Here is a 72089-nt window from a genome sequence, read left to right on the forward strand (position 1 = left end):
ATTATGCTGAGTGAAATAAGTCAAGCAGAGAGTCAATTATCATATGTTTTCACTTACTTGTGGAGCATAAGGAATAACATGGAGGACATTAGGAGATAGAAAGGAAAAGTGAATTGGGAGAAATCGGAGTGGGAGATGAAGCATAAGTGACTGTGGATTCTGAGAAACAAACTGAGGGTTTGGAGGGGAGAGGTGGCGGGTTGGGTGAGCCTGGTGGTGGGCATTAAGGAGGGTATGTATTGCATGGAGCACTGGGTGTAGTGCATAAACAATGAATCTTGGAACACTGAAAAAATAAGATTAAATTAATTTTTAAAAAAAGATTTAAGGTACATCAATGAAGGAAACAAAGATCCATGCCTGCACAGAGTTCTCATTAAAGTGGGTTGAAATAAAACAATAAATAAAAGATATTATAATAGCACAAGGTAAGGGGACATGGGAAGGGGTAAGGTAAACCTCACCAAGAAGATCATATCTGACCAAAGGCTTGAAGGAGGCAAAGGAGTAAGCCATGAGACACTCTGAGGGAAGAGTAATCCTGGAAAAGGAAATAACCAGTCCAAAGGCCCTGTGGTGGGTGAAGCATGCCTTGTGGTCAGGCAAGGTGGCATCAGGAACACAGCTGGAGCTGGAACCTGGGTCCCCGGCAGACAAGCTCTGAGGACGTGGGCACTAATTTTACTCAGATGCCTCCCAAGGCTGGTTGTAAACATCTTCCTGTGTCTGGAGACATTTTTACTGGTTAGATAGAGGCTTTCTGTTCAAGGACAGAGAAGGCTACTGAGGTGTGCAAATGTCTTCTAAAAGAAATCATTCCAAGACCTGGGGCTGCCCAAGTCGCTTCAGAGCGACAGCGGGACCTCTTTCCCCTCTAGGGTAACTGAAGCAAAACTCAACAGGCCCTACAACAATGTGGCAATAAAATCCTGCCAGATCCCATGGGGATCCCTCTGTCCTCCCAAACCAAACGTTGGGCCCTGGGGACAAGCAGGGCTTAGGACATGGGAAGAGGGATCACAAAAGACCAACTCTGACCCAAATGGAAAGGACCCAACCAGGGAATTCTGGCGACTCCCACCATCAAAGAGCTGGAAGGAGTACCTTGCTGGGTCCATCTCACCAGGATTAAACTTGTCCATCCCCCTCCAAAACTTCTATAGAACCCACTGGCCAACCACACCTACACCTGGGAACCAATGAAAGCTTCGATAAATACCTGTTCAAAAGACAGACATTGGGTGCCTTGGTGGGGAGGGACTCAGTCAGTTGAGTGTCCAACTCTTTGTTTTGGATCAGGTCATGATCTCAGGGTTGTGAGATCAAGCCTTGCACAGGGCTCTGCATTCTGTGCAAAGTCTGCTTGGGATTCCCTCTCCCTCTCCCTCTGCCCCTCATGCTCATTCTCTCTTTCTCTCATATAGATAAATAAATAAATTTTAAAAAAAAAAAAAAAAAAAGACCGTCATCACCACAAACAGGCAAGGAACATGGTGGACCACTGTCCCCAACACCTTCTTATCTTACATCTGTGTCTCCCATAATTTTGCTGCTTGGAGCAGCCCCACCCCCTGTAAAGCACCTGGTTTGTCCCTGCTGGATAAGGGGTCCAGTTCAGTCTAACATTTCATGGGATGGATCTGGGTCTGTTCTCTTATCCTATTATACCTCTTTTGTCCCTGCTAGGTGAAGGAAAAATAAAACTAACTATACCCCTTCTTGTCCTGGTGCTTATGTCTTCCCTGATCGTAATAGGGTATAAAGTAAAATGTGGGGAAAGGGGAAGAAAATTTTTTGCTCAAAATTACTAAAACACTGTAAAAACACTGTCTCAGACCACACTAGAAACTTATCAGACCACTGGGTATGTCATGAACAAGACCCTGGAGAGGCCCATAAAGATATTCGGTGGGGCAAGCCTGCAGAGTGGTCCCAGGTCCAAGCCCACCCCATTTACAGAGCCAAACCTCACACAAACCCCATCCTCTGCATCCACCCAACGCCCACTGACCTGATTATAACAACATGTTTCTATCGATCAGCCATCACCGGTATACCAAGGTAGATCCCAGGCCGCCCCCACATGACCCTTATATGATCCTTTTGCGCCCTCCACCGATAACCTGACTGCCAAAGGAGCCCGCATACTTAGTACCATTTCATGCAGCTGCCCCCCAGAAAGTGTGATTAACCCCACCCCCAGTCCTGTCCCCCTTAATATGCAGCAATACCCTCCACAGCTCAAACATGGCATATGGTCTAGAACATATGGCCTTGGTGCCCCGGTTACCCAGACTGTCACACAGGGCCACAGGTGTATGGCACTGCTGATAAAGGAGACCCGGATAATAAAAAGTGCTCCCTGTGGACACCTCACCACCACTCGCCCCCTCAGTGCCCACCCCCACTCCCCAGGACTTCTTGGTCTAGCTAAAGGAACAGTCTTCTTATGAATGGCAGATGGGAAGGGACAGTAGTTCAATGTCTTGATACCAGTAATACTAGTGGCGGCTGGGCTGTGAGACATGTAGCACCTTCCCCTACCAATAACCCTTCTAATACTTAGCTATGACCACAAAGGTCCAGGGGAGCCATAGGACTGCTGATCGCCAGAGGATTCCCCTGGTTTGGATCCTTGATAGGATCAGGCAGGAGAATAATGTACAATGATGCTGCCACACAAAATGTCACAGCCCCTGTATCCACAGTTGGGACTGAAACCGGACAGGAGTTTGAGCTTATCTAAGATCATGAGACTCTGGCTTCCATGGTTTTAGATCACCAGTTAGCCTTAGACTCTCACTGGCTGGACCAGGGCAAGTATGTACTATTGCAAACCCATCTTATTGTTTCTACATTCATGTTTCTGGAGAAGAGAACAAAGGGATGACATCATCCTCCAAAAGGCCTCCTGGCTCCATCATTTTAAGACCCCCACATTCAAACCATCTGGGACTCCATCAAGGGGTACCTGCCAAGTGTTACCTGGTTCTTGCCTTTCCTCATGACCTTAGTAGCCATTTCACTGCTCTTCCTATTTGGACCATGTTTCTTTAATTTACTTGTCAACTTTGTGTCCTCGGGATGACAACAGCCCCAGATCCAGCTGATGCTGGATCAGCTGGGATTCAGCCCATATCCGCTGGGGACCACGTTTCCACAGCAGAGTTAAATCAGAAGGCGAGACATTGCCATGACCTCCAATGAGAGGCAGCATCTACGTCCTTGATCGGCAGGATGTAGACACAGGAGATGAGACCTCCAACCATGTTCCCCATAAGCATCAGGGAATGAAACCTCTCTGGGGGGAACATAAGGCAGTCAGGGACCATAGGAACAAGACTCTAATGAAAAACATTATGCACGTGGGACACTTCCAGTCGGCTGTTCTTCCTGAACTGACTTTCTCACAGAGCAGAACCAGGGTCCAACCCACAACCAGCAGGACTTCAAACAAAAGCCGGGCCCATATCCTGCTGAGGCAGGAACAAATGGAGACACCATTAACCTGAAAGACCACAGCTCCAAAAACACCGTGAGCTGCTGGGTTGCCTGCTCACATCCACCAACTGGGACAAGGCACTTTTCCGTCCCTTAGCATAAGAGACAGGAGTGGGAACACTGGTGGGACCTTTGTCCAATAGAATGCTGCCTGTGCCTTAGACTTTTGGATCCTGCCTCACTTCTAGAGTTGTTGGACCCAAGAACCCGACTCAGGTGGCAGACCCACACCTGTGCACATGGTCCCTGTGACTGAATTACAGGCTGATGAGAAGCCCGATCCTGAGTCCCCCACACCTCCCACAGAGCCCAGTAGCCACATGGGCACCCACCCACAAGGGGTGGACATCTAGGCAGAGACCCCGCCCTGCTCCCGGACAAGTTCCTTCACCCTCGACACCCCCTACCACCATTATCTACCGAATCAGGGGACAGCCCTCCTGCAGGACCAGGGCTCCAGCAAAATCTGGGCTTCCAACAGTAAGCTCAGTCCCTGACTGTCCCAGCTGAGAAGGAAGGTTTTCTGAACATGGCCCAGCATGTGCGAGCAGCCAGGATAAGGAAACACATCTGCAGAGAAGCAGCAGATGTGAGAAATGCTGTTGAAGTTCATGTGGCCACGGGCATTTTGCAGCAAATACCTCCTTGGCACAGGTAGGAGCTTGGCCCGGCATCTGTGGGTTATCCAGGCATGTGAGGCCTTCACTGTGTGTGCTGGTAAAGTCAAGTCAGGTAAAGTAAAAAATAAGTCTGAATCATTCCTAGGACCAGAAGAAAGGCGACTTTGCATCTAATCCCACAGCAACTGGATGGGTGAAGACCCCTGCCAAGCAAGGTCTCGCCTCCACAGCCTGAATGCAGAACAGGCTCCTACAAACTTCTGGGCTGAAGGAAATAGAAGGTCAACCTCCACTTCACAAACTCAGTTCTTCCCTGGCCATCTGAGAAACTCCAAAAAGATGAGCTTGGGCCAGGCATGGGAAGCAGGCTCAGGAAGACAGCACCCCTTGACCAGAGTTCCTTTCAGTGAGCTCACACAGTGTCCTTGGGGACGCTGGCCAAGAAGTCTGATCAACAGGCCAGGCTTTGCAGTTATTTCAAAACCAAAGCTATAACCACGGTTCCTGCCTCAAGGTGGCCGTTTCTTAGGGGCGATGGTGGGGAATGGGCTTGTTCTGCCTTGAGCTGAATGCTGAGTGCTCACAGGGACTCAGCATCCCGATTGGGTCCAATGCAGTGAGTGAAGCCTTGCAGATTTCCCCAGGGACCGCCCTGAAAGCTCAAGGCGTGGGAGCTGAAGCGGACGGGACTCTTGAAAGGAACCGAAGGGGCCACCATCAGGCCTGCTTCTGAGCCCTCCTGGCCTCCACTCCCTGCCAAGGGAGGCAGGACCAAAGGGTGGCCTCGAGCCAGGGGCTGTGCCTGGGTTTTTACAGCACTGGATTTCCATCCCTGCCCCAGGATTTGATGGCTGGGAGACGTGGGACAAGGCCCTGTGTTTCTGTAAGCTACTGTTGCCTGGTGTGTAAGGGGGGGATGCTACCACCCACCGTGACATGGAGACACTGATCCTAGAAATGGGAAAGTGGAGGCATGCGTCAGGCACTCAGCGCAGAGGTGCATCAAGAGATGGCATCTGTTATTGCTTGGGCACCAAGTGGTTTCGCTCAGGCTTACAGACTCCGCTGGACAGGCAGCCCTACAGGGAATCACCCTCACCTGACTCCCCCTCCTCCCTCCTCACTCCCCCCCTGCCCGCACAGTGATCCTCAGCGATGCCGCCTGAAGATCTTCCGACACTCTCGGTGCGGGCTGCCTCAAGTGTGTCCACGTGGGCCGCTGGGCTCCCCTCAGACAGCTGGACACTCGTCTTCCAGGGAATTTTCCAGAGCCTGCCAATAGCTGAGCATGTTGCGAGGCTTGACGAAATGGCAGGCCACAATCTTCTTAAAACGACACGTGGAAAAGGCCAGTCCGTTTGGGAAAAAGGTCTGCTCCGAGTGGAGTTCCTCCAGCCTGATTTTCAGTTTCGCCAGGCAGAGCCCCACGAAGACGTCTTCGAGTTTAATGAACGGGACGCTCTCGGACACTTCGTACACCTGACTCGCCACATCGCTGGAAAACACGTAGCCAGTGCCCGAGCAAAAGGGCGGGTACTTCTCCCACGGATACTCGTACTTACTGACAAACCACTTGTTGTGCTTGTCCCTAATCGGAAACTCGTTCAGTTTCAAGAAGCCGGTGAAAAAGCGAGTGGTTCTGTTTTTCCTGAGGAGCAGCTCGGTCAGGTAGTAGATGTTGACAAACATGTCCGAGTCTGTTTTCATCACGAAAGCCGCCTGAGGACAGAAGCGGTGGATCCACTCGATACCCATCATGGTCTTCAGGGTCAGGTTGAAGTAGGCGTCCATGAAGTCCTTCTGGATAATGTCGCGATGCTGCTGGCTTTCCTGCGCGACGACTTTCGACAGGTCCTTATTGGCTGTGGCCCCCAGAAGGAAGAAGGTTTTTATGCGTTTTCCGTTCACATTCTTTTCTTTCCCCCACGTGTTCCGGATGACCGTGCGAGCAAACACCTGTTCATGGGAGGAGGTCACCAGCAGGACGAGGAAAGGGGGATCCTGCTTGCAGTTGATATCTGGAAGCTGGAGGAAGTTCCCACTTTCTTTCTTGAAAACAAACGGCTCCTCTTTAAAAGGAGTCCGACTGTACATGCTAAAATACAAACAGAGGGCTCCCAGGAGCACCAGGGAAATGTACAGCAGGCGCATCTTCATGTAAGCCATCTGAAAGGAACAAGGTGGAATGGTCAGACCTCAGAAGAAGGGGAGCATGTCTAGCTTTGCCCCAGGGAGGCTTATGGGGGGGAAGACACTCATGTCTCACAGCTCATGGGCCAGAGACTCTGGGGTCTCACAGCACACAGAGCTGAGAGCGGGAGTCCAACAGTGAGCATGGACTCCCAACAGTGTGCAATCAGAGCACGGGGCTCCAGGCCAGCCCACCCTTCACCCGTGGGATTATCAGATTCCCCTCGAAAATATGGGACCAGATCTCCCATGAGGTCCTTCCAGCTCTGTCCATCCCTGACTTCATAATGAAGTCCAGCTAGAGAGCCTGCAAGACAGAAAACCGCATGTTCTGGATGTAAAGGCGTGAACCATTTGCATTCTTCTCTAATTGAATCAAGAACCATTGTATCGCATCCAGAAAGAAGTAAGACCAATGTTCTGATCTACACAACTACACTCATCCCCCTTATTTGTGGGAATAACTTCCAAGATCCCCAGCAGATGCCAGAAGTCAACCACAGTACTAAACCCTAGATGCATCCTTGTAACTTCTAGTTTTGAAATCAGTCACAGTAAGAAATTCACAACAATAACTAACAATAAAATAGGACAACAATAACAACAAACTATAATGCAAGTTATGTGAATATGGTCTCTCTCTCAAAATACCTTATCACGCTATACTCACCCTTCTTGTGATGACGTGAGATGATGAAATGCCCACGTGATGAGATGATGTGAGGTGTGTGACGCAGGTGTGTGATGTCGCGCTGGGCTACTACCAACCTTCTGACAATGGGTCCAGATGGGGACCATCTGCTTCTGGACCACAGTGGACCACGGGTGACTGAAACCTCAAAACACAGAAGCTCGAATAAGGCGGGAACACTGTACCTTGGAATCCATCCCTACTAGAGGTACTTATTCTATTTTAGGGGTTACTTCTTTAAATCTCCTGATTCTTTCTTCTTGTAGCCACACACCTCTGTTATTCTCAGCAAATTCTCACCAAATCCAGGAGCACCCATGTCAATGTTATAACATTAAGAAAACAAATAACTCACTTTCTTCTGGCTCTGATGACACTCTGGTTGGAAAGCTAAACCACAGGGTAGATTCCGAGAGGAAAGTTGCCAAAGAGCTGTGAGTGAATGCCGTTGGGCCCTGTCCAGTTCTGGACTCACTTCGTTTACCCAAAACGATGATTCCCTTCCTCCAGAGTCACTGTAAGGAAAAAACAAAAAGAAGAGCGCCATTCAAATCATCTACAGCTCATCAGAGCTCCTCCCCATCGGCCATGCCAGCATGCTGCATACCCGCCTCTCCACCTACCCAGGTGACCTTGAGGATCATTTGGGCCCCACTCCAGCCCCACTCTTCTCTTCTTCTAAGTGAAGGAGATCAAGACAGATTTCACACACGGTGCAACAACGGCATTCACAATAACAGCATGCAAATTTCCAAGAAGCCTGTTGAGCCTGATGCACTAAGATAGTGCCCAGAGCTCTGGAAGGGGACCCAGGGGACCCATAAGTCAGTCCTATGTCTCATGCTAACAAGTGACCTTCCTACCTAACAGCCCATTGCTAATGTTTACAGAATTTGACACAGGTAAGAGATCCATCAGTTCTCAACTCAGTGTCCCTGTCTTCAAAATGTCATCCTGGGTGAGCTCAGAGGGACCAGCAAGGCAAAAACAAAAACAAAAACAAAAACAAACAAACAAAAAAAAAAACCCAAGAGGAAGGAAGAAAGGGCCACTTATTTTCATGGCAAAACAGGACCTTGAAATTTCATTCACTTAAAATTCTGTTCCAAATACCTTCTCCATAAAAGATAAGGAATAATGATGGAAACTTCCACAACCAGCTAACTCTCTGGAGGCCAACTAAGTCTGGCTCCTGTCCTTCATGGCCCCAAGAAGGTTTCGTTCAGCTGGAGGCCCCACACAGTTCAGAGAAATCGCGTTGGGAGGGAAATGGATGGCAAGAACGTTTCTGAGCCGTGGCTGGCAGGATGCTGAGAATTCTATTTCCTTTTTTTTTTTTAAGATTTTATTTATTTATTTATCTATTTATTTATTTATTTATTTGACAGAGAGAGTGAGAGAGCACGAGCAGGGGGAGTAGTAGAGGAAGAGGGAGAAGCAGGCTCCTTGAAGAACAAGGAGCCCGATGCAGGACTCAATCCCAGGACCCTGAGACCATGACCTGAGCGAAGGCAGACGCTTAGCTGATGGAACCACCCAGGCATCCGTCATCTTTCTGAGAATAGTTATTTGCAGGGGTACGATGTGTAGTTTACTCTGGCTGAAGAAGGGATAAGGGGAACCAAATTGCATTTTCCCCCCACAACACATTTTAAAAAGAAATGCACAAACCAAATCAAGAGAAAGATGGTATCTCTCTATGTTGCTTCCTTTCTCGGGTAAGTCTGCTCTTCTTCGGTGGGTGGCCTCACTGGTGAGCCTTAATACCTCTTTTCCCCTAGTGCACCTTTTCTCAGGGTCATTCGCATGGACCTCAATCCCCAGGGAGGGACGCTCAGCTCACTCACTTCATGGGTCTCTCACTAGACACCCACGAGGTCTGATGGGCCAATGCTTCCTGAGGTCATTTATTTTCATGTGCTGTTGGAACACATTTCCTCCCTCCAGTTGTGACCAGGAAGTTACACCTCATATCCCATTTACACCTTCAACTGAGTCTGTACGTTGTGTTATAAGGACCTACTGAAGGGGACTTGGGAAGGACACCTAGCACCAATAAGGGACAGAGCCTGGAAGAGCATGTTTCTAGAAAAGGAAACATGTATCCCCCAGTTCTGTCCCTCACAGTTTGGCTAAAAGGCAGGAGCCCTTAGCATAAAGCAGCTCCATGGACAGAGTCATGAACAGGCAACTATCTCTGCTGGAAACCCCACCTTTAAAACACACCTGGGCCAGCCTGTGTCACCTGGCTTTCCAATCAGTCATGGAGCAACAGCTTATGTAGCAAATTCTGGATACCAGGCTTTGCTCTTTTAACCTAGGAGCAATACAGACACAGACACAGAGCCTCGGAACTGGAGTAGATAAGCAGTGTGCATGAATTATAGATCAAGGCAAGCTAGAAGGTGGCAGGTCCCTCCCTCCCTTCTCCTCTGCTTCCCGCCTCTGCAGGTGTCACATCAGCTCCAGGCCGGGGACACTGTGCCCCTTCTGGGTCAGAGCACCCAGAGGGCCAGGGGCATGTCCACCTAACACCCCAGAGGGCTGTGTGTAGGTTAGACTAGGCACATTTAAATTACAGAAGAACAAGTAAGTAACAGCACAAAGCTAACCCTAAAAGCTAGCTCTTTAGGGCAGGGAAAGGCTGTCTGTCGGGAGCCCAGAAGTCATTGTCTTTACTCCATCTAACAGAGGGTCCCTCCCTGCCCAGGCCAGGTGGGTAGGACTCCTGACCTAGGACTATAGCGCATGATGACAAAGGGATTGGAAGTCCATATTCCAAGAGCTAGAAAGCCAAAGAGTCAGTCTGCGAATGCAGTTTAGTGGGGCTAGGGGTGCGGAGACAGAGGAGGGCCTCCTGGATCTGAAAAAAAGGATGACGAATGGAACTTCAAAAAATGCTGTCAAAAGACTTCAGAAGCAAGCCACAGAAAGGGAGAACATATGTCATACATATATCTGACAAAGGACTAGTATATCAAGAACATATCAAAAAAACTTTTATGTATCAACAAAGAAAGCATAAAAACAAAACAAAACCAAAAAAACCCCACAATCTTAAAAGATGAATTGTGAACAGATATTTCACAGAAGAAGAAATCGAAAAGGCCAAAACCCGGGAATCATTAGTCATGAGGGAAACGCAAATAAAACCACAATGAAGGACCAGTGCCACCCATGGAGATGACTAAAAGGAAGTGGGATGTTGGAAAGCCATATTTATTTGGCAGCATCGACTGCAGGGAACGTGATATGCTCTGACCCCGCCACCACACCTGAGCTCGTACCCAACAGAAATGAGGCATGGCCAAGAATGTGCACAGCACATTGCTGCACACAGTAACCAAAAACTACCTTCCATCTGGGTCCGGTAATTCAAAGGGTAAGTTTAACATAAAGGATTGTTCCTCTACCATAGGATCTGAGTGATGAGGGATTAGCAGGAAGTAAAGAAGTCTCTAAGAACACAGGAAAAGCAGGAATAAGGAGCAGCACTGCCTCTAGCTTATGAAAGCTCCAGGTAAGTCCACCAACCCCAGCCTGAGACGCAGACCTCCATGACAAGGGCACAGCCTGGCTGTTAGTGGTAACAGCAGAGAAGTCACTGAGGGCCCAGAGCCATTTTCACAGAGTAGTCAAAAAACCATGAATTTGGAGCCCAGAGGCAATACATCAATAAATGGCACAAATGTAAGCAAGAAATATCCATCAGTAGTGAATCAGTCAATAAAATGTTACATAGCCATTAAAAAATACAAACTTCTGATAAATGCATTATGTGCTAATCTGATAGATATTATGTTGAATGAACGGAGGCAGGCCTTGGAAGATATGTTCTCAATGATTCCATTGACAAAAAGTTCAAAACCTGGCAAAATATATCAATAATAATAGAAGTCAGAGTGGTAATTACCTCTTGTGGAGGTATTATTAACCAGGAACGGGCGTAAGAGTCCTTCTGGAGAGCTGGATATATTTTATTTTTGGTCTGGGAGGTGGTTACATAGATAAAAATTCATTGAATCATCCAACCAAGATCTGTGTACTTTGCTGTATGTAAGTCATTCCATATTAATATTTTTGAATAATTTTAAATAAAAATAAATCTCTGAATGGTGATACCTTCTATAAAATAGCCTGAATTTATTTGACCCCTATTCTGATTTTTTACACAGTGCATTTCATGGGACACGGTGCCTCACAGAACAAACTCATTTTGTGTCCGGGTTTTAATTTATAATGATGACTGAATGACAACCCAGACAAGTGAATGTCCCTGAAAGAAAACATTAACATTACTTTAGCTCTCTTAGAAACAAGAGACATGGCTGGCCAAGGTGGGCCACCGGAGGCTCACAGGTGCAACAGACAGGTTCGGGTCATGGCCTTTATTGAGTATTTTTGTAGACAAGGAGACACATGGCAAGGTGAACAGATTGGGACTGGCGAGTTTGAGTAATTGCGCAGCTGGCTATAGGGCAGCCCCTAGCTACTATCTGGCCCTGGGTCTCCTGAGTCATAAAGACCAGACATAGACAGTGTGGCCCTGGGTGGGTTCATTTGCATATCAAAGACCTGGTCCAGGCTGGATGCTTCCTTATCTCTAAGAAAGGGCTCCCCCTGGGAGGGGCACTTCCTCCGCAGCCAGAAATAAGATGCCAAAACATAGTAAGTAGAAAATTAAAAACGGGATTTATATGACCCTGGGAAATAAAGTCTAGGACTTGCTTTCTCTGAAAACTCCAAAGTGTGGATTACCCCAGGTAATCCGTTCGGCTCTGGTACTCAGGGTCCCACACAGCACGTACTGGACAAAGTCACACACCTGAGCTGTGGATGGTCGCACTCAGAACTAGCAGTGGGGTGCCTGGAGAGGAAGCCGACACCGTGGAAATGGGAGGCACTGGGGGAGACAGGCGGCCCCTACATTGCCGGTTACTCCCAGAAGGCTTTTGTGCCCACTGTTGTTCTCCGTGGTCTCGCCGGCTGGCTGGGCCACAGCTGAGCTGGGGCCTGGCAGTTGAGCTGGGGTCAAGCAGCCTGGGGATGTCTGTGAGCTGCAGACTTTAACAACTTTTTTGGATGAAACATACTTTTTAATTGTATTTTCTAACTGGTGAAAGTGGCTTCTAATTTTATAATTTTTTCCTATTTAATAAAATAAACCGTAAGTCTTTTTCAACCCCTCTTGCATTTACAAACTGTTTTACCACCTCCCTCTCTCCTACGGTGGCTCACTGGAGGCCCAACAGGGGGCGGTGGAGCTGCAGGCTTTCTTGCCAGGAGCCCAACCACCGACCACCGTGGGCATGTCGGAGCCAGCAGCCCAGCCCTGCACACGCAGGCCCCTGGATGGGGCTCCTCTTTGGTGAGAAGCACCTTCAAGAGTCCCACCCAGTGAGGAATAGTGTCGCTCTGCCTTTCACATCACCTCATGAGCCTCAACAGGGGCTGAGAACAAAAACCCATTCACCATCCACTTCTCGTGGGGCAGCGGCTGTGGGGTGGCAGCCTCGGGGGCATCCTGCGCCTGTCCTTCCAGGCTGACCAATGAAGACAGGAACACATCCTGCTGGAAACGCTCTCGGCATAGCCTGTGGCCATGATGATGCCGCCAACACTGTGTGTTCACCCCAGGCCCTCCTGTGCCTCATTAAACCAGTCCTGAGAGGCTCCCGTGTGGCAGGCAGGGTCCCAGGGCCAGGGGCTCCACGATGAAGAAGACAGACCTGCGAGGTTCTGCACCAGCAGAACCGGATCTGCTGCTCAGTGTAGCAGGGTGGAGTGTGAGCCCAACACTCCTCCTGCCCAGGGTCCCATCAGGCTCCAATTCCTTTCCAAAAAAGGCCTTGACCTTCAGAATTCTACCCAATTTTAGCTAGAATCCTGCAAGGCTGGTTTGACCAGCACCCTGCCCCCTGATGTCTCCTCCTAGGAATCACTCATCAGCTGCCCCCGCCCCACCACCACCCTGCTCTTGACCATCCATCCTGCTCGTCTTGCTCTGTTTGTAACTGAACCCAGCTCTATCCTGGGGTCTCTCCCCCACTACAGTAGTTCCAGAATCCACTCTGGTTTGCTCCTTATCTGCTGTCCGGCTCTGGTTTTCCTCTGCCAGGGCAGATGAGAGGACAGAGGTCTGCAGGGGGGATGCTCTGGGGAGGCTGATGGGCAGAAGCAGGGAATCCGAAATGTCTGGTGGGTTCCAGAAACAGGGCGGCGGTGTACAGAGGACGGGCTCTGGGTCTGGCCTTTTCTGAGGATACTAGGGTGTCCACAGTCCTTCCCTGGGCTTTACACACTGATGAGTTTGCAGTCTGATGGGGCTTCTCTCTCCTACTCATAATACAATAGACAAGCCTCCCACTAACTTTGAATATGGCCGCTCCAATCTGAGGAGACACAGCACAGGGTTCTCACCAATGATCACTGGTCTCAGAGTCGATGAATTTAGAGCTTGAGGAAGGCATTTTCAGGATTGACATTTTAGGCAACAAAATACCACAGCTAGGTGGCTTGAACAACAGACATTTCTTGCTCACAGCTCTGGAGGCGGAGGTTAGAGATCAGGCTGCCAGCATGGCTGGCTTCTGGTGAGAGCCCCCCTCTTAGCTCGCCAAAGCTGATTTCTCCCTGTGTCCCTGTGGCAGAGGGAGGGATGGGTGGGAGAGAGAATGAGAGGGAGGGAGGAAAGGGGAAAGAGAATGTGCAGGAGAGCTCTCCTGCATTCTTGGGTCTTTTCTTTACAAACACTCTCATCCCCCACACTCATGACCTCATTTAAACTTAATTACATCCCAAAGGTCCCACCTCCAAATGCTACCACATAAATATGAATGGGGGGAGTGCAGCTTAGTCCGTAGCAGGGATAATCTCCAAATATTTACTGAGCACCCACCATGTGAAGGTGGATGCTGGTCACTGGGAGTGGCCTGGGGTCTCCTTGGATTCCTTAGATCGTCCTCAGTTTCATGAACTTACCACCCTGAGGCATATCACTCTCCCAGGCTATCCACCAGGTTTCCCCTGGGAAGGGCCACTTCCAGAGCCTCTAGACTGATTCCCTCCTGAACACAGAAATGACAACAGTAGTGGCCTGGTGACCTGGGCTCTGACACTGAGAGGGAGCAGCATGAATGTGCTTTGGAAGGGGCCTAGAGGCAACCCTGCTGTCCCCTCACTCTGCAATCTACCCCTGCTGAAGCTCTCTCTATTTAAAAAAAAAAATGCTTTACTTGCAGCTCCCAAACTCTCAGAAACCAAAAACACAACTCAAGGTTTTTAAAACCCAACTTCTTTAAACCTCCAAAGCACTATCTTCTGAATGGCCCAAACAACACTGAACAACTGTATGGGACAGTTTTATCCACAGTGTCCAAAGGAATGACAACAAAGTGGTGCCCACAGATTTAGGAAGGCCAATCTACAGTGTTGTTGTTGTTGTTATTTTTTTATTTTTTTAATTCATTTTTTATTTATTTTCAGCATAACAGTATTCATTGTTTTTGCACCACACCCAGTGCTCCATGCAATCCGTGCCCTCTCTAATACCCACCACCTGGTACCCCGACCTCCCACCTCCCTCCCCCGCCACTTCAAACCCCTCAGATTGTTTTTCAGAGTCCATAGTCTCTCATGTTGTTGTTGCTGTTGTTTTTATTTTTTATTTTTTATAAACATATATTTTTTATCCCCAGGGGTACAGGTCTGTGAATCACCAGGTTTGCACACTTCACAGCACTCACCAAAGCACATACCCTCCCCAATGTCCATAATCCCACCCCCCCTTCTCCCAAACCCCCTCCCCCCAGCAACCCTCAGTTTGTTTTGTGAGATTAAGAGTCACTTATGGTTTGTCTCCCTCCCAATTCCCATCTCATGTTGTTGTTTTTAAACAAGCTTTGGATTATTTCTGTAAGCTAAGACCTACGGCCTTTCTTCTAACCAAAAATTAAACAAAACCAATTAATAACATAGCAGAAGGGATACAGCAGAATGCCATTAATAGGGCTGCTGATTATTTTGTGCAATCAACTACATTAGGAAAATCTGGAAAAGCTGAAAAAGCTCCTTGTCTGCCTGGGTCTGATGACATATAGGAAGGCTAGCATCCTTCAATAGCCGACAAAACACCTTGAAAACAAATACGAGAGATTTCTTTTAGGGAGCATCTCTCCCCGATTATTCCTCATGCTTGTGGCCCAAATAGTAGAGACATAGACTCTAAGTTGCTTGAGTGCCCTTACTAAAGGACTCCGCAGTGACAGGAATTCATCATGCAAACCATGGAATAGGGGAGAAAAGGAAGAAAAATAATTAAAACCGGTGCATGTTTATGCACCACACCCAGGACTCTCTGCAATATGTGCCCTCCTGAATACCCACCACCAGGCCACTGAAAAAAAAATTAAATTACATTAAATTTTTTTAAAAAAGATTGTGAACTAGTCAAGGAATCCAAATCCTATTTCTAACATTGTTTCTATGGTGGGGAAAAGAATTTTGAATTTTAAAAATAACTATAAAAGTAATAATCTTTAGTAAAAAAAACCACCACCACCAAAAAAAAAAAACAAAAACAAACAAACACAAACACAACGGTGCATGTGACCATTCTGGAAATGGGGCTTGCCCGTATTTCAATTTACATGAAGGTCCTAAACAAGAAGCAATGGAAGCAACAGGCAGTGTTCGGGTCGCACTGCTGCCTGCAATGTGTCTTCACGGCTTGAAATTTCATTTCTTGACCAACAGGTTCAATGATCTTCAAGATGATGACTCACAGAGCTACTTATCATTAGCCCATGTCCTGCACTCTCTGTTCCAACGCACCTCCACGCCTCTACCCTCAGGCTACACCTGTTCCCCTCAGCCCTATGAACAGAACTATTCTTTCCCTTCTGTGCTCTGGCCTCCTCCACCAGGGCCTCCCACCATCACACCACTTCTGCTAAGCTACTCTAGCTCACCTCCAACCCCGCCAATTCCTCAGCAAAGCCATTTCTTCATTTACCACTCATGGCACCCACTGTATGATACTTTCTCACTTTCATTCATAGATCATACATTATTATTTCTCTGTGCAAACCTTGGACTAGCATTCCCACTGCTTGACAACTCTGGCACAGATCAAGGACCATCTTCTGTATTTTTCACCATTACAGCACCCACCAACACACAATATTTGCCACATACAAGAGCACAAAGGGAAGTTCTGAATGAGTCCTTGAGAAGATACCCATGTCTCCAAAAGCCAAAGCATGCTTCTTTGCAACATGGAGACATTTTCTTACTTGAAAGCAAACACTCACTTTATGTGACATCTCCTTGGGATGAAATTTTTCACAGAATATTTCAGTGCCTTAGGTATTTTTATTCTGTGTACATTTCATAAGACTTCAATTATTTCCCAGAAGAAATAGAACCTGGCTTACTTCAATGGAAGAAAAAGCAATACTGACAGACTCACCCCCTATCGCTCACACTGAGGAGGCTGGGGGGTCACCAGCAGCAGCCTGTGGACAGTTATTAGGGTGTTCAGAAATAATTTCAGAGCTTTAGCAGAGAAGGGAACAAACCTGTGCAGAGAAGAAAAGCAGGAACTAACAGCACATTCGCCACATTAATTTGCCTGTTGGTCCCAGGAGGTAGGCATATAGGTAAGAGAATGGAAGACAAATTTTGTTGAGAAAATAGTACGTATACACAATAATAAACCATGGCCTTCCAGACACAAAAGTCAAGAGCATACATGACTTGTCAATATGGCAGAAGGGGCTCTTCCAAAAACAGCTGACCCTCCGCAGAACACCCCCTGACCCAAACACCTTCCCTCTCATGACTGCACTCTTCATGAGCACACATGAAGATCACCCTCAACCTGCTACTTCCTCAGATGATGGGAAAACTCTCTCTTTATGGATTTTGTCACTCACAGCTACCTCTCAACCTTGACAGAAGAGGATCACAAAAATCTACAAATGAGCAAAAAGCTGAATCCAAGCATCTACAGTGGGGTTGGGACCAGCAGGCCCATTCCTGAGAGTTCTAGTAATGATAATGTCATTATGACCATTTGTCATTGCAAAGAATGCCCTTGGACCATGGGCCCCTGATTTCACCACAGGAGGTGGAGTAGAGGATTCTGGTTTCACATGGATGCTCTTATAACAGCTGGGCAATTTCTACCTCAAGGTGATGAAAACCTGTCCTTAGACCTGTCCTTTTTTCCTACATAATGACCACACGAGTCCCCTAGCATATCTTACTTGCTGGTTGTCTTTGAGAAGGATTCCATGGATGACACGTGCTGAGGAAATGAACTTTGTTTTTCCAATAGAAGTAAAGCAAAACTTCATGATCTCTGCTCGCTGGCCCAAGATCACTTGGCGCGGCCTGAAGCAGATGCTTCTGCCCAGGCTCTAGACAAAATTTTGAGGCCATGACACTTGGGAAAGAAACTCACTGATCAGGGAGGGTGAAGGCTCCCTTGTCATGATTCAAATACTGACACCTACACAGTCACCAAGAGACTTCACTCCACCTCCCAGGACTGTTCAACTTAAACTTTCACGTACCACTATGAGCCATGAAGGGTAAAACAGTAGATATTTGAGGAGAAATAGCACACAGAAGGGAGATTGGGCAAATATCTTAGTAGTCTTCTTAAGAAAGCAAATTTCTACATGACACACTAGAAACAAATTTCACAACTGCCATTTGTATATAAATACTCTCTCAAATACTCTTACCCAGATCATAGTGCAAGCCTTGTCAAGACACCTCCATCGCAGAGAAAGTGAATGTCATTATACAAAATAACTATTTCATGAGTTGAATTTGACCTTTCCTCAAACTACTGAACTTGAGAAAACCTTACCATGGTGGTGACAAGTAATGCTGAGTTACACCTACTTTTTAGGATTCCCTTATTACCAAGGGACCAAGGTGGAAGGCAGCTAGTCAAGGCAAGGTCTCATGGCCCTCAAGGGACGCTTGCAGCCAGCTGTCTACATCCACTTCCCCCTTGAATCATGGCCACCACTGCCCTACTCTCAGACTTCAATCACTCCACCTTCTAATAGAAGAGCCCCATAGTCACTTCCCACTGGAAATCTTTGGAACAGAAATGATGGAATATGCACCTGTCCTGCTTATCCCCCAGAGCTCCAGGTACCTCAAGGCCTAACACAGTGATTAAGAAATAGTAGGAGGTGTAGAAATATTTGTTGAATAACTGATCTGAGGTGAATATCTGGGCAGCGTCTATGCCCATAAAACAACAAATCCTCTTTCACTACATCAGTAAGTCCAATGCTCAGCTCATTCCTTCCCTTCAAGGTGTATCACATTCACATCTCCAACCCTGCCCATAGTCTGGGATCCAGGCTTCAGGTCCAGTGGAACTTCCTCGTCAGTTCCAATGACAATAAATAATAATGAGCAAAGCAAATGGTGTTGATTTTTCTCTTAAGATGACAGTCAGTGCCTGTGTGGATCTCTGCTCTAAGTATGACTGAAAAACAAAAATTCACTCCAGAAAAATGTTTAAAGGACCTTACCTCAATTGCCTGACATCTCCTGGTCAGCCTCTTATTTTCTTTCCCTTCCAAATCAAGCTCCTGGAATAAACAGTTTATACTTGCCACTTGCACTAAATCACCCACCAATTAATTAATTAATCCTCAACCCACGGCAAGCTGCTTCCACTCCCACTGCTTATCGGAAAGTGCTCTGCCAAAGATGACCAACAGCCTGCCTTGGGTCGAGAAAGATTTAACACAGGGATACTCAGAGCCTATTCCTCTTCCCTGATCTACCAAGAGCACTGCCTTTACCAACTTGTTCCTTGCACAGAGTTTGGGTAGGAGATGAGGGGAAAAGTGAGAAATGATGGAAAAGGGAGAGAATGGCTAGAGGAACAGAATGAAATCAACATGGAGGATAAGAGTTTCTAGGGTAAAAGAAGGGCTGTTGGGGGCTAGATCAGAGAAATATTTTGAAAATTTAGGAGGGGAACAAGTGAACTCAGGAAGTGACAGATACAAAGAGAGAGTAACAAAAATTGAACATTTTGCTGGACATTAAAAATGGAATCATCTTTGGTGTCCTTTGAAAGATCTCAGTAAAGGTTCAGATTCTCTTTTGGATATCAAACCAATACATACGTATCAGAAAAGACTTTGAAAACATAATGTCAAGACTGAGCCACAGGGCACATTGGCTTTACTGGCTTTATCTTCCATGACCTACTTGTGCCATTAGGTGCTTCTGTCCAAGCTTTTCTTCTTGTGACTCCTGGGCTTCAATGGGGGACCCCCTGGTCCCAGCCTCCCTGATTTTTCTCTCTGGCTCTCCTGTGTTGACTCCTCTTCTTCATTCTGCCCCTAAATTCAGGTGCACCCTGACCCTCTCTTGTATTTGACACAGTGCCCCTTACCCAATCCCATGGCTATACACAAAATAATCCCCAAAGCCATACCCTCCTCCCATACTTTTTGCTGAATTCCAAATCCAACTGCCACTGGACATCCCATAGACATCTCAAACTCCATCTTTTCAAAATGAAGGGCCTTGGAATCCACTCGGTGACACAAGCACCAGACTCATGGCCATTTCCACTGTTTTATCTCACAAACTCTAGACTTAACCACCCGCACACCAGCTCCATGCAGTCCATCAGAAGAACATTCCCCAAACCAGAAGTCTGACAACATTGCTTAAAGCTTTGCTTAAAGCTTTTTAGCACACCCTATACTCCTGCCACAAGATAGCTTGAAGTTCAGTGAATGTGCCATTTTGTCTCATACTGTCTATATAGTAAAGTCCTTTGAACCCCTTCACGTCCAGTTCAAACTCTGTCCCCACAGAGGCATCCTGCCCCGTGAGTGGGCTTGACCATTTCCCTTCTTGACACCACAGTTCCTTGTTGCTTCCTTTACCGTAACTCTGCCAATCACAGCTCTATGTTTATTTCTTTCCTACTTTACTGTAAGTGGTTTGGAACAGGAAAATATTTCACTAATATTTATTTGATCTCGATACCTCCTATCACACTTTTCCCCTAATAGATGCTCAGTAAATATTTATTGAGTGTAAATAAATATTTACCGTTATGGGCTGGACTTTGTTTCTCCCCCCAAATTCATATGCTGAAGTCCTAACCCCCAGAACCTCAGAATGTGACCCTTGTTTAGAAATGGGGTCACTGAAAATGCAGTAAAATCAGCCATGCCAGGGTAGGATGGGCCCCTAATCCAGTATGACTGGTACCCCGATGAAAAGAAGAAATGTGGTCACAGGCATACACACAGAACACCAGGTAAGATGAAGACAGAGATCAGGGTGATGCTTCCCAAGCCGAGGAACATCAAGGACTGCCATCGACCCACCAGAAGTTGGGGGAGAGATCTGGGGCAGATTCTCCCTCGTTGCCCTCAGAACCAACCTCAGACTTGACCTCAGACTTCTGGCCTCCAGAGTGTGACACCATAAACTTCTCTTGTTTAAGCCCCTCGGTCTGTGGGAACTTGTTAAGGCAGCCCTCGGACACTTTTACTAAGGAATAAATGGGTAAGATGAGTCAAAGCAGTGATTACCTGAATATCTGTAATGTGCCTTTAGTGTGCTTTGTGAAGCAGCAAACACAATAGCGGTGTTAGACAGAATTCCGCCCACGAGCAAGGAATTCTGTCAGCGTGTTCTTCCTCCTCTCTCTGTGAAGACTTTGAAAAGGAAAATGGTTTTTTCCACATAATTTTTCCACACTAAATTTTTGTTTCTGTTTGGAGAAAATTCGGCAGGGAGGAATAGTTATCAAAGACAAATGCTTACAGTAAGAGTTGAGAACAGCTCGGGGGCTCTGTCCATTCACCTGTGTCCTGCCCTTCCTTGGATATTTCTGCCCCGTCCTGTCTCCCAGACACTACCTTCCCTCCTCAGGCCGCCTCTAGGCAACCACAGTGTCTTGGTGCATCTACAGAAACAATGTTCCCAGAGATACAAAAAGAAAACGCTAACATGCAAAAATCATCTCTAGTCAAATGCCAGTCGCTCCCTCATGTCTTTCACTGCTTCTCCTTGAAAACCCAGCACGGATGCCATGAATCAATGGGAGAAGCCAGAAATGTGTGAGAGAAATATTTCACGGGCCTAAATCACCCATGTTCAAGTCATACCGACTGAGTAACTGCCATGCGTGTATCGGGGAGTGTGTCTAAGACTGTCACAGGGAATATTAACCAAGAAACAGATACTCAGGAAATTCCCCCTTTGACACCGGATTTCTTGAGGGATCTGCTTCCAGCTCACTAATATTCTCTCTGCTCCAAATCTGGCTGAAAGTACACAGCTTTCACTAAAGATAACTCTGGCAGGAAAACCAGATTTTAATGTGAAATGATTCACAGTGAAAATATGACACTTTTTTAAAGTTCATTAAAATTGTTAAACATTGGTGGGTTTGTTAGAGTGTCGTCCTGTTCCACTTAACAACACCTCCTCATTTTTTCACTGGTATCTGGCTCCTAGTGCTGGTTATTACACAACAGGCGGGGACTACTTTCCTATAAAAAACCGAAACTGGAAATAAGCTCCAAGAGTTTTATTGAGAATATATATTCTATTTTAATAATAAAAAGAAACAAAATACATCAGTTGGAAAACACGAACAAAAATTTAGACTAAAATAAGTGACTTACAGGCACCATTTCAAATCCTACTCATTTTCTTTTTAACCAGTATTTCCATTATCACAACTACATGTACTTCTCAATAGCACTCCAACTGCATACAGACTAAAGAGGAAAACAGTAGGCCATCATCCTGACCATAAAACAACAAAGGAATAACACTAAGTTTAATCAAGGTCATCCAAAATCCCAAAAACTTGGAGATAAAGAAAATTGACTAAGAGGTCAAAGGAGAAATTAAATGTGTAATAACAAATAACCCATAAAACAAAGCAAATGAGACCACCACATATTATTCCTTCGGAAGTGTTCAAAGTTGCTTCCAGAGGCAAATGCATAGCCTTAAATAGTTTCATTATTAACAAAGAAAGAAGGAAAGAAAGATTTTAAAGAAACTAAGCTCTCAAAGAATTCAGAAAACAAACAAAAATTACAGAAAAAAACAGGGTTAACAAAACCAAAAGCAAGACTGAGTTAATTCAAACATTAAAACAAAATATTACTGTGGTACCTGGGTGGCTCAGTTGGTTAGGTGTATGCCTTTGGCTCAGATCATGATCCTGGAGTCCCAGGATCCAGCCCCACATGAGGCTCCCTGCCCAGCATCTCCCTCTCTTTCTCTCTCATTCTCAAAAAAATAAATAAAACCTTTAAAAAATATAATACTAAGAAATATACATACACCCTCTCTTTAAAATGGACTAAGCCCTAGCATATCCAATAAACAGGGAAAGGTGAAAGAAAAAAATAAAACGAAAAATGAGAAGATAATCAAGATGTTAAGAGTTCTATGTTTGGAACGCAAGGGAACTGGTCAAATCTTAAGTCAGCCACTTGCTAATTATAAGACTGAGAATATTTACCTTCTTAAGTCTCCGTTTTCTCTATAAATGAAAAACACAAAACTTGTAAAATGATAGGATAATGCTAACCAACTCCTAAACTTTTTGTGAAAGTCGGGTAAGTACTTCACAGTTCCCAGGAACTAGTAAGCACTCAGGCAACACTCTAGATCATTCCTAAGACTTACGTGATGCTAGTTTGTTTGATTCACAAATCTCTACAATCCCATCTTAACCCTTCCCGGGATACAGTCACTTGACGTGGTCCCACGGGTCCACTGTGCAGGATGATATTTGCAATTTCATCTTCAAAATAATGCAAGTCATAGAAACTGGTGGAAATCCAAATTCCTCCAGATTTGAAGTGGAACTGCCATGGCTGTGGATGAGCCGGTGAGGGGGCAGCTGGTGTGCAGTGATCTGACAAGAGTCAAATGTCCTCCAAAACATATGTCCCTACAGCACAGTTAACGTGCTATAAGAAGCCTCCCTACTAAAGTGTAGAGAACTGACCTGGATAGATTTGACTGCATAAAGGAGACACTGAAATGGCAAGAGTGAGACAATGTCTAGGAACAGAATAATGAAGAGCAAAGAATAGAATTTAGAAAACATGAGTCAGGAGAGGGAAATGGGAATGGAAAGGGATCAGCTGGATACACAGGAGAAACCCCACATTAACGTCCCCACAGTGGCTAACTTGAACACCTCCTGCATGCCAGCAACTGTTCCGAGGGCTTTTCATGTGATTATTCACAAGTCGTCCCCACACATCGACAAGGTGGACACTAATTTGGGGCGGGGTTTGCTTGTTTGTTGTTTGTTTTTTGAGAAGAAACTTGCAGAGTGAAGTCATCAGCCTGGGCCCTGGAGTGAGTTCATGGTCAAAGTCAGCATCTACAGCCAAGCTAAGGTACCCCAGGGCCCACAGTCCTGCACTTGCTGCTCACTCCCCATCTCAGTGTCACAGGAAGTGTCTCTGGAACCAAAGAAGCCTAGAGAAGGAAGGGCCATCATTGTGGTCAATCCGATAGAAGACGTGGGACCAGGAGTGCTCTGACTTCCACAATGTGCTTCAGTGGAATAACCGTGGCTAAAATTAGACAGCAGATGAAAATCCTTCAGGAAGAAAAAGGAAGTGATGGCAGAGTGGGCTTAAACAAAACTGCCCATCCTAGGAACCAACAGCTAACGAGATAAGGGTTCAAAGTATGGACTGTAAGGTCCAAAACATGGGTGGGAACGAAAGGAGCTGGTTGGTCCAGCCAGTCAGACATCAGATGGCTGATAGAGAAACAGGAGGAGGAGAGCATGGCAGAAAAGAAATTGATGCTGCCAACATCTTTCCCAGCAGTCAAGTTTACGACTGGAAGCAAGTCTTATGTGTTAACGAGTAGGAGTTCATCAACAAAACCAAAAACTGATTTAAAAAAAAAAAAAAAAAAAGACAATAAGGAGTACATGGGTGACTCAGTCATTGGGCATCTGCCTTCAGCTCAGGTCATGATCCCAGGGTCCTGGGATTGAGCCCCACATTCAACAGAAAGCCTGCTTCTCCCTCTCCCATTCCCCCTGCTTGTGTTTGTTCTCTCTCTGTCAAATAAAAAAATAAAATCTTAAAAAGAGAAAAACAGGCAGTGGACTTGAATAGGCATTCCCCCACAGAAGGAATTCAGATGGACAAGAGTGTGGAGAGCCATCCAGCAGATGCAAGGAGTCACGTAGATGGATGTGCCCGTGGATTGAGGAAATGAGGATGATTGGTTGAGGAGAATGTGGGCGCGCTCGTGATCGGCGCGTGAACAGCACTAGAAGCCAAGAGATAAACGCATGATCACCGCTAGAGAACAATAGAGTCCTGCATGGTTACATAAGGGTCCACAAGGACACTGCATGCACAGCGTTATGATTGGCCAAATAGGGGGGCGAGTACGGGTGAACTTCGTGGATAAATACTGCTGTAAGTGCTTGGTGCGGCGCGGCCGCCATTAACATTAGTACATTAGCATTAGTAATAAAAGAAGTTTGCCACTCACCTCGTCTGCGGGTCGTTCTTGCGGGCCGAGAGCGACACAAGAGGCTCACGAAAAGATGTTCACCATCACTCACCATTAGGGAAATGCAAATCAAAACCTTGATGAAACCCCACTTCATACCCACCAGGATAGCTATTATAAAAATAAATTGTAAAGAATTAACAAGTATTGGCAAGCTTTTGGAGAAACTGGAGCCCACCCTTGTGGGATGCTGATAGGAATGTAAAAATGGTGTGGCACTCCTCAGTATGGCAATTCCTCTAAGAATGAAACATAAAATTGCTACATGATCCAGTAACTCCACTTCTGAGTATCTACCCAAAAGAAGAAAGCAGGAACTTAAAGAGATATTTGTACACTCATGTTCATAGTGACATCATTTGCAACAGTAAGAAGGTGGAAGGAATCCAAGTGTCCATTAATAGATGTATGGATAACAGAATGTGGTCTATCCATACAGTGCAATGGCATTCAGCCTTAAAAAGGAAGCACATTCAACACCTGCTACAACATGAATAAACCTTGAAGACATAATGCTAAATACAATAAGCCAGTCATAAAAAGACAGATACTCTATGATTCCACTTATATGAGGTCCCAAGAGTAGTCAGATGCATAGAGTCAGACAGTAGAATGGTGGTTGCCAGGAGTAGGGGGACTGTGGGGAGAGGTGACTGATAAGGGGCACAAGGTTTTCTTCAGGCACAATAAAATAGTTCTGCAACTAGACAGTAGGGAATGTAGCACAATATCATGAATGTACTAAAACTAATGTAACCAACTTAATTTATGTATCTCTTACCACAATAGCAAAAAGGGGGGTGTTGAATTATAAGCTTTGTGCATAAAATTTATATGATATTGTACTTTGGTAAAGCACAAAAAAGGAAAAAAAGAATCAAGAGGTGAAAGGAAGCCATGATCAGAGCTAGAGGGGATGTGAGAACCTTCCTATCACTATAGGGCAGGTTTTCCCAAACCGTGCCCACCAGACACCAAGAGGATCTATGCGTGCCTGGGGGTAGGAGAAAGGTAGATTGCAAGTGGGAGAACCCGTGGATTATACAAAATTAGACAGGCTTCTTCACTGCGGGACTTTTTGGAAACTTTACAAAGTTAACTTTCAGAGTAAATTTCAAAAAAAAAAGAAGATTCATGGGCAGGGTTGCCCAAATTTCTTTGATCCTAGAACAGTCTGTGAGGAACACAGCCCACAGACCAATGAAGAAAGCAAACAGATAAAGAAAAGACTGACCAAGTGGGGTTATCGCTGGGTCAACAGCACAGGTGAGGTGGGTCAGCAGGTGAGAGCCACGGCTCTACAAATCCGAGTAACTAGAAACCAACCACATGAAAAATGTCTTTCTGACCTCATAATTTGGCTTCTCTAATCATTTAAACTTCCCCCATGGTGCTTGGCACTATCAATTTCCATTAGTCTGAAAAAGCTCCTCCATGTTTTTCTTGATGGAATAACGTGTGCAAACCACCCTGCTTTGACAGGCCACAGGGTCCTGCAGATGACCCAAGAAAGAGTGTCAATGAGACAAGTGTTAATACTGTGTGTTAGAAGTCAGGAAAAAGTGCCCATCAGTCAATATTGGACGTAAGTGCTACAATGTAAGTCTAAAATGAGAAGCAAAAATCTGGAGGCGATTACTTATTTTGCATGTTGTTTAGTTATTTTTTGTACATATTATTTTTTCCCATGGGAGACTCAGCTGGTAACCTGACTCTTAGAGGTAAAACCAAGTTTCACAAGAGAGAGTCAGGATGGGAAGAATAAACTACAGTCCTAGATGATAAATCTTATTTTCACTTGTGGAGGGCGTCACCTGACTATTACTAAGTAGAAAAGAAGGAAGTTGAGCTTTATGTCCTTGAGAAAACCAAATGAGAGTATCAAAAACAAATCCAAATTCAGTTATTTATGGAAGCTCCAGGAAACTCAGAGTGAGCCAAGTAGCTTTGGTAACAGGCTGTGTCTATGGTATGTTGACCTTCCATCCCCCAATCTACCATTTATTTGCCTCATTCAAATAGGTACCTGTTTCCCTCCAAAGCTGTCAAACATGTGGGCATTGTGCTAGGCTTCATACAAAAGTGGGGCACTGAACACCCCCTCTGAACTTACGGCTCATGGGATGAATAACACTATCAATTATTATTGCTTAAATGTGTAATAGCATATTGAGACATTTGTTTCTCTACTTTGTCCACACTAACATAAAACAGTAAGTTCAAACTAGCCAAAAATAGACAGGCAACACTCAAACGAAAGACATAGCTCTTAGTATGGTCCTTAAACATGGTAGCCAGGGTAAAACACTGAAAATGCCAGAATTTTACATTACCCTTTAATTGGGGTGGTAAAATTAAGGGGAAGGTGAGGACCTAAAATTCATAAGTCTTATTTTTATTCATCTCCCTTCCCAAGCCAGAGAAAAATGAACAGGGTCGTAAGTAGGAAACCTGAGGGAAATGGACCTCTAGATTAAAATCAGGTCAAACTTCTACACTTGCCTTTACATTTTCCACAGAGTGAAGGAAGGCTAACATCAAGGAGAATTTACCACCGCCAAAGCTAACTGCCTCCAACAGAACCAGAACTTACCAGAAAGTCAAAAGAGATGTAGCAGACAGGTTGAGAGTGTCAACTTAGTATTATAAGAGTTCCTGCAGAAAAGAATAAAAGGAATAACAGAGAAGACTTATGAAAGAAATGTCAGCTGAGAACCTTCCAGAATGGAAGATAGGAGTCCTCAACTGAAACTGCAGCCTGAGTATCCATCAGGATAAATATAGGTAAATCTACACCTCAAAACATTCTAGCGAAACTGTAAACGTCAAGAGGGAGGAGAAAGTCTCAAAGCCTACCAGAGAAAGGCAAACTAACCACAAAATCCTGACAATTAGATGCACAGAAATTTCCCATGATGATGTAAGTCAGAAGGGAGTGGGGAGGAGAATGGGTGAGCCAGGTGGTGGGTATTAAGGAGGGCACATATTGCATGGAGCACTGGTTTGGGACATAAACAATCCTCTTGATTGGAATCTTGGAACACAGAAAAAATAAAATTAAACTTAAAAAAAAGAAGATAATGCAGTGTTACCTTCAAAACACCAGAAGGAAATAACCGTCCATCTAGAATTTTATACCCTGTTAAAATAACACGCAAGAGTAAAGCCATGATTAAAACATTTTCAGACACACAAATAGGAACTTTACCACCATGTAGTCTTACTGAAGGTATTATTAATGGGTGCACTTAAGCAAGATATACAAACCCAGACCTACATCAAGGAACATAAGACACAACAATAAGCATAGAAATTTACCAATTATGTGGTTAAATTTAATTTATGTCCATAAAAATAACTAGTTTTTCACATTTAAAACACATTAAAACATTCACATTTAAAACCAAACACTAGGCAACAGTTATTAAATAAATGACAGAGGTCATTTGACAATTAAACCGTGTTGAGATCCTTGTCATGATACAGAAATTGATAAAAATACTGAGAAACTTTATATATGGTTAAAGCACATAACTCAAAATTATGGATAATCCATGAAAGAATGGAAATACAGTCTGCAACTTGAAAACAAAGGGAGAAACTGGGAACACAGCAAAGTTTATTCATTCAACAGGAAACAAATAATAAAGAGAATGAAAGAAAAAGCTGGGTAAAGAGAAAACACAGGAGATAATAAAAATAAGTTCAAGTACTTCAGAAATCATAAATATATTAAACTAACTTATTTAAAAACAGAATTTATCAGATTGGAAAAAAAATTCCTTCCATATGCAGGTTCAAATGACACAGCAAAGTAAAGACACAAAGCCCGGTGGGAAATACACCTTCAAGAACTGAGGTCAGGGAGATCCCCAGTGCAGCCCTAGTGCAGACAGAAGGGAATTCAAGCCAAGAGCATCAATACAACGCAGCAGCTCACTATGTGATTTTGTGATATAGATCCCTGATAAACTTACAAACTTGTTGCAACATAGCTCAAAACATATCACAAAAACTGACAGTATTACAGGGATAAATTGTATTTGTACACATCTCAGAAAATAGCACAAGCAAACCAAAAACTAGTAGTAATAATGATCTGATGAAGAATACTAGTAAATTTTATTCAATAACTAGGGCAACAGAGGATAAATAAATCTAATAGATTCTTTTTAATGTTTAATGTATATAACTTTGATATTTTGTTTATTTGTGGGAGGGCTTCACTTTCTAAACTTTGGAAGTTAAACACAGCCATGTGACTTTTTCTGGCCAGTGAAATGCGAGCCAAAGTGCTGAATGGCGAGAGACTTCAGAGCAGATGCTTGATTTTCTAGCTCTCTGTTCTGCCTGATACAAATATGCCATAAGATCCAAATGGTGTTGAGTGTTGAGTGCTGATACAACAGTTGATACTGCTGATACTGTTGATATAGTTGATACTGTTGGTATATCAGTACATGAAGGAAAGCTTCCCCCAAAAGTTGCTTGGATCAGCAGTAGACCTTGCTTCTGTGAAAACAGACTTAGAGCCTTAAGATCTGAGATGGGGGGTAAGATCTATTACTGTGGCATTATCTAGACTATTTGATCTGATCCAATACTGTCTGCAAATAAGAATGACTTAGTTTCTTTTCTGCTCTTAACACAGACTAGAACCTCAAGTACAACGTTTAGTAAAAGCAGTGATCATGAGATCTTTATCTAGCTCTTGACTTTAACAGGAATTCTTTTAAGTTTCACCGTTAATATGATATTTATGTTAGGTATTTGATAAATACCTTTGACAAATTAAGAAAGTTCCCTCTTTGTCATGAATTAGTGCTGAATTTCATCGATTTTTTATTTTGGGTTGCATTGTTTGAGGTAATCTAGTGTTTTTTCCCTTCTTTAATTTACTGATGTCATATATTAATAAAAACCTGATGGATCGTTTAGGAACTTCCCATTCATATTTAGAAGAGATACCGTTAATAATTTTCTTTTCTTTTACTGTCCTTATCTGAAGTTGGGAATTCTTCTGTTTTCTGTAATAGTTTGCACAACAGAAGGGTTTTTGTTGTTGTTGTTCCCTTAATATTTAATGAAATTCACCTCTAAATTTTGGGGAGTTGTTGTCTTTTAGGATGGAAACAGGTACAATTTTGATTACAAATTCCATGTCTTTCATTCCTATTTTTTTATTCAAGTTCTAGTTCTTCTTCAGTGAACTTTGTCACTTGTGATTTTTTACAAAATGATTTCATCTAGGTTCTGAAATGTAACGGCATAAAGTTGTTTTTAACATTCTATTGTGATTTAAAACTCTTTCTTGGGTGCCTGCTGACTCATCTGGTTGAGCAACCACTCCTGATTTAGGCTCGAATCGTGATCTCAGGGGCCTGGGGTCAAACCCTAAGTCAGGCTGCACACTCAGCATGGCGTCCGCTGGGGATTTTCTCCACTTCTCCCTTCACTCCTCCCTCCCTCACTCATGTGCATGTGCTCTCTCTCTCTCCATAAAAAAAATGAAAATAAATAAATAAAATTGTTGTTTTGCCATGGTTGCGGACCGTATTTATTTTTTATATGGTTTATTTATGCTCTTTTCTCTTTTTGGTTAAATCTTGCTGGGCTTTACATCGCTGGTTTTTCTAACAAAGAGTTTTTGAGTCCGCAAACTGTTGTATTCTCTATTTCATTCATTGTGACTTGTATCTTCATTTTTGTTTTTTCTTGCCTTTTATTTTTTTTTTTTAAGATTTTATTTATTTATTTATTTAACAGACAGAGATCACAAGTAGGTAGAGAGGCAGGCGGCCGGGGGCGGGGGCAGGATCCCCGCTGGGCAGAGAGCCCGATGTGGGACTCAATCCCAGGACCCTGGGATCATGACCTGAGTCAAAGGCAGAGGCTTAACCCACAGAGCCACACAGGCACCCCTTTTCTTGCCTTTTAAATGTTAAATTTGCCTCGGTGTAGCTTCTAGAATTAAATGCTTAATATATTTTAAATCCTAACTCATCTGTATATTTGAAATACTTCATAATTTGAAAAAAAAATTAGTGATTCCAAGCTACATTATGAATTTGGAGGCAATCTGAAACCCCAGTGTATGCTGAAAACGACTTTTTTTTTTAAGATTTTATTCATCCATTCGACAGAGAGATCACAAGTAGGCAGAGAGGCAGGCAGAGAGAGAGAGACCGGGAAGCAGGCTCCCTGCTGAGCAGAATGCCTGATGCAGGGCTCTATCCCAGGACCCCGGGATCATGACCCAAGCCGAAGGCAGACGCTCAACACACTGAGCCACCCAGGCGCCCCGAAAACAACTTTTTATACAATTACAGGATGCACAAAGAAAGACTAAAGCCACCAATTGTAATTAACCACAATTCCAACTCCTTCTCCTCCTTCATATCCTCAGACAACAGAAAAATAGATAAAACATAATATCCAGAACACAACATCAAGCTCCAGGCAAGAAATAACAACAATAATAATTCTCACATAAGGACAGAAGCAGCCAAGGACAATTCATTCAAATTACGTCTGAAGGTATAGCTGCATCTGCCCTTCTTAAAGATACTTGACGGGGAGAAACAGCAAATGGGTGTAACAGCACGGAAAAGAAGGGACAGCACAGGGAAGGAAATGTGTGAAAGACAAATGAAGAAGCCAGCCTGGAAGAAAACAGACTCCCAGCAGTGGGTTACAAGTTCTCATGTGGGTGCTGTGACCCTCAGGGAACACGAGGGAACTACCCCTGGAGGGGATGAAATTTCTCCAGCCCTGTCTCCATCTCTAGATGAACACGTTTAGCCTGGAGGTTGATTTAGAATATTTCATTAGCAACTGGAATGATTAGTACAATAAACGGTGATTTTAAAAGCTGTTGTTGTAATATGGTGCACTTTAAGCTTTAGACATGTTGACCACAGGGGACGCCTGCGGCTGAGTCATTCGGCATCTGCCTTCGGCTCAGGTCGTGATCCCAGGGTCCTGGGATCAAGCCCCCATCAGGCTCCTTGCTCGGCGGGAAGCCTGCTTCTCCTCCCACTCCCCCTGCTTGTGTTCCCTCTCTTGTTGTCTCTTTCTCTGTCCAATAGATAAATAAAATCTTAAGAAAATGAATAAATAAAAATTTAAAAATGAAGTGAAAGATTTTACAATAAACGATCTGCTGCTATAAGACATGAAGAACATGAAATCAGCAAAACAAGAACAAAAGCATGAGATGACAACGTGAGAGAGATGAGAAGGGGAACCTGCAGAGCTCGGGAAACATGTGGAGAGCCAAAGCAAACAAGTCAAACCAATGAGAGACAAAGAAGCAGGAACAGAGAACACAGCTGTAAGCCCAAACAGGATGCTCAGGAACGGCTTCAGATAACTACAGAAGGCCAGAGGTTCAATAAAAGAGTCGGAGACCAAAATTTAGACAAAAATTAAATACCGTTCCCCTGACATTGGTCATTTTATTCCAGCAAAATGCTGTTGCACGAAACAGTTTGGGCACATTTTTCTGGCAATGACCTTTAAAAGCGAGGTCCGTGTGTTTTTTTAATTCAATAATAGAAAACTGATTTTGTTGCATTATGTTTATGCCTCATTCTTGACCCAAGACAGTCTTATTCAGCATGGTAAAATGCTTGGCACAAAATGAGCCAATAATAATAATATAATGGCTACTTGTGTGGCTCTTATTTACACAGTAACGCTGTTCTAACACTTTATTTACAGAGGTCTATCTAATCCTCCTACTCCCTCCCAGTATGAAATAAGCACTATTGTCTTGGATGTCAACAGGGGAAACTAAGGCACAGAGAAATTAAGGAGCATGCTCAAGGTCACACAAGCATCTGGCAGAGCTGGGACTGTGAACCCAGGCCTCGTGGTCCAGAGCCCAAGCCCCTCATCTCCACAGGACTTACAGGATTTACTGAATGAGGAAATGGAAGACCAGCTACTTTACAAACTCAACTTGGTCCCAAACAACTTCTGGTAAAAATTCTGGTTGATCTGTTTTCAAATGAGTCTCATTACCTGACACCCAAATCTCATAATTCTGGGTTTCATCTGCAAGCCATATTGTTTGACAAGATCTCTCTAAGTCATCCTGGCCACCCATTCACCTGTCTTCTTCAGACACAGGCTCAGACAGCTCTCACTGCCTTGCAGGCAAAGAAAAGTCATCAAAACCCACAGGAGACCATCCACAAAGCTTGAAGGAACCCCCTCCTCAGGTCAGGGGCAAAGGAAAAGAGCCTGGAATTAGGAGGGCTGGGAGGAGCCCTCACCCATTCATGGGGCTTCCCTGGGGACAGAGAGAGGAAGCAGAAGCATGCCACTGGTCAGGAGAAAACCACAGGAGGTCTCAAGCCTGGGGTCTACCAAGGGCTCCAATGGCAGAAACAAGCGGAAACAAGGTTTCTGGGAGCTCCTGACTATCGACAGTTATGTTCAGGTGGATAGGGATGTGGTAGTTCAAGGTCTGCCAGGTTCACCTGAGTCAGCATCCCGGTCATCTGGGGAGAGAGGATGACAAGGCCCAAGCAGCATTTCACCGCCACTGGAACCAGGATTCAGGATGAGGACCTAGTCCTGGCAGAACACCAGGTAGAAATTTGATCCAACGCCCGTTCAAATGAACAAGCATCCTGATGAAGCAAAGGGAACCCCTGCGACACCAGATCCTGACTCAGAGTCAAGGCCAGCTCCGTGCTCAGGAAGGCAGTGTCAGAGCCCCTGAAACCCCTTCAAGATCAGTGGGAACTGGCCCAAGTCTGCAGCCACTACTGCCAGCCTGGCAGGGCTGAGGAAGGGGAGTTGCCCACTGGTATCCTCTGACGAAACGATGAAGACCAGCATCTGTTCAAGGAAGCTCGGTCAGGTACGTAGACTCTCATAAAATCAGACATCAACCATGGTCCTTGTCTCTGCAAAGCACCCACTTAGAAATCCTACAAGAGAAATGGTGCCCGTGTTCTGGAACAACCTTTGTAGAGACAACACTGTCTTTGCCACTGTTTGGAGACGACAAATCAGTGAAATGTCTTTATGCTTTGAATCACTTATGCAGGAACTTAATGCCAATGGACCACAAAAATTTACTTGTTTTTTAATTTACCTAACAAAAGAACTATAAAATATGAATTGACTTGAAAAGGGAAACATGAAAGACAGAAAACAGGTCTTAATACACATGCAGCCATTCCTTACAAGAAGAGATGGGTACCTGTATTTTTACCATGCTGCACATTACATCCCCAGGACTTATGTGTCTTATAACCAGAATTTGTACCGTTGGATGTCCTGTACGCATTTTCCCCACCCACCTTCACCCCGCCTCCGGCAACCACTGATACATTCTTTCCCTCTATGAATTCAGTCTGGGTTGTTTTTTTTTTTGTTTTGTTTTGTTTTGTTTTTTAGATTCCACATATAAGTGAGAACATGTGTCTTCCTCTGTCTGATTCATTCCACTAAAAGGAAGATATTAAATGCTCTCTTTGAAACAATTTGCATATTACATGCACCTGTTAAAGAAGAAACACCATAAAAGATGTGCCCATACAAGACTACGCAACCTAACTAAAGTATTTTAATACATGTGAGGATGGGCAGAATCAGAACGCATTTACCCACAAATGGGACTCTAGGAATTTCCATGGATAAAATACTCTACAGCCATCCCCAGCCCCAGCACTCCCGGGAAAATGACACCTCCCCTGATGCCTCTCTTTATTAAATCTGCCTCCTGCATCTCATGAAGTAAGGGCAGAAACAGCAAATGAGGGAGTTGGCAGTGCAGGGGGGCAGTTGATGTTAATATTTATAACAGGTAAATACCTAACAGGGACTTCTGTAAGTTTGTCATGCTAACATAAAGGAAGGGTGAAAAATGACTTCACAACATCCAATTACTGCAGGCTCAGAAAGGGGTTTCTATTGGAAGCTGTATTAATCCCAAGTCAAACACCTAAACGGGGGGGGGGGGGAGTGAAACAAATAGGATAGAATGAAGTCAGGTATAATATTTACCACACACATTTACCCTGCATGAGACACACACGCGTGTACACGCATGCACATAACTGACAGATATGATGACAAACACTGATTATAAAATCTTCAGGCATCTCACTTTACTTGGTAATGACCTAAAGAGACATCCTTCTAGTCCTCTCCTCAAAGCCGAAACCGCTACTGTGGCTTCTCAAGAAGCCACCCTTGGCAACCTGCCCCACCTCCCCCCACCGCCCTCCATAACGCCCAACTGCAGAAAGCCATCCACGCAGACTGCTAGGGGTTGGGGTTTGTTTCTCAGGTGGGTTTATTCATCTTAACTCTAAGGTGCTTCTAGCCTGAGCTAATTCTCCGATGGCACATGTGCACCATGCCCACCGCAGAAACACCACCTCCTCAAGTGTGTGCTGTGAATACAGATGATACTTTGTAAATGAATATGCTGTTATCAATAGCAAAGATAAAAATAATGACTCCGTTAGAAACAGGGCAAAGGACCAGAATAGACATTTTTCAAAAAAATCCACATGGCTAACAGGTACCTGCAAAGGTGTTCAACATCACTGATCATCAGGGAAATGCAAGTCAAAACCACAATAACCTCACGTCTTTTCGGATGTCTATTATCAAAAAGACAAGAGATAACAAGTCTGCCTGGAAGGGGGGGGGCACCATCAGTGGGAACACACACCGCACAGCTACAGGGAAAGCCAGAGGGGAAAAGTAAGGCTAGAACACATGACCCAACAATCTCATTTCTTAGTACATAGCCCAAAGGAAACAAAAACATGATCTCAGAGTCATCTGTACTCCCGGGTTCACCGCAGCAATATTCACAATATTCAAGATAGAGAAACAACCAAGTATCTGTGGACAGATAAACCCATTAAAAAAAAAAAAAAAAAAAAAAAACATAAAACCTAGTATCTGTGGACAGATAAACCCATTAAAAACAAACAAACAAACAAAAAACAGATAAACCCGGAAAATAACTAAACAACTGAATGGTATTCAATCTTAAGAAGTAAGGAAATCCTGCCGAGCAACAACGTGAATCATCTTGGAGGGCATCGTGCTAAGTGCGAGGAAAAGGAAAACAGGCAAAGACAACACTGCACGATATCACTTACACGCAAAATTTTAAAAAAAAAAAAAAAGTGGAACTCAACAGAGAATGGTCAAGCGGTTGCCAGGGGCTAGGGGGTGCAGGAAACGGAGAGGTCCTGAGGATGTATGTGTAAATGGATAGCTCTGTTATGTAGTTTAAAAGTGCTGAGAGTCGGACTTAAATGTACACACACACACACACACACACACACAAAAGGTAAATTTTAAAAAAATAATAAATAAAGGCACTTTTAGACCAAGTTTCATGAGATCTGGTCTGTAACCATCTTTTTTTCCTTAATTTAAAAAAGAAAAAAGAAACAGGACAAGCCAGGCGTCCCCGCGCTCCTCCTAAACGCAGGGCAGTCGGAAGAGCCCCCGCGCCCGCACCAACCCCGCACCTTCAGGTCCCAGCCCCCGCTGCCCCGCAGGGTCCGCGCCCCGGGCGCCTCCTGCGTCCGCTCCTCCCTCAACCCCCGGGGCCCTCACCTGGACGTCCACGTCCCCCGCGCCTGGGCCTCCCTGGCCCCTGCGTGCCCCCCTGCCCGCACCTTTCTCGGACCCCCGCGTTCCCGCACAACCTCCGCCGCCCTACCTCCCGGACCCCCGCGTCCCAAGCGCCCGCACCTCCTGGAACCCCCTCTCCGCATCTGCCGCGCCCCCAGCACCCCGCTCCTCCAGCACCCCCGCACTTCTCGCGGCCCCTGCGCCCGCACCCCCGCGCCCCCCGCGCCCTCCGTGCCCGCACCTCCCGGCCTCACCGTGCGCCTCGCACGCCCCCGCGGCCCGCTGGGGCTGCAGCCACCGCACGCTCAGAGCCGCAACGCGGCGGACAGAGCCACCGGCGTGCGGCCGGTCGTCGCAGACGCTGGGTCCAGGCCGAGGGCGGCTGTCCCCTCCGCAAGGCATTTAGGAGGTGGGAGGAGCCGCGCGGCGATGCGCACGGGAAATCTGATAGGTGAGGCGGCGGGCGGGCGGGGACGCGGGGCGCTGCGGCGGGGGTGGAGCCGGGATGGGGGGCGCCCCGGATCCCCCCTCCCCCAGCAGCCCGGCGCGGGTCTCGGGGAGTGGCCGGACCACCGGGAGAGCGCCAGGAGTGGCGACAGGAGCTGTCCACCGCGTTCCGCCTCCGTTGCCGCGAGGGGAAGAGCATCCTTCAAGGAGCACCAGACCTTCCCCGAGGGTGACATCTGCTCATACATGCTTAGGCCCCTTCTTTGAGTTTCCCCTCCTCCCGGCCTCCCAGGGGACGGTCCCAAAGTTAACTTCAAGAACACTTTGTACGGAGAAGGCAATGCGGCCCTGCGCTCCTCAAACCCCAGATGCCTTCAGAAAGAATATCTCCCCCTTTCAGAAAAGAGAAGCTAGTGGCGTCGCCAGTGGTTTCATTAGCAGCAACGGAGTCAAGGTCAGCTAAAGGAATGGGGAGTTCGGGGTGGGAGGGGCTGTTTAATGCTCTGAGCCGCCCACTGACGTAGGTGCTAGTCCCATTCCCATTTCCTGGATGAGGCTGCTGAGGGCCCAGAGAAGGGAAGGACTGGAGAAGGGTGCGCAGATGAGTAGAGACATCAGCGTGGTGGTGCCATCGGGGCCCGCTTTCCCTGGCAGGAAACATATGCAGGCATTTCTCTACAAAACTACACATGTATCTTTTTTAAGAGTTGGAGACAGATCATTGATCATCAAATTCAGTGTTTGTCAGCCCCGGCTGCACAGTGACATTCCCAGGGCGCCGGGCTCTGCCCAGACGAAAATAATCCGATTTCTTTTCCTTCAACTCGTATCTGCCATAGTTTCAGCGCAATGCCAGGCCCAATCACCACCACTCCCCCCAACCCTGCCAGCCTGATCTTTCTTGCACACACAAAGGTGAAGTAAGCTGATGCCGGGGAGAAGAGTAAAGGAGAATCCAAAATATTGAGTGAGATGGAGGGCCAAAGCCTAAAAGGCGCAGTATCCTTTCAGAGTTTCTGAGAGAAGAGGAGTCCCCCCCACCCCCCAGGAAGGAGCCAGGAGCCTGCGGAGCTGTGGGTTGGAGGGAGGGCCCCCTGTGAAGAGGCTGATGAGTAAGAACATAGTAGCAGTGTAGAACAATCACCAGCAGGCTTGATTAAACTCCCCCGCGATTCTGCGTGGCTCCCCGGCTGTTATACAGCAGTTTCCTGGGGTAACGAGATGGGCCTGGTGCATTCACAGCCCAGGGCTCTTAGCCAGCCCAACCTGGCAGGACGCTGCCTAGAGAGCCATCAGGGGCAGCGGGTGGTGCCCGGAAGGTGAATAAGGTAAACCCTGGGCTCACACACCCCCTTGCCCTTTCCCTAAGTCCTCTCCCCACCTCCCCCACCTCCCCCACCGCCTCCAGGGCGGCAGCTGTCAGTAAGAGCCACACCTCTGCCAGCTACAGACAACCTGAGCGCAGCAGACTCATCACACCGGCTTTCCGGCACCCTGAGGGATGTGACACGGGGCAGGATCCAGAACAAGGGGCTGGGGGAGAATGGGGACACCGATCCAGCTAAGACCAGACAGATGAAAGAGCACACCGCCTTCCAGGCCCAGGGAGGGCCCTGAGACAGGAATTCACCTGCCCGTGGCTCAGTATTACCGTGTGGAAATGGGCTAATAGAACAGGGCAGACCAGGTAGGTCAGTGCACACAAATAGCCTCGGACACACCTGTTCAGAAAATAAAGCACCGTCTCACGGGCCAGAGCTCGTAGTTAAGGCTCTGACACTGGCCTTTGCTAAACATCAAGACCTTAGCAAAGACCTTGCTCTGTATCTTTCACCATGAGGTGGCCCTCGCCTGTGAGCCATGCAGATTTTGCTGGGGGAAAGATTTTGCTGTTCCTCACCGGGACCCCATACCTTTTCCAGAGCAGGACACCTGTGACGGCCAGTCCAACGTTGGGACTCCAGGTTGCTGTGACCCCAAACAGGGATTCACACCTCAGCATAGACATTAGGGGTCAGCCAGTTCTTTGTTGTAGGGACGGTTCTGTGTGTTGCAGGATACAGAACAGGATCCCTGGCCTCCACCCACAGACGCTAGGAGCACACACATGCGCACACAAGGAGTTGTCTTCAGCTGTCCTGAACGGAGCAAAATTCCTATGAGAAGGGCTGCTCTCACAGGAAGAAATGGAAGCCAGTGCTCCACAAATAGCCCCAGAACACGTATTTCTTAGGGACGCCCCATTCAAAAGGGCCAGTTAGCAGACTGGAACAGTATGTTCCATAATGGGGCCCTTGGTCAAAGTCCACTTCCTCCCATCACTCCAGCCTTCCTGTGCTCCTTGAACAGGCTGAGCATCTCCCCAGGGTGGGATCTGTAGGCCTCCTCTTCCCTCCGTCCGAACGCTCCTTCCCAGATATTCAGGGCATGGGGTTCTCTTGGCTTCCTTCTCTCTGCCCCGCTGTGGGTCCCAGGCAGGCGCTCCCGCAGGGCACACACCCTCCTGCCCCCATCCCTCCACATCCCGGTCCCCCACCTGGTCCTGCTTCGCTGCCTGACTCTGCAGTCGGCCTCCCCTCCCAGAGGGGGACTTCAAAGCAGACCACTGCCCCCCAGCAGAGGGCCCAGCACAGACAGGGTGCTTGAACAATACTTGGATAAAGAAGGCCGGGGCGGGGCGGGGGGGGGGCGGTGTGAAAATGAGCAGAAACGCTCGCAGTGTCTGTAGAGAGTGGGGAAGGCAGAGAGGTCTTATGCCCTTGGGTTGGGTCTCGGGGCTTGGGAGAGGCAGAGAATGAGAAGGATCCTTCCACAAATCATTAGGCCAGTGATGACGGGGCCGGGGCGGGGGTGTGTTGGAAAATGCCCACTTCTCACCCATCTCAGAGAGGTTAGAGCCTCTGTCAGCGGGAAACCCTGCATTTCTGACCTGGGTGGAACCAGCATCTCAGCTGAGACAGTCCCAAGGGCTCTCACCAAATTAACGGACCCATCAGAGGTTCATTGAGGCCTGGCAAATGGTATTCCCAGGGAAGCCACTGTACTAATTAGAATTACGTTTTTCAGGTCCAAAGCAGCTTAATGAACTGTTAACCAAAGCTGTCACAGAGCAAGGGGAAGGGCTGTCGGAACTGAGATCCGGGGCCTGGGAGGAAGTGGCTGCCGCTTAGGGTCTGGGGTCCTTGCTGGCGGTGTGCCTGCCCATCAGGGGACACCCTACCTGCATAGCCCACCAAAGTCGGCCCCACCTGGGCTGGTGGCATCCACCACCTGGAGGGGGGACTGCAGGATACTGGAGATCCCCTCGCCTTGGAGGGGGCCCTCCGGATACTGGCCAGAGCCAGGCTGGCCCACAGGGTCACAACGTCATAAGCCTGCCCCAGCCACAACACCAGGTCGGGGCACATGGGGCCCCACATTCACACCTTCCCGGTCACTGAAGGCATCCACATCCAGAGTGGGGCTAGAAAGGGCAGTCTGCGCTGGTTTAAAAAGAAAAGAAAAAAAAAAGTATCAGATTAGGGAGGAAGGCTGAGTTCTGATGACCCTGGCCACATCTGAAGAAATAGAGCCTTCTATCCATCAGGTAAGGGCCAGAATTTAATGAACAGTACATAAACTTGCTACAGGAAGCTTTGTGTTTCTTATTTTGTTTTAGATATTTTATCTTATTTGGGGATTATTACAAAATAATGCAATTTTTTGACACATGAAAAAACAACGGATTTTTAGAGAATAACCACTGATTTTCAGCTGTCAGTCGGCTATTGATACTCAGTTCTCAGCACCATGCACCATTATCCACTCGGGTCTGTGTTCCCCCTGATGTGTCCAAGAGTTAGGGAGCATGTACACAGAAGCAGTTCCTGGAGTCTAACAACAGATGTTCACCTTGAATCTTAAGGACCCAAATTCTAAGACAGGGAGGTGATGGAGACGTAGGAACATAAGGACGCTGGTCACCTAGTTGTGCCAACCTCATTTCAGTAAGTTGGCACCACCATTGGTGGCTGTGATGACAGTTGTCGTAAGGGTTACATAAGGGAGCTGTCAAGGCTGGGCACACCCCTGTGGCACCCCATGCTCCTGTTTTTTAGAATACTTAATTCTGAGGTATTTTTGTTTGTTCGTTTTTTGGGTTTAATTCCACGTTTTGTCGCCGGAGTGCAAAGCCACACCCTTACCTCAGCCTTGCCCCCAGAGCACCTGCCAGCTTCTCAGGAAGCCCAGGCTTTAGAGCTACACATCACCCTTGGCAGAGAAGTTGTGTGTGTGGTGCTAAATGATTTTTTAACAGACTGAAAATCAACTTCACACTCCAAGTTTTTTCTACAATTGAGGAGATTTTCATGAACCCTTAGCTTACGCATCAAACAGCTCCTGGAGAAAGCCCTTCAAAGAGAGGGTTGAGTGCTAGGGACCATTTTTGCTCAACAGGACATTCATTTCAAATGTATACATTCTGGAGCACTGGCTTAACACACCAATGATCTCTTGAGGAGGACACACACACACACACACACACACACACAGAGTTATTCTCTTTCTCCTTCAGAGACAGCCAGTGTCAGAAGAATACCAACTTTTTAGTAAGTGACCATGGTAGGAGTTGGATCTGGACAGGAACATTAATGTTGGGTCTCCCCAAAAAATGGGTCCCCCAATAATGGGTCCATGATTAAAGGAGCGAGACTGATACAAAGCAAAAGTCAAAGTCAAGCAAAGCTTTATTTCACGCCAAGCATCAAGAATCAGACCAACCGTCAAACAGACTGGTTGGAGCCACCCCTTACAGAGAGGATGACCCCTCCCTGCTTTCCAGACTAACTTTTATAGAGCAAAGGCCATGTGGTTGGGCCTGGCCACACACAGGTGGCCAATGAAATTGTAACACACAGAGAAAGCTGCACAGTCATGCTAGGTGACCAATTGAATTACAATTTACCCTAGTAGACATTTGAACCAGGCTATCACCTAGTTCAGAATTAGAGCCCAAAAGGAGCCCAAAGGGCGGGGCCCATACTCCTGGGTAGCTCGGAGACAGTATGCGCCCCCACTGATTGGATACCTCCACCTGGCCTGACCCACCCTTGTATTTGGACTTTGTTACCTGGGACTGGTTTCCGGGACCTGTTCTTAAGTAAATCCCCTGGAGGAAGGAGAGCCGGTCAATTTAAGTTTTACAGCGAAATGGCAGTTCAACGGGGCGGAGGTGGTGGCGTGGGGGGGTTGGGAGCGAAGGGTGCTGCTCTGGCTGAATACACCCTTACAGTTAACAGAGAAGTTTAATGAAATGTGGCGGGAGTACACAGAACCAGTTGATTCTAACTAGTCATTGGACTTGATCCGTTGTGTTCTATCTTTTTTTAGCATTGGAAGCTCCTTTTTCAAATGCACTGTGTGGGGGCCTCCAACATCCAAAAGTGAGGTGGGTTAAAGCCATTCTGTTGGGGGATGGAGGCAGTCACCAGACCCCGCAACACTTCCCCTTCCTTCCATTGCCTCCGGGATATCGTGCTCTGCCCAGGACTCTGCCCCACAATCCTTCCACATGTCTACATGGGAGGATGGGGGATTCCTTCCGGTTTTCAGCACTAGGATTAATGGGACCGCAGTAGCAAGCAGAGGAAGCCAAGGGAAGCCAAGTACTGGCAGGTTCTGATGATTTACTCTGGGGTCCTTCTGCTGCTTCTTAGGCTCCTTCCTACCTTTTAGGTAACTCCTTCCTTCGCCCACCTGTGGCCATGCCAGGGTGGGGCAAGGAAACAGAACATTCATCTCAGTGTGTTTCTTGTTGGCCTTCTTCCATAGGGTAGAATCACACTAGAACCAAAACTGACTTTCCCCAGACACTCCAGCTTCCAAAGCACTTTTTCTTCAAGCAGTCTCATTCGAGCTTCTAATAACGCCACTCGGCAAGCCCAACGGGGGCTGCCGCATGGGCTTTCAAGCCCCTTACCAGCCCTGTCCCCTCTGCCCCACATCCACAATGAGGATTGTGGAGGCCAAGAAAAACAAGGCTGTACCCACCTTGAGTCTAGCCCAATTTCCAGAGACAAATAATTCAGTTCCTTAAGCCCTAATGTCACCCTCCCCTCCATAAACAAAACTGAAGGAGGCTGAGGTAGAAGGAAAAGGAAATAAAGTTAAATTTCTTCTAAACCCAAATCTCACTAAGAAGGACGCTTGATAGCAGGAATGTGACATTCCACCAGGAGACTCCCAATTGTCTTCATGCTAGTGCCTCATTAAAGGGAAAACCGGCCTTGGCTTGATAGTAACCAGGCCTTCAATATCCTGACAGTCTTCTTTACTCTGACAGCCCTTCTGAACACCACCTTTGTCCTCACCCACCACGGAGTCGACCCCTACTCTGCTTTTAAAAACTCTGACTGTGGTCTGACTCGGGGTCCAAGTCCCTACTCCACTGTGTCGGGTGTACTTGGGCCCAAGCTTAAGCTTGTCAAATAAACCCTCATGTGATTGCATCCGTGCTTGGCTCCTTGGTGGTCTCTCAGACACAAAAACTCGGGCATAACAAAGATATCAGGAAGGTGCTTGGAACTGTGTCTGGCATGCATGGAGCCCTCTGAACATGCCAGCTTTGAGGGTCGGCTAAATGACCCAGGAGCACATCCCCCAAAATTGGGGGAGGGAGCAGAGGCCCAGGACCCAGGCCTCGGACTCCCCCCCCCCTTGGACTTCCTCCCCAGCCATGCTATTCCAGGGTCCTTTCTGTTGCTGTTCCCACACAACCCACAGAACATGCCCACAGAAGCACATTTGAGCTCCAAAATAAAATAAGAAGTGCTAGCCATGCTTGGTGAAAGAAAAAATAATGCTGTTGTGTGAAGACTCTATTTTCCAGCATTTCTCATTATTGGTTTTACTGCGTGTAGCCTGGGAGAGAGCATTGATCATAGCCCACACGGGGAAACTCATTTAGCCATCTTTTGTCAAAAGTGAATTACTGTTAGTTATTATTAAAGCTCTACGCCAGTCAGTATTCTAAATGTTTTACATGTGTTAACTCACTTATTTCTCATTGCAGCTATGTGAGGCAAAGGCTAATAGATCCCCACTTAGCAGATGAGAATACTGAACCACACAGAGGTCAAAGAATTGGCGCACAAAATACAATATCTTACTGGCCAGAAATAACCTAAAGTTATAATGTATGCCCATTAGTTCATTAGCCCATCCAACTCCTCCCCCTGCTTTTGCTCACACATGTTATGGATTTAAGGTCGAGGGAAAGACTTAAGGAGGCAGTGCCTCTCACTCTAGTCTGAATGAATGGGGAGCTGGCAGAGGTTAGCTCCGATTTGTTTCAAAGGAGGAAACCCATTAATCCACCATTAGCCCCTAGGCAGGAAGTTGGTTGAGATACCTTTTTTTTTTTTTTTTTTTTTTTTTTTTTTTTTTTTTTTTTTTTTTTTTTTTTTTATAAACATATATTTTTATCCCCAGGGGTACAGGTCTGTGAATCACCAGGTTTACACACTTCACAGCACTCACCAAATCACATACCGAGATACCTTTTAATAAGAGATAAGGAACCAATTACCCTATTTTTGCCTGAGGCAAAAGATCCAGAAATAGGGTAGACAGCAATTAAAAAAAAAAAAAAGAAGTGGACACAGTGTAATAAAGGAAAAGAGTACTCAATACCAAAGACAGTAGGATCCTCTCTCAAGGCCCCAGACCAGCCATGTTGCCCATCGTCCATAGTACTTGGTCCTTGCTTTCATCTGGACTCAGGAACATGGCTTTTAAGGTTCTTAAGATGTATGCCAGGGAAACATTTACAAAAGTCTATCCCTGGCCATTAAAAATGTATTTAAAAAACAAAATATAGGGTCCAATGTCTCGGGTACTTACAACTAACTTTGGGAGACCCTGTCTACACAGTTCTTCTCCCCCGTTTAACTGAGATGTAGCCGGCACGCAACACTGAAAAGGTGTAAGGTGTACAACATAATGATCTGATACACCTACATATTCTGAAATGCTTACCACAATACATTTAGTTGATATTCATCACCTCACATGAAATGGCCAATGAAATTGTAACACACAGAGAAAGCTGCACAGTTATTCTAGGTGACCAACTGAATTAAAATTTACCCTAGTAGACATTTGATTTAGGCTATAACATCTTGGTTAGGATTGGTGCCAAAAGGCTCCCAAAGGGTGGGGGCCCATACTCCTTGGTAGCTAGGAGATAGTATGCGCCCCACTGATTGGATACCTCCACCCAGCCTGACCCACCCTTGTACTTGGACTTTGTTACCTGGGACTGGTTTCCTGGACTTGTTTTTAATTAAGTTCCCCTTGGGGGTGGGGGCAAAATCAATTTAATTTTACAACAAAATGACAGTTCAACTGGGGTGGGACCGCTCTGGCTGAATATGCCCTTACATCACCATGTGCTTGCAGCCTTTCTAATCAGGACTTCTCAGGACTTTTATTATGAACTGTGAATTTTCAAGAAGAACTTAAGGAATGCAGCCTTTTCCAAACTTATCAAATAATGCAACCCATTTTCCAAAGAGCCTGTTGTAGGGCTAAAGTTCCAACTTTGGTCCCCACTTTGGGTAATAACACTCTAAAGCAAAATAAATCTTTGGCCCATTTCTTGACTAGACTATTTGGGTTTTGGGTGTCGAGTCTGATAAGTTCTTTACAGATCTTGGATACCAGCCCTTTATCTGATGTGTCATTTTTAACTATCTTCCCCCATTATGTAGGTTGTCTTTTGGTTTTGTCAACTGTTTCTTTTTCTGTGCAGAAGCTTTTTATCTTGATGAAGTCCTAATAGTTCATTTTTGGTTTTGTGTCCCTTGCCTTTGGAGACATGTCTAGTAATAAGTTGCTGTGGTTGAGGTCACAGAGGTTGGTGCCTGTGTTCTCTTCTAGGATTTTGATGGTTTCCTATCTCACATTGAGGTCTTTCATCCATTTTGAGGTTTTTTTTGTTTGTGGTGTAAGAATGGTCCAGTTTCATTCTTCTGCATGTGGCTGTCCAGTTTTCCCAAACCCATTTGTTGAAGAGACTGTCTTTTTCCCATTGGATATTCTTTCCTACTTTGTCAAAGATTAGTTGACCATAGAGTTGAGGGCCCATTTCTAGGGTCTCAATTCTGTTCCATTGACCTATGTGTCTGTTTTTGTGCCAGTACCATACTGTCTTGATGACGACAGCTTTGTAATAGAGCTTGAAGTCCAGAATTGTGATGTTGCAAGCTTTAGTTTTCTTTTTCAACATTCCTTTGGTTATTTGAAGTCTTTTTGTTCCATGCAAATTTTAGGATTATTTGTTCCAGATCTGTGAAAAATGTTGATGGTAGTTTGATAGGGATTGCCTGGAATGTGTAGATTGCTCTGGGTACCATGGATATTTTAACTATATTTGTTCTTCCAGTGCATGAGCATGGAATGTTTTTCCATTTCTTTGTGTCTTCCTCAATTTCTTTCATAATGTTCTATAGTTTTTAAAGTACAGATCTTCTGGGGTTGTTGAAAGGCAGGTGGGTGGGGGGATGGTATAATTGGGTGATGGGCGTTAAGGCGAGCATGTGATATGACAAGTACTGGGTGTTATACACACCTGATGAATTATTGAGCACTACAACCAAAACTAATGATGTAATGTATGTTGGCTAATTGAATTTAAATTATAAATAAATAAATAAATAATGATGTGATACATCTGTTATTTCTGCTCTAATCTAGTAATGTGACATTGAAGTTCATGAACACGGAGGAGAGGAAATTCGTTGGTGAGGTGGGAACTCGAGTCTCTGATATTTGTGGGGCTGGACCACACTCTCCTCAAAGCCCACAAGCCAGAGAATAACTACTACATTTGGAAACAAAACTTGAGTGCTTAAAAAGCCAAGTGTTGTGTCGCCTGGGTGGCTCAGTGGGTTAAGCAGAGGCTTTCGGCTCAGGTCATGATCTCAGGTTCCTGGGATTGAGCCCCACATTAGGCTCTCTGCTCAGCGGGGAGCCTGCTTCCCCCTCTCTCTCTGCCTGCCTCTCTGCCTACTTGTGATTTCTCTTTCTGTCAAATAAATAAATAAAACTTTTTTTTTAAGTGTTCATGTGAACTGTTTTCAGGAATTGGATCCCTCTCCCCAGAACCAGGAGCACGTGCTTTTCTCAGCACTCCCTGACCTTTTGTGCCCCCGATGCAGCCAGGGAAGGATGGAGTTCTCATATGCCCTGTCCAAGAAAAAGTGAGTGACAAAGAAGGAAGCTCCAAATCTACCCATTTGGATGAGACACAGCCCCTATTCCATGGACTGGCTCCCATTTATAGAATGCCCAGGCATGAAAATGCCAACACAAGCCAAAATTCCTACCATGAACAGAGACGTGTGGGCAGGCTTCCTCCCGGCCATGCCAAACCTCCGTCTGGCTGCATCTCCTGGGAGTCCAGGCATGCTAGTATGGTTTAGATCACAGCTCAGCCTTTCTCTAAAGTTCCCCTGTCTCTTTGTTCTCCAACAACTACCAAGGCTCATAAGACTGGGAAATAGGCTGGGCAAGAAGTGGGAGCAGAGAAAGCAAACATACATTTGAGATCTTTCCATCCATGACAGAAGGGACCCATCAGGCAGGCCATCATCACTGAGCTCATAAGCTTCCCAACCAACCATCCAGACCTCCCATGATGATCTTTCTGGGTCTACACGTTACCCTCCATTCTGACACTCAGATCAGAAGTCTGAACTCCCCCATCTCTCCATCACAACCCAGTCCATTCTCCCTAAGCAAATCTTTTGAGCCCAGTCCCTCCTTACACCCCAATCCCAGCCCCACTGCCCAGTGGTTTTATGGCCACTCCATGACCAGTCTCTCTCTGACCCCAACTGTTAGAAGAATCGGACCTCACTAAATCAGGCCCTTGCTTGAGAACTCTGGTTGCTCCTGGACAGATGCGTACCCACACTGAAAGTCCATTTCTAACTTGGCCCCAATCCTTACCCAACCCCAGTATCAGCCATGAGGAGCATGGCACCACTTACCAACCATTCCTGACAGTCTGTTATTTGTGACACAGCACTCTGACATGATTGATCACCCTTCTGTCCATTCTGCCCTTTCCTGGGTCCCTAGAAAACTTCTATTTACCTATCAAAACCCACATCTAATGCCACATTCTCTCGCCAGCTCCAAGTCGGTAACTTCATCTTCCTGTCCTGTCATGTGTCTGCAGCAGCCTCACCACTCTGCACCCCTGAGAGTCCCATCTATCAGCTCACATACCTGTCACCTCACCTGGGAACAAAGAGACCTCACATCATTGGTTTAATGTCCCTGAACCTCAAGTGAGGTTAGCACAGAAGTGTTAAATCATGCACAGGTAGACACAGAGGAAATCCCTGCCTGCCTTGCTATGACCCCCTAGAAGCCCACCCTCTGTGTCACACAGATAGAGAAGGAAGAGGTGGCAGCTCTTTTTATGCCTGGATACAGCCACTTGTCAGCCATTAGGACTAAAATATGGAAGAGCTGCGTTGAAAATGAGAGCATTATTGGAAAAAGCGATCGCACCTCAAACTGTGTGCTGGGACACAAGACTGGTCCACTTCAATAGCAAGCCATGCCCAGCACTGTGAAGGACAGCAGTCTCGCTGCAGCGATGTCCCTGGAGAGCCAGGCGTTGCTGGGCTGGGGATACAAGGAGGGGAGGTGATGCCCATGATGTCCAGGAAGAACAACAAAACTTGTGCCTCCCTTTGTCATTTTTAACTCTGGTCATGCTCCATATTTTGGGGAGGGTGCTTTTGTTCATTCTGCCACTTACTTCAAGCCCTGCTCACAGTGAGAAGACTTTGTAAATTATCTTACTTACCTGCTCAAAAGCAGTAGCATCATACAATTAATATTTCAACAATACATCCTGGGGGGAGCTGCAAACAAACAAATGAGGACCCCTTATGTAACCGATCTCCACTTCCAGGACTATAAACAGGAGGTTTTCATGGGTCTGTCTTGATAGAATTATCACCAACCATAAAAGGACTCCCTCTTATGAGAAAGTGCAGTGTCATGCTGTCAGTGGATAAATTCTGGAAGAAATTGAACTACTGGCGTTAAATCAACAAATTTAGAAACTGAAGAAACAATTTTATGCATTTAAATGAAGGAAGGGCAAAATAGGGCAGTTGGCACAGGCGTCTGTCATGAGCAGTTTCAAGAAATTCACCGAGGTCTCCGGCGGATGGTAGCTGGTATTTTCCACATCAAAGGTTTTAATCTCAGAAAAGAGCTCATAAAAAAGACACATCACTAATCTTATTTTATAGTGTTAGAAAATTGTTTAAGTGTTCCATGCCTAAATGAAGCCCTATAAATTTCATTCCATCTGTATTTTTTGTGATAATGATAACTGTTTAAATTTGGTGAGATTTCCTCATCGGTAAAAGAAATTGTTACTTAATACCTTACACAGCAGAGTTCTTCCTTATGGTTTCCACCAGGACGAGCCAGGGCAGGACCATTGTTTCCCGTCTTTACATCTGACCTGCCTCAAGAGCTCTTGAAAACACTGGAGCCAAGAAGGTTTTTACTGGGCCTCCTCGTCATCAGCCTGAGCTCCCACCTTGGGTCACCTGCTCCCGTCAAATCCAAAGTCAGTGTTAAAATCCCTGCTACAACTTCCTCCTGGCTTTGCCATCTCGGCTGGTCCTTGCCCTAAACCTACTATGCATTATGAATAAAAATTGTACAACAGAAATCAGTGATTGCAAACTTGATTTCTTTATTGATTCCCTTGTTCAACGTGGATCTACGGGGAGTTATTTTATGTCAGGCACGTGCTAGACACTAAGAAACAAATGGTGCAACCTGGTGTGTCCCGCAGACAGAAGGTGTCCCAGCCCATGAAGGGCTCACAGTGTGACAAGGGAGAGAAGTGTGCAGGTCACAATTCCCACAAGTATGATGAGTGTCAGGAAGGAAGTAGCCCGAGGGACCCCCCCTTCCCACCCCCCCTCCCAGGGTTTGGTTCAATCCAAACCAAGTTGTCTCACCTCCTGGCCAGCAAAGCAAACTACATGCAGAGGCAGCCTTTAGGGCCATCAGTCAGGTGACCTCAGCTCCCCTCCCCCATAGGGAGGTTCCAGAATCTTCTTTCCCATTTTGCTTGCTGCACACATACCCAGGCTTCCATCCTCCCTCCAAACCCTCTGGACAGCAATCCCTTCCTGCCTCCTCTCTGGCACTGGAACCCCAGTTCTTCTGTGCATCTCCTGGCTCAGCCTGTCGAATGTACCCCCACGTCTCGGGTTACCAGCCACTCTTGGCCTCAGGGTTCCCCACCCAGCTCAGGGCCCAGCTGAGCCAGCCTTGTACCCAGGCTTTCCAGCCTCCAGGTTTTCAGATGAGAACGCCATAGTCATCTGACTCTTTGTTCCCCTGTATGCAAAGTTTCTTTTCTCTGTGGGTGCTTTCAAGGTTTCTTCTTTTTCTTTGCTTTGTTTTTCCTTGTCTGGATATGCTTTTCTTTATTTTCATCCTGTTTGGGGTTTGCTGGGTGTCTTGACTCTATACAGTTACGTCTTACTGAATCTGAGAAGTCCGGGGTCTCTGTTTGTGTCTCTCTCCAAGTTTTCAAGTTCCTTCATTCTTTTCTTTTTCAGCCATCAGCTCCTTTCTGCTGTTGGGTCTATCTAGCAATATTGTGTTGTTGTTGTTGTTTTTATTTCAGAAAGTTGCATTTTTCACTTCTCAGCTTTCCGTGTTACCTTGTCTACTCTGCATTTCTCTGCTGAGAAGTTCTAGCTTTCCATTCCCTTCAAGACTATTTCACAGAGCACAGTTATAATAGCTGCTTTAGTGTGTACATGTGATCGTTCCAACATTTCAGTTATCTTGGGTCTGGCATCTCTTGACTGTGTTTTCCCTTGATGATTGGTCATGTTTTTTTGGTTCTTTGTAGGTTGAATTAATATGCATTATATTCCAGACAGTTCAAATATTGTGTTGTGAGATTCTGGGTCATTCTCTGGTCAATCTTCCAGAGAATGTTGATGAATTTTATCATTGTTGTTGTTGTTGTTGTTACCTTAGCAGTCAACCAACCTGGTTCAGTTCAGACCACGAATTTTGTTTCACCCTCTATAGCAGTGGCTTCAGTGTCAATTCTGTTTTCAAAGTCAGAATTTTCTCTACATTCTCCAGCTCCTGGATGCCTCCTTTCCTCTAGTCCCACACAGAAAAGCAAATTTCCAGAAGAGTGTCAGCAGCTTGCACTGATGCAACTGGGTTCTACTCAGGGCAAAGCAGTAAGAGAATGGGGAGAGGAAAAGTAGGGTACTCAGGGGCCCCTTTCTCCAGGTACTTGTGCCTTCCAGGAAGAGGAGGACTGCAGTGGAGCCACAACCCGGTACATGGTCAAGCGGGCAGAGGACGAGGAGTTCACCCATCCCGCCCTCTCAGATTGGCAGAGGCTGCTTCTCAAGGCACCGTGGCTGGAAACATGGGGCTTCTCTTCATTCTTTCTGCCCACACCCACTGCACAGTTTCACAACCAGTACCATCCCCAGGTCAGAGCTGAAAGATTAAAAAATGAAAGAAAAAAAAAAAAAACAGAGAATTCACCCCATAGGGGTCAACACTTCAAGCTTTGACCCCTCTCCTTAATCTATCTGCTATTTTTACTTTTCAGAGTCCTTGGGTAATTTTTATGTATGTTTTGTCCAGAGTTTTGAGCTATAATCTGGGATAGAGAAAAGCTGTCATGGTGGGTTGCAGTGTAATTTGTATCATCTGTGGTAGAGAGAAGCTTCCTCCATATTGGCGGCATCAGAAGTGGGTGCCTTAGGTCATTTCAGATGCGGCTGTGGGGATTTTTCCTTGATGATGATTAATATTCTTAATTATGGTTATGTTAGCTTTAATCATGTCCATATTAAATGGCATATTTTCAGCCTCACTAATGAGGATGCCAAGATGACATATTTCTGGTCCTGCGGCCAATCTCTTTTGACAAGTCACTTGAATATTGTTTTCCTAAATTCAGGCCCCAAATTTAGAATCATGAAGCTGTTAAGATGTCTTTTACACCTAAAATATCTCTGCAGTTTCCTGGACAGCCACGAGGTAAACATGAATATTGGCTCTTCTGTCTTATAAAAGGAGGAAAAGCAAAAATAAAAATAATTGGGTTCGTTTGGCATTCTCTAGATTTTAATTAAGTCAAAACTATTGTGAGAGCTCTTTTATCAGACCCAGAACACAAATAAACAAACAGACCAACAAATAAATAAATAAGAAACTTAGTCTTCCTAGCTTAATTTTAGAGAAGTAATTTGTTGCTAATGTAACAATGTCTTAGTGATTATATACTTCTCAGGCTGAGAAGAGGGATACTCATGTTGGAGTATAAAAACACATGTGTTAACTGTCTACCAACTGATGTGTCTTAAGAAGGATTTGTTTCTACATGTAAGTACCCTTTTCAACTGAAGATAATCATAATACACTTTATGTTTTAAGATAAAGCCCCTCACAGGGCATCTGGCAGACTCATTCGGCAAAGCATGCAACTCTTGATCTCGGGGTTTGAGCCCCATGTTGGGTATAGAGATTATTTTAATTTTTTTTTAATTAAAAAAAATAAAGCCCATCTCCACTGGCTGCAATATGCTCCTATCTTAAGGTAATTATTGATAATAATATCTTATAAATGTATATATATATTTTGCCCTAAAGGAAATTTTTTTTTTCATTCTGATGTTATTATTATTATGATACATGTAAACAGATACGATTTATACTTAATTTGTTCGCCATTATTTGTTTTTTCATTTTTTAAATTTATTTAAATTCAATTAGCCAACATATAGAACATCACTAATTTTTGGTGCAGCGTTCAGTGATTCATCATTTGCATATAATGTGCTCATCGCGTCACGTGCTGGCCTTAATGCCCATCACCGAGTTATTTCATCATGACATTCCTACATCTAACTTCTGTGCAAACTGAAACCAAGATGGTAGTGTAGACCCGAAGTGTGATGATTTGCCTTCTTCTCTGCCATCACCTCAGGAAGTGGGAGGGCCCCAGGAGACTTATGGCATCCCTTGTCCAGGAATTATCCACACTGACCAGTACCCGATGGGTCTTCTTTTAACCAACTGGGTACGCACTCTGTTGATGCGTTTTGTAATGATTCCTATCCATTTTGTAATGATTTCAGTGCTTTTTTTTTATTATTTATTTTGTGACATGTACATTTTCTCAATTAACTCTCATAGAAGAGAGAAGATATTATAGTTACACAGACCCAACTTAAAATAGCTCACTTTCCCAGGGACCCCATAGCAGTGGCCGAGGGACTCCATGCATCTGTAACAGGCCTTGGCCAACTGGCTGACAGTGGCCAGGAAGGGCTACAGGGGTCAAACACCACTGCTAGGTCCCCCAAGAGATGAGTCATGGCCTCTAGACCTACCTTCCTGGTTGCATTTGTATTTGTCATTGATAAAAATGTTCAGATAGAAAGGGATAGCTTATTGCTGGTCATGTCTCAAGCTCAAGTCTATATGAAAAGGAGCACAAGTGCTCAGTCTCAAGTCTATATGAAAGGGAGCACAAGTGCTCAGTAAGGCAGGACATTGAGACCCAGCAGGCAAAAGTAGGACACCTGGAGCCCATTTCCACTCAGATCCCATGGCCCCCTGGACAGCCTCCAGGCTCCATCCCTTCATCCAGAAATAGGCCCTCAGGTTGCCAAGAGGATGAGCCTCCTTTCCTTCCAGATCTGGCACCATCCTCTGCCCTTGATGACGTCCTCACTGCTGTGACCTTGCCAGGGTCAGAAGCCAGCCTGAACTCTCCTCCCCACCCCCACCCCTGCATTGTCTGGGAACCCCACCTGCCTCCTCCCTGGATGGATTTCGTCCCCAGCAGGGCCTGGCCACAAACACAGCAGGTCAGACTGGGTCCAGAAAAGAAGAATTGCAGAAGGCAGATTACCCCAGTCTTTCAATAAAGTACAGTATTGAACAGGCGTCAATTAAGATAAATATTTACCAGGCCGAGAAAGGAGATTAAGCAGAAATAGGTACTTATAGAACAGGAGAACCCCATAAAATGAAGCTAAAGGCAAGGCCCTTCTGTATACAAACTCATAATCTTGAAGCCACTGAAATGCTCTCAGACGTAAGGGTTGTTTACTGTTTTCATGGGAACATCGCCTGGCACACAGAAGCCCTCAGCAAGGCCCAGATGAATGAGTGAATGAGTGAATGGGTGAAACAGCATTGAGTGTAGGGTGAGCTGAGAGTCCAAGCAGCAGGTGCTAAAACCCAAGGAAAGAATCCCTGTAAATCCTTTACAGTTGACTAGAATCTGATGAAAATTGGCATGGCCTGCGGAATCAAAACCAAAAGGGGTGGGAGCACTCCGGGGCCTCTGTTAGGTGAGCATCCAGCTCTTGGTTTCAGCCCAGGTCTTGCTCTCAGGGTCATGTGTGCTAGTCCTGTAACAGGCTGTGTGCTGAGCATGGAGCCTATTGTTAAAGGGGGGGGGGGGGAGGCACAAAGAATTTGGTTTCCTGCAGAAAGGCAGAATGAGTCTGTGCACGGGACAAAGTGGGTCCATGCCAGCCACGGAAGGTACCTCAACAGTCTTTAAGGGTCTTGGGTGAAAAGCCAAGTTCCAGGAGTCCCACATATTTAGTAAAGGGACTGCTTGCTTCTCTTTTCTTTACATGAAGAAGATACAGTGCATCCCCCGCCCCCACCGCCATGTGATGATGTGTGTTGTCTAGGAAAATAAATACTGATGAAAATGACCTGTCCATCCTACGTAAATTTGTACCTTCTGTTTCACAACAGCCTCTCCACATATTTGAAGGACGGAAGACACGTGAGAGCAAGACTTTACCTGGATAACACAATGCTGGGAATATTTAAGGACTAGACAACCTCTTTACCAACCTCTCTGCTCCTTGGGAGTTTGGAAACCCCAGTGAAGTGAGAATACCCTGGCCAGGAGTCAGACAACCATGTTCAAAGTCATTTCCCGCCTTGGAAAGGCTGTGTGTTCGTGAGCAATAATAATAAGCTCTCTGAGCCTCAGTTTCTGTATCTGTAACTTGGAGGCCCTGCTCATTCCTAATAGGTTTGCTATGAAGATTGACTGAGACAACACAAGCAAATCAGCTGGCGTTCAGCAAGCGCTCAATAAAGGCTAGTGTCCTTCCCGTCAACATGAGTTACACTTACATTTATATCCAATAATAGAAATCTAAAAAAAGAGGATTGATAGGATCTTGAATATTTTATACCAAAACAATTATTGGATAAATTAAGTTTCCTCTATTTCTCTTTTTTTCCTCATGGGTTTGGAAATTGTGTTTTCTTTTTCTCTTCTTTGGGTGGTCATTCTTAAAACAAGAGTAGGCATGCATGACCCAGTCCAAAATCCACTAGCCCTCTCACCTTCCCCCCAACGCCAGGAATCCCAGTCCAGAGTCCTCCCCACCCTCGCCCATAGGCATCCCTTTATTTTTGTTATTTTATAGAGTCCATGCTTTTTTTCTTTTAAGACCTTTTCAGTGAAAGTATACTACTTTACATTTTACTTGTCCTGAAAACATCTTTATTTCGCACTCAGTCTTCAGTGATTCCTGGTCAGCCGCAGAATTCCAGACCGAAGGGGATTTTCTCTTAGCCGCAGCATAACCCTCACAGGCACGGGCTCCCTGTGGAGAATCCCCGCAATCCGGCGGGCTTTCCCGATCCCTCGCTCTAGGACCTCGCTCACACGGGACTCCCGAAGCCTGAGCTCAGCATCCAAACTGGCCACGTGGGAAACCACCCCGGTCCTGCCCTCGAGGGTGTGGGACCGAACCACATAGAGGACATAAAGCACCGCGAGCCCACACTGCCCTATTCTTACCATTACTCTGGCCTGACATCAATCGCTGCTGCAGCCCTTGAGAAGTCTGGCGGCATCTCGGTTTTGTTCGTGGGTCACCTGACTCTGCTCCCTGGTTACCTTTAGGATCTTCTTTTGGGGTGTCTTGCCGGTTCATTTTCATGGGACCACTGTCGTTGCAGGGTCTCCCGTCTTCAGTGCCTGCGGTCCTTGGTCACACCGCTCGGAAGGATGAAGAGGTGGACCGCATGGAGGGGGCGAGCAGCAGCGCAAAGTTGATAGAGCAGGAGTCTAGAGCCTCCGGAGAGGGAGGGGGCCTGAGTGGGTTGCTTTCAGAGTTTCTAAGTTTAGGGGGGTTTATGGGCTCTTTCGGGGAACTATCTTAAACAATCAGGGTGAGCTGAGTCGTGTCAATCAGGTCCCTGGTCCCCTATCTGTCTAGCTATTACGTTCGCGTCCGCATGCTGATGGTCTTTGTTTTTGTTGACATCTGGGGGCGTATGTCTTACCATAAGACATCTTATGTCTCAACTGCCCTTTGCCTGTGATATTGACAGGTGCTTTGTGGTTAAGAGGCTTATTTTAGGACATCTTGCAGAAATCACTTCTGCAAACGCTGCAGAGAAGAATGTAGGTCCTGGTCCTAAGCTGCAAAACAGGCTGTCAGTACTGACGTGTCCTGACTCCATATTCTCTTGTGGGGGATCCTGACCCTGACCCCCTAACTGTCCAACTCACTCCTAACTTGCGGACCTTCCTAAATGGAAGAATTTGTTTCCTGCCTTGAGATTAAAAAATTCCCAAGCAATATTTCTCTGAATACTGCCTCTATTTCTCAAAAGCCCAGCCTCCCCACCTGAAGGACCTTTGTCTTAGGTAATCCAGTATTCCTAGGGTGGTTTGGGTTTTTGTGTGTTTTGGGGGGGGGTTTTTGTTTGTTTGTTTGTTTTTTAAATAGCAGGAGGGTTTTTGTGTATGTGGATCACATTCTTGGCGGAAATAGAAGTCCTAACCTATGCATGTTTAAAGTTTTTAAAATTTAACAATAAATTCCAAAGTAAGACCACAAACCTCTGTAGAGCCCTGACTTACATGAATTACAGAATGTGAATGCATTGTTCTTATAATAATGTTACGCTAATCATTGAAAGCAAGAAAACGTTTGAATTTACATTTCTTCTGACTGATGCTCAGAGAAAGCACAAAAACATTATTGAAACAGGATCCTTTTCTAAAACCTTAACTGCCTGCAGAAACCTTTACCAAGGCCACTGAGTAAGAGACAGAATAGTACACCCATGTGTTGCCCTTCGAGGATCACCATCTCACCTGCCTGCTATTCTCTTTCATCTGAAGGCTAATTGAGAATTAGGATTGGGGTATCATGGTGGCACAGTCAGTTAAGCAACCTGCTTTATTTTTATTTTTATTTATTTATTTCCGAGAGAGAGAGAACAAGAGAGAGCACAAACGGGCTAAGGATAGAGAGAGAAGCAGACTCCCCTCTGAGCAGGAAGCCATATGCAGGGCTCGATCCCTGGGCTCCAGGATCATGACCTGGGCCAAGGTAGACACTTAACCGAGTCCCCCAGGTGCCCCAAGCACCCGACTCTTGGTGTCACCCTGATCATGATCTCAGGGTAGTGAAATTGAGCCCTGCATCAGGATCTGTGGAGTCCATGTGACATTCTCCCTCTCCATCTCCCTCTGCCCCTCCCTCTACTCACACATGCACTCTCTCTCTCTCTCTAAAAATAAATAAATAAAATCTTTTTTAAAAAGCAGCAGGATTTCACTCTCTTGAATATAGCAACACTAAAATTCATATATACATATATATAAACCAGAATACTTAACGGCACTTTATACATTTGCCAACATTTTTAGCCTGAATTTACACTCAAAATCAATTTTCCCCATTGCTTTTCTTTCCATTTAATTCTTTGCTGAATAAATGGGAATACATTTATTTCCTTTTTTTTTTAATAAACATATAATGTACTATTATCCCCAGGAGTACAGGTCTGTGAATCACCAGGTTTACACACTTCACAGCACTCACCATAGCACACACCCTCCCCAATGTCCATAATCCAACCACATTCTCCCTCCCCCCACCCAGAAACACTCAGTTTGTTTTGTGAGATTAAGAGTCTCTTATGGTTTGTCTCCCTCCCAAACCCATCTTGTTTCATTTCTTCTTTTCCTACCCTCCAGCCCCCCATGTTGCATCTCCACTTCCCCATATCAGGGAGATCATATGATAACTGTCCTTCTCCGATTGACTTATTTCACTAAGCATAATACCCTCTAGTTCCATCCACGTCGTCGCAAATGGCAAGATTTCATTTCTTTTGATGGCTGCATAGTATTCCATCATATATATACACCACATAAGACATTCATCTGTTGATGGACAGCTACATTCTTTCCATAGTTTGGCTATTGTGGACTTTGCTTCTATAAACATTCGGGTGCACGTGTCCCTTCAGATCACTACGTTTGTATCTTTAGGGTAAATACCCAGTAGTGCGATAGCTGGGTCATAGGATAGCTCTATTTTCAACTTTTTTTTTTTAAGATTTTATTTATTTATTTGACAGAGAGATCACAAGTAGGCAGAGAGGCAGACAGAGAGAGAGAGGAGGAAGCAGGCTCCCCGCTGAGCAGAGAGCCCGATGCGGGACTCAATCCCAGGACCCTGAGACCATGACCCGAGCCGAAGGCAGTGGCTTAACCCACTGAGCCACCCAGGTGCCCTATTTTCAACTTTTTGAGGGAACTCCATGCTGTTTTCCAGAGTGGTTGCACCAGCTTGCCTTTCCACCAACAGTGTAGGAGCGTTCCCCTTTCTCTGCATCCTCACCAACATCTGTCATTTCCTGACTTGTTAATTTTAGCCATTCTGACTTGTGTGAGGTGGTATCTCTTTGTGGTTTTGATTTGTATTTCCCTGATGCCGAGTGATGTGGAGCACTTTTTCATGTGTCTGTTGGCCATCTGGATGTCTTCTTTGCAGAAATGTCTGTTCATGTCCTCTGCCCATTTCTTCATTGGATTATTTGTTCTTTGGGTGTTGAGTTTGATAAGTTCTTTACACATTTTGGATACTAGCCTTTTATCTGATATGTCATTTGCAAATATCTTCTCCCATTCTGTAGGTTGTCTTTTGGTTTTGTTAACTGTTTCCTTTGCTGTGCAAAAGCTTTTGATCTTGATGAAATCCCAATAGTTCATTTTTGCCCTTGCTTCCCTTGCCTTTGGCAATGTTCCTAGGAAGAAGTTGCTGCGGCTAAAGTCAAAGAGTTTGCTGCCTGTGTTGTCCTCAAGGATTTTGATGGATTCCTTTCTCACATTGAGGTCCTTCATCCATTTTGAGTCTATTTTTGTGTGTGGTGTAAGGAAATTGTCCAGTTTCATTTTTCTGCATGTGGCTGTCCAATTTTCCAAACACCATTTGTTGAAGAGGCTGTCTTTTCTCCATTGGACATTCTTTCCTGCTTTGTCGAAGATTAGTTGACCATAGAGTTGAGGGTCTATTTCTGAGCTCTCTATTCTGTTCCATTGATCTATGTGCCTGTTTTTGTGCCAGTACCATACTGTCTTGATGATGACAGCTTTTTAATAGAGCTTGTAGTCTGGAAATGTGATAACATCAACTTTGGCTTTCTTTTTTCAATATTCCTCTGGCTATTCAAGGTCTTTTCTGATTCCATATAAATTTTAGGATTATTTTTTTCATTTCTTTGAAAAAATAGATGGTATTTTTATAGGGGTTGCATTAAATGTGTACACTGCTTTAGGTAGCATAGACATTTTCACAATATTTGTTCTTCCAATCCATGAGCATGGAACAGTTTTCCATTTCTTTGTGTCTTCCTCAATTTCTTTCATGAGCTCTTTATAGTTTTCTAAGTATAGATTCTTTCCCTTTTTGGTTAGGCTTATTCCTAGGTATCTTAAGGTTTTGGGTGAAATTGTAAATGGTATAAAGAAATGCAACTGATTTCTGTGCATTGATTTTATACCCTGATACTTTACTGAATTCCTGTACAAGTTTTAGTAGATTTGGAGTGGAGGCTTTTGGGCTTTCCACATATAGTATCCTATCATCTGCAAAGAGTGATAGTTTGACTTCTTCTTTGCCCATCTAAATGCCTTTAATTTTTTTGTTGTTGTTGTCTGATTGCTGAGGCTAGGACTTCTAGTACTATGTTGAGTAGCAGTGGTGATAATGGGCATCCCTGCCATGTTCCTGACCTTAGCTCTCAGTTTTTCTCCACTGAGAATGATATTTGTGGAGGGTTTTTCATAGATGGCTTTGATGATATTTAGGTATGTGCCCTCTATCCCTACACTTTGAAGAGTTTTGATCAGGAAAGGATGCTGTACTTTGTCAAATGCTTTTCAGCATCTATCAAGAGTATCATATGGTTCTTGTTCTTTCTTTTATTAATATATTATATCACATTGATTGATTTGCAGATGTTGAACCAACCTGCAGACCTGGAATAAAGCCCACTTCGTCATGGTGAATAACCCTTTTAATGTACTGCTGGATCCTATTGGCTAGTATTTTGGTGAGAATTTTTGCATCTGTGTTCATCAAGGATAGGGGTCTGTAATTCTCTTTTTGGATGGGATCCTTGTCTGTTTTGGGATCAAGGTGATGCTGGCCTCGCAAAATGAGTTTGAAAGTTTTCTTTCTATTTCTATTTTTTGGAACAGTTTCAGGAGAATAGAAAATAATTCTTCTTTAAATGTTTGGTAGAATTCCCCTGGGAAGCCATATTGCTCTGGGATCTTGTTTGTTGGGAGATTGTTAATGTCTGTTTCAATCTCCTTACTGGTTATGGGTCTGTTCAGGTTTTCTATTTCTTCCTGGTTCAGTTGTGGTAGTTTCTATGTCTCTAGGAATGCATCCATTTCTTCCAGATTGTCAAATTTGCTGGTGTAGAGTTGCTCATAATATGTTCTTATAATTATATTTCTTTGGTGTTGGTTGTGATCTCTCCTTTTTCATTCATGATTTTATTTATTTGGGTCCTTTCTCTTTTCTTTTTGATAAGTCTGGCCAGGGATTTATTAATCTTATTAATTCTTTCAAAGAACCAGCTCCTACTTTCATTGATTTGTTCTATTGTTTTTTTGTTTGTTTGTTTCTATTTCATTGATTTCTGCTCTGATCTTTATTATTTCTCTTCTCCTGCTGGGTTTAGGCCTTCTTTATTGTTCTTTCTCTGGCTCCTTTAGATATAGGGTTAGGTTGTGTATTTGAGAACTTTCTTATTTCTTGAGAAAGACTTGTATCACTATATATTTTCCTCTCGGGACTGCCTTTGCTGTGTCCCACAGATTTTGAACCATTGTGTTTTCATTATCATTTAATTTCATTATCATTTCTATAAATTTTTTCAATTCTTCTTTAATTTCCTGGTTGACCCATTCATTCTTTAGAAGGATGCTATTTAGTCTCCATGTATTTGGGTTCTTTCCAAATTTCCTCTTGTGATTGAGTTCTAGCTTCAGAGCACTGTGGTCTGAAAATATGCAGGGAATGATCCCAGTCCTTTGATACCAGTTGAGACCTGATTTATGGCCCAGGATGTGATCTATCATGTGTTCCATGTGCACTAGAGAAGAAAGTGTATTCTGTTGCTTTGGGATGGAATGTTCTGAATATATCTGTGATGGCCATCTGGTCCAGTGTGCCATTTAAGGCCTGTATTTCCTTGTTGATCTTTTGCTTGGATGATCTGTCCATTTCAACAAGGAGAGTGTTAATGTCCCCTACTATTATTGCATTATTGTCTATGTATTTCTTTGATTTTGTTATTGGTTTATATAGTTGGCTGCTCCCATGTTAGGGGCATAGAGATTTCAAATTGTTAGATCTTCTTGTGGGAAAGACCCTTTGAGTATGATATAGTGTCCTTCCTCATCTCTTATTATAGTCTTTGGCTTAAATTCTAATTGATCTGATGTAAGGATTGCAACCCCAGCTCTTTTGATGTCCATTAGCATGGTAAATTGTTTTCCACCCCCTCCCTTTAATTCTAGAGGTGTCTTTGGGTCTAAAATTAGTTTCTTGTAGACAGCATATTGTTTTAGTTTTGTTTTTTTATCCATTCTGATACCCTATGTCTTTTGTTTGGGGCATTTAGCCCATTTACCTTCAGGGTAACTATTGAGAGATATGAATTTAGTGCCATTGAATTGCCTGTAAGGTGATTATTACTGTATATTGTCTCTTTTCCTTTCTGGTCCACTATTTTTAGGCTCTCTCTTTGATTAGAGGACCACTTTCAATACTTCCTGTAGAACTGGTTTGGTGTATACAAATTCTTTTAGTTTTTATTTGTACTGGAAGATTTTTATCTCTCCTTCTATTTTCAATGATAGCCTAGCCAGATATAGTATTCTTGGCTGCATGTTTTTCTCGTTTAGTGCTCTGAATCTATCATGCCAGTTTTTTCTGTCCTGCCAGGTCTCTGTGGATAAGTCTGCTGCCAATATAATATTTTGACCATTGTATATTACAGACTTCTTGTCCCGAGCTGCTTTCAGGATTTTCTCTTTGTTGCTAAGACTTGTAAATTCTTCTATTAGATGATGGGGTGTGGACTTATTCTTATTGATTTTGAGGGGGGTTCTCTGCACCTCCTGAAATTTGATGCTTGTTCCCTTTGCCATATTAGGAAAATTCTCTATAATAATTCTCTCCAATATACCTTCTGCTCCCCTCTCTCTTTCTTCTTCTGGAATCCCAATTATTCTAATGTTGTTTCATCTTATGGTGTCACTTATCTCTTGAATTCTCCCCTCATGGTCCAGTAGTTGTTTGTCTCTCTTTTGCTCAGCTGCTTTATTCTCTGTCATTTGGCCTTTTATATCACTAATTCTCTCTTCTGCCTCATTTATCCTAGCAGTAAGAGCCTCCATTTTTTATTGCACCTTATTAATAACTTTTTTTATTTCAACTTGGTTAGATTTTAGTTCTCTTATTTCTCCAGAAAGAGCTTTTATTTCTCCAGACAGCATTTCTCTAATATCTCCCATGACTTTTTCAAGCCTGGCTAGCACCTTAAGAATCATCATTCTGAACTCTAGATCTGACATATTATCAATGTCTGCATTGATTAGGTCCCTAGACTTTGGTACTGCCTCTTGTTTTGTGTGTGTGTGTTTTGTTTTTGTTTTTGTTTTCTGTTTGGGGGGGTTTTTTGGTGACATTTTCTGCCTTGTCATTTTATCCAGATAAGAATATATGAAGGAGGGGCACCTGGGTGGCTCAGTGGGTTAAAGCCTCTGCCTTTGGCTCGGGTCATGATCTTGGGATCCTGGGGTTGAGCCCCACATCAGGCTCTCTGCTCAGCTGGGAGTCTGCTTCCCCCTCTCTCTCTCTGCCTGCCTCTCTGCCTACTTGTGATCTCCATCTGTTAAATAAATAAATAAAATCTTAAAAAAGAAAATAAGAATATATGAAGGAGTGAATAAAATACTAAAAGGGTGGCAAAGATCCCAGGAAAATGTGCTTTGACCAAATCAGAAGAGACCCCTAATCGTGGGGGGAAGAAAGGGGGTTAACATAAGTTCAGGAAAAAAAATTTAAAAATGAAAACAAATAAAGAAAAATCTTAAAAAGATTATATATATATATAATCTTTATATATATATGTAAATATATCTATAATATATAATATAAATATATATTTATATTATATAAATATATATTTATGTATAAATATATAAATAATTACATATATTAATTAATATATTTATATAAATATATAAATAAAATATATAATATATAATATAATAATATATATAATATATATTTATATAAATATGAATATATTAAAAAATATAATATAAATATAATATATTATAAATATAATATAATATTAATATATTTAATATTTATATATATATATATATATGACTGGTGACTAGAACAGGGTCAACCACTTAATTTGGGGAGTATTTTGGTCTCTTAGAAGAAACTACCTCCCAAATTTTTAAAGAATGAAAGATGTATATAAGGGTAAACACAATGAATGGATGGAATATAACTATAAAGATGAAAAAATTTTTTTAATTTCTAAGAAAAAGGAGTTGATAAGGTAAGTTGGTTGGGAGAATAGAGAAAAAGAAGGTGGAGAGAATTTGCTTGGGCTGGAGACTAGAGCAAGCCCGGTGCTAGATTTAGGGTGTATTTTGATCTATTAGAAGTACCCAAAATTTTTTAGAAGGCAAAAACCCTATGTGTTTACAAAAAATAAAGTTAGATACAATGAAGGGTAAAATATGACTATATTAATGAAGGTTCAAAAAAGATTATTTTTTTATGAAAGGTATTGTTAAGATAAACTAGTTAAAAAATAGTAAAAGAGGAAAGAGTAAAAGTAAAAAAAATTTAGCAGAAGAAAAAAATATAAAATAAACTGGTTAAAAAATGTTAAAGAGGAAAGGGCAAAAGTTAAAAAAATTTAGCAGAAAAAAATAAAATTAAAAAAAATTAATTAACTTTGCAAGAATAAAGAATCATGGGGAGAAAGCCATGAATTCCATGCTTTGCTTTCTCCTCCTCTGGAATTCCACTGTTCTCCTTGGTAAGTGAACTTGTTCTTGGCTGGATTAATGTTGATCTTCTGGGGGAGAGGCCTGTTGTAATGATTCTCAAGTGTCTTTGCCCGAGGCAGAATTGCATCGCTCTTACCAGAGGATAGGCTAAGTAATCCGCTCAGGTTCGCATTGGGGAGCTTTTGTTCCCTGAGCACTTTCCTAGAGTTCCAGAGGACCAGAATGAAAATGGAAGCCACCCAATCTCTGGCCCAGAGGAGCTGAGAGCTCAGGGCCCCACTCCTCAGTGCGTCCTCGGAGAAAAACGCTCAATCCCTCTCGTCTCCCTTGCCTCCAGCCTCGCACTGAGCTCACCCAGCCTGTGACCAAGTGTCTCTGTCTCTGGCACACAGCTCTGCCTGGAGTCTCCAAACCCCACAGATCCCTGAGCTCTTCCAGGGGAGTCTCCCTGGATCTTGTGGGGTCCCCACTCACAAAGCAGTGGCCTGTGCCATGGATCACGATAAGGTAACCCCCGAGTTGAGAGCTCACTCCTCAGCTCTGTCTCTGTAGCCGGCTTCCCCACTCTAATACCTGTGAGCTCTGCAACACTCAGCCCCAATCCTTCTGTGACCCCACGGGACCTGAGGCCATACTGTTCCCGTGTGGGCTTCACCCTGGTTTAGCCTCTGGAGCGATGTCCCTCCCCGGAGCAGACTTTTAAAAGTTCTGATTTCGTGCTCTGCTGCTCCACCGCTTGGCGGGAGCTGGCCCCTCTCCCCGCGGTCTATCTTCCTGTCGCTTTGGATTCACTTCTCCACCGGTCCTACCTTTCAGAAAGTGGTTGATTTTCTGTTTCTAGAATTGTTGCTCTTCTTCTTTTCAATCTCCTGTTGGATTGTAGGTGTTTGGAATGGTCTGATAAGCTGTCAAGCTGATCTCTTGCTACCTGATGTCGTCTCTGCCTGCTACTTCTCCCTGCTTGAAATCTTTAAATCATAAAAGGTGAGATCCAAAAGGCAGGGCCTTGTTTCTGCTCTGCCCTTTCTCCTTATCCCTGTAGTATCATTCAATAAATATTTGTTGAATTAATGAAAGAACATTTAAGCTTTTCCAAATTACTTCTCCCCCAAAGCTGGAGTTCTTATTAATAGCATCATTATAGTAATATACTTCTCCCTTGACCTGTAATAGACTCTTGGAGCTGGACAGGATGTTGGGTTGGGTCTTGGAAATCCTCAGCCTAGAGAATGGACCCAGTGGATGTGGATGCAGTCAGTTCATGGGCCAGCACTAATCTGGTACAATATTCTAGCAACAGGTTCACCTTCAAATTTCTCTTTCCCTCACTTAAACATTTCTTATCCTTTTAACCAGTTCTGTAAATGATGGTTTTCAGTTGCCCATTTCTGGACTTGGTCCAATCTGTATATTCTTTCTGAAAATATGTCACACATATAAACAGAAGCAATACTCTAGGTGTGATCTGACCACTACAGACAATAATGGGACCAGACAGACACCATATTTCTCTCAATGTGGCCTGATCTTTTCCATAGCTCCAACCATTAACACAGCATAGCCATAGCACGTGCAGCTGGGAGTGAGGGGGGGGGAGACAATAATCCAAATGAAAAAATATATCTTTACTCTTTTTACATCTTTTTCTTGCCCCTCACAGGTATATTTATCCATGCCACAATGGAAACAACAGGTCTACAAGTGTAGAGCAATGTTCCTTGTTCCCATCTAACAGAGATGGCAGAGATTTATGGCCAGAATGACATTCCATCTGATGTGTACTCCAAGTTAAGCTAGCTAGTGATGACCATGAGCAGGTGTGGGACTCAAAAGCTTTCAAAGCTTTATCTTTTATCAGCACTTCTGGTTTTATAAACAATGAAACCCACCAACCCCATTCCTACCCAGATTTCCTGGTAAATTTGGGTATGTTAGGGCTTCATGGGGACCCAAACATTTTTAATAAGAATTTGAAGCATCTTGGCACAAGACCCACAGGTCAGCCTGACCTGCATGGCCAAAAGATTCAGAAAAGCCCTCCTTTTCTTTGAAATTAACATAAAATGTATTATTTGCCTCAGGGGTACAGGTCTGTGAATCATCAGTCTTACACAATTCACAGCACTCACCATAGCACATACCCTCCCCAATGTCCATAACCCAGCCACTCTAGCCCTAATCCCCCACCCCCAGCAACCCTCAGTTTGCTTCCTGAGATTAAGAGTCTTTTATGGTTTGTCTCCCTCCCCATTCCCATCTTGTTTCATTTTTTCCCTCCCTACCCCTATGATCAGCCCTACCCTGACTCTAAAATTCCTCATATCAAAGAGATCATATGATAATTGTCTTTCTCTGATTGACTTATTTCACTTAGCATAATATCCTCTAATTCCATCCACATCATTGCAAATGGCAGGATTTGGGGGGTTTTGATGACTGCACAGTGTTCCATTGTGTGTGTGTATTCACTAATATATGAATTTACTAATTCACCATATATATATATATATATATATATATATATATACATGCACATATATATATCACATCTTCTATGTCCATTTCTTTTGATGGACATCTAGGTTCTTTCAATAGTTTGGCTATTGTGGACATTGCTGCTATAAACATTCAGGTGCACGTGCCTGAAAGGTTCTCTTTTTTAATCTTATATTGGTTTTTCATAAATGTTCCACTATTTAGAGAAACTTTTAATCTTCGATATTCAATGGAAATTTCCATTCAGATTTCTTGTGATATGTGATTTAATTCATAAACATTCTGTTTCTTCATTTATTCACTCAACAAATACTCACTGATAAACCATTACATGCAAGTCATTAGCCAAGGCTTCACATGGTACATGAATTTTCGTAAGACTGCTTGCAGGGGACCCTGCAGTCTCATAAGCAAATCTACTAAGTTTTCATCTGCATGACTGCAACAAAAACTATCCCAGGAGAGAAACATGTGGCCCAAGATTACAGCTCTTTACCTCAACACTGTGTCCTTAATCGGCTCCATTTAAAGACAGTCATTCATCAGCTAAGAATTTGCCTTCTGGCTGAAAGGGAAATATGAAAATTTCATATTTCCCTTTCTCCATCTTCTCAAAGAATATGAGAAACTTCATCAAGTATTTTAATGAGATGAAAACACACACACAATATTCCTAAATTCACTAATTAAACACAAGAAGGAAAATGAGGCTAATTGGTTATGGTTCATCAGGAACCTAAGCTGGTACTCAGTGTTCATTATTTCCTATTGTGAATGTTCAGAAACCATCTGTTTTCACACACCATTCCAGGAGCTGCCAGAAGCTGACTTGATGTTTACCAGTCCAGAGAGTCTCTGCTTTTCCCTCTTCTCTGAAAAGAACTCACACGAGCCTGTTCCCAGTCTTTGGAACCCTTATCCAAAACTGAATCCTCAAAGGCACCTGGCAGTTCTGACGAGCACTCCAGGCTGTGAAAGGCTGTTAGGCTTCATGGCTATCCTTCCACCTTCCCTATTTCTGCCTCCCTTTATATATTGTTCTGCTCTCTCCAGCCAGAAGATGCTCTTTGGCAAACTGTAGCATGAGTGATTCTTTTTCGCTCTCCTCCTTCTTCTGCATAATAGAATCTTCCTAAAGGAAAGATCTCATAATTCTCAGTCCCCTGCCCCTCCTCTTAGAGATTCCTGCTGCAGAGTTTTACTCTATTTAGATAAGCACCTCCCTCTCCACCCTTTGTACATTATCCCTCAAAGCTGAGTTCAAAGACCTTCCTGTGCAGCCTTCTGTCTTCTTTAGATGTCTTCCCCTGTAATTTTATTTGTGCATTTTATATCCCATTTTGTTTTGCAAATATTCTATTCTTTATAGTAAATATCCATTCAAAGAGTTTGTAGTTGAGTTATTGGATTTTTAAGACTTTTTTTAAAATAAAGAGGACAGAATATTCCAGAGACTGGGGAAATTTATGTCTAAACAGCAGACAGAGTCAAAGGGATACCAATAAAATAGTTTGAGAAGTTTGTGGCCAAATGAAAAGAGATCATGTTCAAAATTTGTAGTATAAGAACATCAAAAGTAGGAAGCCACCTCCACTATCATTGGAATAGTTGTGCAAAGAAACAGAATTTTTCTCATACTTGCACTGAAAACATCAAAATTACACATGCTTGGGGCGCCTGGGTGGCTCAGTGGGTTAAGCCGCTGCCTTCGGCTCAGGTCATGATCTCAGAGTCCTGGGATCGAGTCCCGCATCGGGCTCTCTGCTCGGCAGGGAGCCTGCTTCCCTCTCTCTCTCTCTCTGCCTGCCTCTCCATCTACTTGTGATTTCTCTCTGTCAAATAAATAAATAAAATCTTTAAAAAAAAATTACACATGCTTGCCATGAAATAATCCAAACATTCCAGAGCTGCACCGAGTTCTGCAAATGCCATGAGCAGTACCCAGAGACAGACTGCAGTAAACAGTTCTGCATGTATGGTCCTGAAGACACGAGGGTTTCTTTTCCTCAGTCGGTATTGAATCTGAACACAATAAATGAGGTTTTATGTCAGAGACATCAGAAGCATCAGACTTAGTAATATTTGGCAAACAGGATGTTCTAAACCCAAATGGACAAAAATGTTTCTAAATAAGACATTTAGTCCTCAGGACACTCAACCAAGATGAAATCCTACCATTTTTCCCCCATTTAAATACACCAGCTGAGAGGTGTCCACATTCTCCTGTTTCTTTTTAACTTTTTATTTAAATTCAATATGATTAGCATATACTGAATTATTAGTTTCAGAGGTAGAATTAAGTGATTCATCAGTTGGCTATAATGCCCAGTGCTCAACACATCATGTGCCCTCCTTAATTCCCATCATCCAGTTACCCATCCCCCTACCCACTACCCCTCCAGCAACCCTCAGTTGTTTCCTAGAGTTAAGAGTCTCTGTGATTCACCTCCCTCCCTGTTTTCATCTTATTTTATTTTTCCATACCTTCCCCTCTGTTCATCTGTTTTGTTTCTTAAATTTCACATATGAGTGGAATCATGATATTTGTATTTCTCTGACTAACTTATTTCACTGAGCATAATACCCTCTAGTTCTATTCACATCATTGAAAATGGCAAGATTTCACTTTTTTGATGGCTAAGTAATAGCCCAGTGTGTGTGTGTGTGTGTGTGTGTGTGTGTGTGTGTGTGAGTGTGTCTTTATTTATTCACCTGTTGATGGACATCTGGCCCATAATCAAGGTATTATAGGTTTGGTTCCTTCCAATGGCTGTGAGGTAAAGATCTGTTCCAGGTCTCTCTCCTTGTCTGGTAGATGGTTCTCTTCATGTTCACATGGCTTTCTTCCTATGTGCAAGTCTGTCTCCAAATTTCCTTCTTTAATAAGCACTCCAGTCATATTCGACTAGGGGCCACACTAATTATGTCATCTTTAACTTGGTAAAAATCCTGTCTCCAAAAATGGCCACTTTATGAGGGACTAGGGGTCAGAACATCAACATATGAATTTGGGCAGAACAATTCAACCCACAACACACCCACACCTCCAGCCTCTACTCTGAAAGACACTTTGCTCTGGAAGAAGCAACTCTTCAGCATCAAAAGACAAAATCACTTGAGAAGAACCAGAATTCATGAGTGTTCTGTACTTCCTCGAGTACAGATCCTTTATCTCTTTGGTTAGGCTTATTCCCAGGTATCTTATGGTTCTTGGTGCTATAGTAAATGGAATCGATTCTCTAATTTCCCTTTCTGTATTTTCAATATTAGTGTATAAGAAAGCCACTGATTTCTGTACATTGACTTTGTATCCTGCCACGTTGCTGAATTGTTGTATGAGTTCTAGTAGTTTGGGGGTGGAGTGTTTTGGGTTTTCCATATAAAGAATCATGTCATCTGCAAAGAGAGTGTGACTTCTTCATTACAATTTGGATACCTTTATTTCTCTTTGTTATCTGATTGCTGTTGCTAGGATTTCTAATACTATGTTGAACAAGAGTGGTGAGAGTGGGCATCCTTGTCGTGTTCCTGATCTCAAGGGGAAGGACGCAAGCTTTTTCCCATTGAGGATGATATTTGCTGTGGGTATTTCATAGATCGATTTTATGAAGTTCAGGAATGTTCCCTCTATCCCTATACTTTGAAGCGTTTTAATCAGGAACAGATGCTGGATTTTGTCAAACGCTTTTTCTGCATCAATTGAGAGGACAATGTGGTTCTTCTCTCTTCTCTTATTAATTTGTTCTATCACATTGATTGATTTGCAAATGTTGAACCATCCTTGTAGCCCAGGGATGAATCCCACCTGGTCATGATGGATAATCTTTTTAATGTGCTGTTGGACCCTGTTTGCTAAGATCTTTTTGAGAATCGTAGCATCCATATTCATCAATGATATTGGTCTGAAATTCTCCTTTTTGGTAGGGTCATTGCCTGGTTTGGGGATCAGGGTAATGCTGGCTTCATAGAAAGAGTCAGGAAGTTTTCCTTCTGCTTCAATTTTTTGAAACAGCTTGAGGAGAATAGGTGTTATTTCTTCTTTGAAAGTTTGGTAGAATTCACCAGGGAATCCATCAAGTCCTGGGCTCTTGTTTTTTGGGAGATTTTTGATCACTGCTTCAATCTCGATACTAGATATTGGTCTATTCAGGTTGTCAATTGGATCTGTACTCGAGGAACTACAGAACACTCACGAAAGAAATTGAAGAAGACACAGAAAGATGGAAGACCATTCCATGCTTTTGGATCGGAAGAATAAACATTGTTAAAATGTCTATACTGCCTAGAGCAATCTATACTTTTAATGCCATTCTGATCAAAATTCCACCGGTATTCTTCAAAGAGCTGGAGCAAATAATCCAAAAATTTGTATGGAATCAGAAGAGACCCTGAATCGCTAAGGAAATGTTGAAAAACAAAAATAAAACTGGGGGCATCATGTTACCTGATTTCAAGCTTTACTACAAAGCTGTGATCACCAAGACAGCATGGTACTGGCATAAAAACAGACACATAGACCAGTGGAACAGAGTAGAGAGTCCAGATATGGACCCTCAACTCTATGGTCAAATAATCTTCGACAAAACAGGAAAAAAATATACAGTGGAAAAAAGACAGTCTCTTCAATAAATGGTGCTGGGAAAACTGGGCAGCTATATGTAGAAGAATGAAACTTGACCATTCTCTTACACCGTACACAAAGATAAACTCAAAATGGATAAAAGACCTCAATGTGAGGCAGGAATCCATCAGAATCCTAGAGGATAACATAGGCAGTAATCTCTTCGATATCAGCCACAGCAACTTGTTTCAAGATATGTCTCCAAAGGCAAAGGAAACAAAAGTGAAGATGAACTTTTGGGACTTCATCAAAATCAAAAGCTTCTGCACAGCAAAGGAAATAGTCAAGAAAACAAAGAGGCAACCCACAGAATGGGAGAAGATATTTGCAAATGACAGTACAGACAAAAGGTTGATATCCAGGATCTATAATGAACTCCTCAAAATCAACACACACAAAACAGACAATCATATCAAAAAATGGGCAGAAGATATGGATAGACACTTCTCCAATGAAGACATACAGATGGCTATCAGACACATGAAAAAATGTTCATCATCACTAGCCCTCAGGGAGATTCAAATTAAAACCACATTGAGATATCACCTTACACCAGTTAGAATGGCCAAAATTAGCCAGACAGGAAACAACATGTGTTGGAGGGGATGTAGAGAAAGGGGAACCCTCTTACACTGTTGGTGGGAATGCAAGTTGGTGCAGCCTCTTTGGAGAACAGTGTGGAGATTCCTCAAGAAAGTAAAAATAGAACTTCCCTATGACCCTGCCATTGCACTCCTGGGTATTTACCCCAAAGATACAGATGTAGTGAAAAGAAGGGCCATCTGTACCCCAATATTTATAGCAGCAATGGCCATGGTCGCCAAACTG

The 72089-nt window shown here is 44.3% G+C and overlaps 1 protein-coding gene across 1 annotated transcript; it reads right to left on the reverse strand.

Moving 5' to 3' along the window:
- Positions 1 to 295: 295 nt before the first annotated feature.
- B3GALT5 (beta-1,3-galactosyltransferase 5) lies at positions 296 to 36623 on the reverse strand. Its single transcript, XM_004762184.3, has 4 exons — positions 36468 to 36623; positions 7358 to 7517; positions 6982 to 7147; positions 296 to 6287 (listed from the first exon to the last, which is right to left on the reverse strand). The coding sequence occupies exon 4, from the start codon at positions 6285 to 6287 to the stop codon at positions 5352 to 5354; it is 936 nt and encodes a 311-aa protein (XP_004762241.1). The 5' UTR covers positions 6982 to 7147; positions 7358 to 7517; positions 36468 to 36623; the 3' UTR covers positions 296 to 5351.
- Between the last annotated feature and the right edge of the window lie 35466 nt (positions 36624 to 72089).

The sequence above is a fragment of the Mustela putorius genome, unplaced genomic scaffold (genome assembly GCF_011764305.1).
Source record: "Mustela putorius furo isolate JIRA1106 unplaced genomic scaffold, ASM1176430v1.1 tig00000765_pilon_pilon_pilon, whole genome shotgun sequence".
In the NCBI taxonomy this organism is placed as follows: Eukaryota; Metazoa; Chordata; class Mammalia; order Carnivora; family Mustelidae; genus Mustela; species Mustela putorius.

Coding starts and splice junctions, on each gene's coding strand:
- B3GALT5 (XM_004762184.3), bottom strand. CDS start 6,287: ATGGCTTACATGAAGATGCGCCTGCTGTACATTTCCCTGGTGCTCCTG.